Source organism: Chanodichthys erythropterus, chromosome 19 (assembly GCF_024489055.1).
Source record: "Chanodichthys erythropterus isolate Z2021 chromosome 19, ASM2448905v1, whole genome shotgun sequence".
Classification (NCBI taxonomy): domain Eukaryota; kingdom Metazoa; phylum Chordata; class Actinopteri; order Cypriniformes; family Xenocyprididae; genus Chanodichthys; species Chanodichthys erythropterus.
In genome coordinates this window covers 6,364,676-6,436,764 of record NC_090239.1, presented here as the reverse complement: position 1 = coordinate 6,436,764, position 72,089 = coordinate 6,364,676, and the positions used below count along the sequence as shown (strand labels likewise).

The following is a 72,089-nucleotide window of genomic DNA, read 5'->3' as shown; positions in this document are numbered from 1 at the left end:
TGCAACACCGGCGCCCAGTAGCAGCCCTTAGTTTCCACCATTTTTGCACAGCAATGCATCATGTAGCCTATTATAAGATCATTATGTTTGTAGCGTGATCCATTAAAACATACAATATAGCCGATTTCATTTCAGACCTAGTGGAGTGATACTATTATTACTATTACTATTCCACTAGGTCTGAAATGTATTGTTCGCTGCAAACATGATGATCTTAAATGTATTAATTATTAATTTACTATTAATAAATGTGTAAAGTTGCATAAAATGGAAATACTCAATAAAGTAACTACGTTACCTCAGATGGTTGAATGGTTGGATTCCACAACTGGTCAAATAAAACATATATAAGACAATACAACATTTACTGTAGGAGCCATAAAATTTACTGATGATTTCATTTGAAAAATTTTCTTTTGCACTTCTGATTTGGCAGTGAAGTTCACCGATTTTGGGTGCATGAGATGTGAAGGATTCTATGGTCCGGTTAGTATTTTCACCCCATAATGGCGGCCATGCTACCGGAGCGCCATCTAGTGACTGTTGCATAAAAAGTATCAGAGTGTCGCCTCTTGGGTTCTATACTCTTTGGTAGTACGCTAGTAGTAGTGGTCTGTCACGTGAGAACAGCCCAATCAAATTTCAAAATTACCATCCAATCACAATTCGTTATCGATTAACTTGCAGTTAGTGAAGGCAGGATAGGCGGAATCACGCTGAATGACACACACCAGAAGCGCTCTCTCTTGTGCACGCTTTCTCTCTTTCCTTGTGCGTGATCAGTTCTCATTGCACAAAATGGGCAAAACGTCCATCGTGTGGAGTATCCCATGTAGGCTAAATACAGTCCTCGGTTGTGGCCATAAACATAGTGAAAACTGGATAGGCCTATGTCAGTATATTACATCCATGAATTCGGTCTTAAAGGGACAGTAGCCTAATTATTATTATTATTTTTTTTAGTCATTAATGTTAATCAAACAACAAAATATGTTAAATAAATGTATACATGGTAAATAAACCTACTGTATCTGAAAAACATGTTTATTTAATTTGTATCTCTATTGTATTTGTTGTATTGTTTGTAATTTCTTTCTTATATAACATTAATTATTGTGAAATAAAATTTCTCATATTACAAAATAAAATGGTCATATTGCCCACCCCTTGCTTACCCGTCACATATTCCACCATGAGAAATATGGTCACCCTACCAAAAAGCCAAGCCAATGTTGATTCTGGTTTTATTATGAGCTCTGTCCCGTTCTCTTTTTTTCCCCCTTCCAGAGGTTAGAAATTTAGCTTGCTCCATGTCAACCTTTTTTGCTTGCTGTGACAACCAGGGTTGCCAGGTTTTCACAACAAAACCCCCCCAAATGCTTCCCAAAACTAGCCCAATGGCATTTCAGGGGGTCCCACGGTAAAAATCGCATTCCGGAGGGTACAATTTGTGTTTTTGACGGGGCTCCCCTGGTAAAATTCGCATTCCAGGGACTAAATATCACATTATTTTGGGTCGATTCAACCAGTGGCAACAGTGTAAAAGTAGCCCAATTCCATGGGAAAACTGAGGACTTGGCAACACTGGTGACAACTAACCTATGCCACCTATATAATAGGCTTACCATAGTAAGTTAGGGTAAGACAAAAACACATTTTGGATTATTTAAATTTTGTTCATTTTGAACAACAACAAGCTTTAAGACGTACTTGAGTCCATCCCATATGAGCAATTGGATGTATAAACAGAAGCTGACTTTCAAGTCATTGAAAATTAGTTTAAAGTGAACAAGAACTGACAGCCTATGACATACACAAAAGTTCACAAAATTCACATGAATCATATTGACTCGCTTTATTCATCAGAGAGAGGTGAAATCCAAAGAAAGCTACTGTTAATGCCCTTTTGCTCTTTTTGATGGTACTGCGGTGTCTTTGACATCACTATGTATCAGTTTCACTCAAATCACATCACTGTCTTGTGGCCATGATCAATAATGTTCATCTGTGGTTGGCCACTTCAGAAAAAAAAAGAAGAAAAAAAAAAGTTAGAGAGAATATAAAACATCTGAAAGCACTGCGGTATCCCGCCTGCAGTGTTTACCAGCCTGATGACTCCAACCAACTCTGACATTTCTGTTTGTTTATGAAAATATATGTGTGTTTATGCGAGGGGAAGTTAATGGTGCCCCTGCAGTGTCCAGTAATAAGCATAAAGGTAGAGTAAATATAATTGTGAAAATGTGGTAATAAGTGTAAGTATCTCTGTGTGTGTGTGAAAGTGTTTATATTTTCATATAAACGCCCCCCCTACATCATCAGTCATGGTCATGAAATTCCTGAGGTCTCAATTTCTCATGCACATCTGCATAACTGTGCTGGCCACATGGTAGCTCTGTTTTTAATTGTTTATTTTTATTTATTGTTGATAAGGCCCAATAATGTGTCATTAGTCAGAGTGAGTGAATTTATAACATTTTTAAAAACTTTGGCCCAATACTGCCTCCAACTGGAGACATTACACACAACGACTGTCCTCAACCACAGAGTAAACTTCTCACACTTGGGCACCAGCAGTGATGAGATGAACTGGAATAGGAAAAAGAGAGTCTGTTAAAGCTCTGAGATCCACTACTGGCTATTTAGACAAATCTAGATCACAACATGATGCTAAATGACTGTGAAACCGTGTCAAACAGCAGCAGTGCCCCATGTGGTAACTTACTCCACTGCATACATTTACATAAAAATGTCTGATTTCAAATATAGAACAGTTTTGAGCCTAATCTATCTCATTTCATCAAGCCTCACACAAACTTACAAGATTGATGTTTTAAACATATAGAAATCCTATTTTCTGGCACAAGTAATCTACAGAGCTGTGCAGTTCTCCCAGCATTCCTCTCAGGATGAAAACAAACCTTGCGTTTACAGTATCTAAAATACTTCCAAAAGTGTTTGCCTTTCCCTTTTATCACAGTGATGTGAATGTTCATAAACAACAGAAGTGCATACACACATTCTGTGTAAATTATGGAAGATGAGGACTTGGCACTACAACAAAGCAGTGTGTTACAGCATACAGACTGTGTTAATTGAGCCCATCACTGCTCTCAGACCAACCACCATTACATTTATTTCTTTGTAGCCACATTTAAAACACAATCCTGTGCGCCTTTTGTAAATGTACCCTTATTAACTGAGTCCTAACCTGGCTTCCAGCATTGAGCAATTTGTCAGCCCTAACTAAGTGTGATACTGCCTCATGACATGACAATTTCAGACAATAAGAAGACATTTTTGTTTTAATATTTTATATATGTTTTAAATCTTATTTTAAGTATATTAATACTCAATATATGATGCTATCATTTGATAGATTATTTAATGTTTTTTAAAAGAGGTCTCTAAAGCTCAGAAGCTGCATTTATTTGATAAAAAAATGCATTAAAAACAGTAATACTGTGAAATATTATTGCAATTTAAAAACGACAACAACAACTGTATTCTATTTTTAACAGATTTTAGAATAAAGTAATTTATTCCTGTTATGGCAAAGCTGAAATGTTGAAGAAACATTTCTTACTATTCCAGAAGCATTTCTTATTATTATGTTGAAAACAGTTGTGCTGCTTAATATTTTCACGGCAACCGTGATACTTTTCTTTCATTCTTTGATGAATAGAAAGTTCAAAAGAACAGCATTTATTTAAAAACATTTTTGGTAACCATTTAAAAGCCTTTACTGCCACTTTTAATCAATTTAGATAGATAGATAGATAGATAGATAGATAGATAGATAGATAGATAGATAGATAGATAGATAGATAGATAGATAGATAGATAGATAGATAGATAGATAGATAGATAGATAGATAGATAGATAGATAGATAGATAGATAGATAGGTCAAGTTATATATTCGTGAAAAAATCAGTCTGCCGTCAGTTGTCAGAAGATGAAAGCGATATCTTTGTCATAGATTATCATCTTTATCCTTTCTACCTTTAAGGTGATTTCCTAATACGGCCATAAAACGTAAACTTAATGATGACAAATGAGGTGTAAAAATAATTTAGCACTTATTTATACAAAATTTAATCATAATTCACAAAAAATATTAAAAGGTTTAAATGGCCAGTTCACCATAAAAGATAAAATTCTGTCATAATTTACTTACCCTCATGTCGTTCCAAACCCGTAAGACTTTCGTTCATCTTCGAAACACAAATGAAGATATTTTAATGAAATCTGAGAGATTTCTGTTCCTCATTGACAGCTACACACACTTTGACACTTTAAAAACTTCATAAAGATATTGTAAAATTAATCCACATGAATCAAGCAGTTTAGTCCAAATTTTCTAAAGAGACACAATTGCTTTATATGATGAACAGATTTAATTTAGGCTTTTATTTACATATAGACATTCATCAATTCACACATCAGATATATTAAACAGAAGCTTAAAGGTGCCCTAGATTGTATTTTTTACAAGATGTAATATAAGTCCTAGGTGTCCCCTGAATGTGTCTGTGAAGTTTCAGCTCAAAATACCCCATAGATTTTTTTTTATTAATTTTTTCAACTGCCTATTTTGGGGCATCATTAACTATGCACTGATTTTTCAGCACGGCCCCTTTAAGAGATGCGCTTCCTCTGCCACACGAGCTCTCAACTATATTTACATCGCAAAAACACAGTTCACACAGCTAATATAACCCTCAAATGGATCTTTACTAGATGTTCGTCATGCATGCTGCATACATGCTTCGAATTATGTGAGTAAAGTATTTATTTAGATGGTTACGTTTGAATCGGTGTTAGTTTGAGGCTATGCTCTGTGGCTAACGGGCTAAAGCTAACATTACACACTGTTGGAGAGATTTATAAAGAATGAAGTTGTGTTTATGAATTATACAGACTGCAAGTGTTTAAAAATGAAAATAGTGACGGCTCTCGTCTCCATGAATACAGTAAGAAACGATGGTAACTTTAACCTCATTTAACAGTATATTAGCAACATGCTAATGAAACATTTAGACATATGACTAAGTCACATTTACAAATATGACTAAAAATATCATGTTATCATGGATCATGTCAGTTCTTATTGCTCCATCTGCCATTTTTCGCTGTTGTTCTTGCTTGCTTACCTTGTCTCTGCACAGATCCAGCTGTTAATACTGCCTTTCCTTGTCTAATGCGTCGAATGGGCTGGCATTATGCAAATATTGGGGTCATACATATTAATGATCCCGACTGTTACGTAACAGTCGGTGTCATGTTGAGATCCGAGTGTTTTCCGGAAGTCTTTTAAACAAATGAGATTTACATTAAAAGGAGGAAACAATGGGGTTTGAAACTCAATGTATGTCTTTTCCATGTACTGAACTCTTGTTATTCAACTATGCAGAGGAAAATTCAAATTCTGATTCTAGGGCACCTTTAAGCATGCTTGTTTGACGTGCGAGAACCAATGAGGTTCATTCGCGTATAATGCAGCACGTTTGAGCTTCTGCAAGAACCGATGAAGTTTGTTCTCATGCGTCAATCAAATGCAGTTCACTGATCAATGTTTATATATGAATAAAAGCCTAAATTCAATCTGTTCATCAGATAAAGCGATCAAATTTCTTCAGATAGATTGGTTTAAACTGCTCAATTCATGTGGATAAGTTTTACGAACACTTTTGATGTGACAAATTGGTAGTTGCATAGCTGATCATGGAGGGATAGAAATCTCTCAAATTTCACTTAAAATATCTTAATTTGTGTTTCAAATATGGAAGGGGTTTGGAACAACACGAGGGTAATTGATAACCTTTTTTTTTTTTTCATTTTTGAGCCATACATTTTCATATTAATACAAGAAGCATCTACAACATTGGTACTTGTCAATATATGTCACGACTTTTAACTCAAATGCTCTGTTAATATACTATATGATCTGTTAAGTTTGTCTTTACCGCATTAAAAAAAAATCCAGCTTTCTCCATCGGTACGTTTTATGTGAGGTGATGGACTGATATGAACTGGAGGAGAGAGCTGGTAATGACACTCCCGCTGAGTGCCTGGACATGGTCCACCCCGCCCCCAACTCCTACCTCACTTTTGCCTCTCTCCTGGTGTTGATTTACTTATTATGGGCTCTTTCTCCTTCATTCCACTGTCATTGAACCCTGATTAGATCAAGCTCGGATTGCTTTGGACAGTTAGCATCGATGAGTCCATCTATCACGCGACGTCCATTAGCTGTGGATCGCTACCGCCATCTATTGCCTGCGGTTCTAACGCCCGTGGCCCTCATGTCCTTGACCTCTTCCCTCTCACTTTCTCGTTTTCTATCTCTCTCGGTCATTGGCAGTGTATCTTCCTAACCCCCACCCTCCACCCTCCACAATCTGTGGCAAGCGAAGTCAAAACCGCAGCTCCAGGGGAGTAAAGCCTCTTCTTCTCTCTCTACCCTTCTTTTTTCTGCTGTCTTTCATGGGCGATGACTGAGTGGCAGCCAATCATGGGCTCACTCTTGCTGCCACAATCTCCCTGACAATCAAAAGGAGAAAAAGAGAGAGGGAGAAATGCACATGAAAGGAAAAATAATACACAGACAGACAAAAAAAGGAGGTAAAGCGACAAGTAGAAATCAAAAAGCACAGGAAAAATTTTAAGACAAAAGGACTAGAATAAGAAAAGAGAGAACAGTCAGACAGCTCTCTCTCTCTGTCTTTCACACACAGTAAGCTTCAGGACAATGTTCCATCTTGCGGCGAAAACTGAGAGGGAAGGTGACAAGCGTGAAGCTTATGCTAAGGCGATATAGAAGTGTGCCTGAAAACACAGCAGAAAACAATGGACTATAGACAACGAAGGTAAAACTCTCTCTCTCTCAGTGTGCCACTCTCTCTTCCGTCCCTCCCTCCCTCTCCGGCTCTGTTGCTCTTGTGCTCTCTCGGTCCCCCACTCTTGCTCAGACGGATGAGGAGAGTCCGGAAAGAGAGCAGTCATGTACGTAATTTTCTCTCTCGCTCGCTGAATCTAAAGGTTATCATTAAGACAGATGTGCCCTGCAGAGTGGTTGCCGTGGAGATCATTTTACACCGGAGGAACTATTTGATTAAAGAGTGGCTAAGACGGATTTAAAGCAACTAAGAAAGACGTGGCAAACGCAAAAAAGAGAGTGTGAGTAGACGGTTGATTAGTTTCTTTTGCAGGTGGTTTCAGAAAATGTGTCTAGGATCTAAAGAGATAGTTCAGTCTCTTTTGTGAATTTCTCAATGCCATATTTATAGTCAAGGACTTACTGTATGGGATTTATTGAAGCTTATTGTGTTTATATTGACAGGAAATTCCTGGCTAGAAACTGTTAAAACTGTGCTGTGCTGTTGAAATTCATAGACACTGCGTTGGTTCTACTTTCAAAAGATGATTAATAGTCCTGCTTGCCAATACAGAGGCAAACTTATGTCATTTTAGATCAAAGAGCTTTTTTTTTTTCCCATTATTGCTTATATGATAATAAAACTGTATTTCTACATCCAGGTAAGATAGGTGCATTCAAAAATAAAAAATGACAGCAAAAGATGTGTCTAAAAAACTTCATACGGGCTGGCGGCACTGCTCTGCAGTAATTTTATTTAACAATTTCTCTGTTAAGAATCCTGCAATTACACAAATGCGTTTGCTTGATTCTGATAAGCAGATTATTGCCTTGACCTGTATGTCATCTGGCAGCTATTTTACAGTCAGCCTCAGTTTGAAGATAAACGATGTGCGTTAATGTGAATGTGTGTGTGTGTGTGTACGAGAGAGAGAGAGATGTGCTGGAATATTTCATAAATATGTATTGCATTGGACACAGCAAGAGTCTACCCCACTGCTCATGCCTAATCACTCACTCACTGTTTCTTTCACATACACACTCACACACACACACACACATAAACACTAGGATAAATACAGCCGATCAACTGGATCTCGGTATTGGAGGTCATTAGTGAGCGGTCATTGTTGTCCAACACAAATTAACCTCTAAAGTGCTTGCTGCATTTCTGCTTTCTAAATTAGCCTCACTAATAGCATCTCTTTCGATGCAAAACGATTCACTTGGAAACACACACAAAAGCCTGTGAATAGAAGATCTGTCACTGACAGCACACACATTTAGGAGACAAGAGAGAAATTTACAGGCTTATATAACTAACAGATGCTTCTTTTGGAAAGATAAACTTTAAGATAAGATCTCTTTAATATCTCAGTATTTTCTAAATGAGATTAAACTGAACACAAATCCAGACCTTATGCTTCTCTGATTTTTTTTTAATTTATTTATTTTTTTCTCTCTCTGAGAAAAACATCTTAGTAGTCTCCTGTGGAAGAGATCTTAACAATGCATTGCTGGGATTTGCGAGCTTTCAAACTCAGAAATGTCGATAAGAACTCACATTTCTTGTGAAATTCTAAGCTATTCACAATAATTGTAAAGTTTCACTCTATTTAGAACTTTAAAGGGTTTTGTCAAGTGCTTCATATATAAAATATTTTAGGGGTCACATTATGGGATCATTTTATGGATTTAGTTTTAATTAATTGTGTTTTAATTCGTTTTAACACATCATCACTAGAAATAAATTTAGTCACACTTTAGATAAGGGTCCAATTCTAACTATTAACTATGACTTTTGCCTTAATAAACTCATAATTACTGCTTATTAATAGTTAGTATGGTAGTTTTTAAGTTTAGGTATTGGAATGTAGAATGTGGTCATGCAGAATAAGGCATTAATATCTCCTTTAGAAGTTTGAATAAACAGCCAATAACCTAGTAATATGCATGCTTATAAGCAACTAGGTAATAGTAAGAATTGGAACCTAAACTAAAGTGTTACCAAAATTTAAATGATCTGTTAAACTTTAAAATATTATGTAATCATTTCAGACATTTCTCCTTATATATATAATCTTTTTTGAATAATGTTCTTTAAAATTGAGTCAAGAACCCCACTAAACCTTTTTTTTTCCCCATAAGAATATATACTTTGACTTGATGTAAAAGGTGATACATTAAGTATCACTTTCTAAATAAAATCTGTCCTGCAATTAACATAAAATTGATATTATGGTCAAAAAGAAGGCAAACAGCCAATCAGAATTCACTTCCTGGATTATGCCTTTAGTAGAAAACATTTAGCATTTATTTTTACCCTTTTATACTGAAGATGATATACACAGTGAAACCGAGCGAGACACGGATACAGAACTTTCAGTGTTATATGAGAGAGAATTAGCTCCACCAAGTGGCTCAAAATTCAGTGCTAAGCAGCAATGAGGATCATGGTTGATTTTGAATCTTTTAAGCCGTCATGACTTTACTTTCACAAACAAACATTTAAAACCACAAAATCCTGCTGCCACAAGCCCCAGCCCTGAATTGAAAGTGATGGAAGGGCTCTGCCATATTAAATGTTAAAACAAAACAAACTCGATGTTCATTTTTATCTGACCATGGCAGAGAGTTTGATGCCCTGCAAATAATCTGGAAAGACCAGGAGGCTGCTTCGATTGTGCGATATCAGACAGTCCTCAGGCAATATTTCAATCTTTTAGACCACATACGCTCTATATATTATTAAGCGAATTGTTCGTCCTGTTTCCAGAAGTGAAGTTCTACTATCAAACTTATGAGGTACATGAAGTCTCCATCCTTTAATGCTTGAGATGTCAAAATCTCAAGGTCAAGAAAAAGAGAAGCACCGAAAAACTTCGCCCAGCAATAATAAGCACGACAAATGCACAGACACAGGCTGCCGTATCCCACATATGGCTCCAGACATCCATCAGAACACAGTCAGGTGTGGACAGAAATAACCCAGTTTCCCTAAATGATCCGTGTCTGATATGGTCTTAGGGGGAATATTCTTGGGAGAGAGAGAGGGGGGTGTTTGGAGGCAGATAGCATGAGTGAACGAAGCTGTGCTGAACTCTGGCAGATGTATTCCCTAAAGACAACACTGCCCCAGACTGCTTTTATAAACCTCGGGAGAAAAACAGCAGTATACCTTGCAGACTACAGCAATTACAGTATATAGACTATGGCGGTCTGTTTTTTTGCGGTAGCTGTCTGATCCTGCAGACTTGAGCGGTATATCATTGTCAATCAAGTCTGCAAATTACAAAACGTGAACTTTGTCGCCCATTTACAAAATGCCGCTCTGGATGTGCACAAAATGTTTTGTGTGTCACACAGATCAACGGGGTCAGCCGCGTGGAGTTTTCGGAAAGACAACGCGTCGTCCTCTCTGCCAATTAATTCATAATTATATAGCATTACCTCATTATGCCTCGACTAGCACATCCACATACGCCCAAATTCACATATACACACTAATTAGACACTCTTAATAGGACAAGTGAGAAGATTCTTCCTCCTCGCCCGACTCCCTGGCGCATCCCTTTTTCCTCCCCTCATATAGCATCAAGGATCCTCCCTTACTGCTGCTCACAAACAAGTTTTCAATGCACCAATCAAAGTGACAGTCCTAAACATCTGGCGAGAGATTTTTTTTCTTTGTTGTATGGTAACAGGCAAAATAATAATAAAAAAGATTCACTGGCCTAATGCTTAATAGGCATGCTGTATCAAAGATTAATATCCAGAATGCTATTAAACCTCAAGGACAGCCTTGAATGATAATTAGAAAATGCAATCATGAGAATCACCACGCATAAATTGGTGCGCAGAATTGCGGGCATTTTTTCCCACAATGTTCTTGACATTGCAGAGGAAGGGCCACTGTAGTGTTACATCTCCCCAGCAGAGCTGCATATATATATACAGCACCTCTCCTCACGCCATTATTATGTTGTGTAAACTTGCAAAAATCTTATACAGCGTGTGATCTGATAACTCAACTCGCCTTGCCTAATGAAAACAAAAGCACCCTGAGGAGGTAAACGTCAATTATTAAACAACGCTTATGAACACTGCGAACCACAAGTTGTTTGTGCAGTAAACATATGTGTGGATAAGAATTTTTAATGGCTTAAATCTCGATTCTCATATTTTTTTAGTAATCTCATGTTGTAATCTCAACAACATCTTAAACTGTGCTTAGTTTTGCCAGCATACCAAAGCCTGCAATAAAAAGTCCCATCAAATTCTTCCAAAACCAAAGTATCTGAGCTATGCTATTCTCATTTAAAAGCTTTACATTTTCAAAGAAACTGGATGATCATTGTGTACTGAGACATAACTCTCTTGAGAACTCCATTAAATCTGAGGGATGAAAGAGCAACCTCTGAACATCAATTCATAAGTTCAACAATTTGAACCACAAATGAATAGAAAAGATCTCAAAAATGTATCAAACTGTGCTCAATTAAAAAAAAAAAAAAAAAAAAAATATATATATATATATATATATAGTACAGCTCTTACTGTATGTCAATAACTAAAGCAATAAGCCTCAAGAAGCCTTGGTTTACGGTGAACTTATAACAAGTAATGGGCGTCGTTACCTACGTAAAACCCCCTTAGCTGTTATAAATTCACTGTAAACCACGGCTTCACTGGGCTTATTGCTTTTATAAAACGGTTACTACAAAATATAAATATCAATGCAACTTTCATGAAGTAAAATCATTAAAAGGCTTCCTTCCGCTGGAAAAAAATAGTCCCTGACCATGAACAGCAACAGAAGTTACATTTATTATGACATTAGATGGCGGCAAAGATTGTCTTAATGAGCGAGTCACTCAGTCGCAAAGACTTTTATATTGAAACTTGTTGTGAACACGGAACAAGACGCTAATGACAAATGCTTTGATTATCGCTGTCAGTGTCAGCAGGGCACAGGAAAACCCATTAACTGTTAAAAGGCCAAGATCACAGCGGACATTCAAATGGATTATTTATTATGAACAGGACTGACCTGAAGGAAAATGTTAAATTTGAATGCAGGTAATCCACTCGATCACTCGATATCTCTCTCACAAAACTCTTCTACATAATGCAGTAAGCTTCAATGAACAAAATCAATAGAAAACAAACATATGTTTACGTTGCTAAGAGTGGTTTCTAGCAACATACACATTCAGTGGTGCAGTGATACTTAAGTAATACGGGCAGCTGTATGTTTTTGGGAATTTAACAGCGGCTTTGAACACGGCTCAACCAATCAGAATAAAGGGCCGTAAATGTCTATATTAATGTATTCTAGGGGATTTTAGGAATCATCCGAGACAAAAAAATATAATAATTGAATGAGAACTCTATGAAAGGAGAAGAATGTCAATTCTCAAACAACATTCACGGAATGGAGCCACAATTAATTTCAGAAAACTTTGAGAATACAAACAATAAACAAAATACATACAAATAAATAAATAAATAAATAATTGTCTTCTATTTCTCACATTTTTCTTTTGTGAAAAAAAAAAAAAAAATTTAAGATACCAAATTCTGCAATAGACTAAATGATCTGTGCTCCTTTTTTCTACATTCATTTTTATAGCTCTATACTCTTGCTGTATGTGAACAAATGTCTATTTTGTGGTTATTCATTTATTTTAAGGGATTTTAGGAGAATTTTTGAATGAGACATGAGTGATAACTCTATTAAATCTCCTGGCTGAGCTATAAAAAAGCAACCTCTGACTGGAAGAATGCCGATTCTTAAACAGCGTTCATGGATTGGATATATATATTTGGATAATATATAAAATATGTGTGTGTGAGTAATGAATGCCTCCTGGTTCTCAGAAATCTGCAATAGACTAAACTGTCTGTGCTGCTATCCACATTCATTTTATAGCTATATTCTCTTACTGTATATGAAAAATATTTGGCCATCTGAGATGATTTTGATAGTTAAATGACACATCACTGAGAACTGAATTAAATCCATCAGTGCTATGAGGAGGGGATTGTCAATAAGCAGACTTCATCAGGATTTGAAAGAGTGTGCAATAAACATGCATGAATCAGAACTCGTTTTTATTACTCTTTTGTCCGCGTTCGCCCTTGAGCTGAGACCACGGATGGAAAACGTGTCATAGAAACCGTTAAATCAATCAAGTCCGTTGTGGACCATGACACTGACAGATGGATATTTATCTGTCCGTCAAGGTCACGCCAGAGACTTGAGCAGGTTTTTCTATGCCAGCTGCTGATTACATGCTTCTCTACGACCCTTACTCCAAAATCAAATGTGGGCGGCACTTTCCCTACATAGACACAGACCATCTCAGTTCGTGCCAGTGTGTGATTCATACCGGATGTGAAAGACTCAGCTTGGTTTTGTGAAAATAAAAATCATGTTTAATTCATAAAGACCTCTGCAGACCTTCTTAATGTCAAAGTTCTGCCCTACTAGCTAACCCTGAGCTGCATTGAAACATATGTCTGAATGGAAGATTGGGCCACAAAAGGCCTCCACTGCTGGGGCTGACAAAATTCATTACTCGCATTAGCGAAGCCAGTGATTCCACAAATTACAGTAGTCTGCACACTTTCAAACGCTGCCTAGTGAATAATTCCCAACTTCATCCATATCTCATTAAGTAAATTATTTGATTCGTATTCACAAGACAATGTTCATTTCCATGCATAACTTCAGTCACATCAAATAGAACCAGAGCCCTAATTTGCTCTTAGACAAAGAAAGGAATCGCTTTGTTCGCCGAGATGGCCCCGTTGACACCGTGTGTGTTTTATTTATTTCTTTTCTTCCCCAGTTTGCCTAGCCTCCCCTTCTTTTCTTTGATTCAGATCGTTAAACAAAAACGCCACAACATTATGAATCTACTCCTCATTTGCTTGTAAGACCCCTAGAGACTTTTGCCGTAATGAATGCCTGTCAGGCTAACCTGGCTCCTTGGCCTTTTCCTGCAGACTCCTGGAAAATGGGCTTTCGTCAAATGAGGGAAGAAAGATTTATTAGGATTAACTTCCAAAAGCCAATAAATTATGCATACATCCTCCAAATTACCTATCAGAACTAGTCCTAGAGGAGAGACCGCTTCAGTGAGCCACTGCCGTAATTCTTTTACACTAGTTTGTTATATAGAATTGGAAGTCCTCAACATTTTGCAGCACTTCGAATTTGTTATCGACTTTGTCTATTGCTGTGTTTCGGTGGTAACCGCAAATCTATGCAGAGTGAGGAAAGTAAATGTTTAGAGAGGTTCAGGCTCAAGAAGTTCATCAATTAGAGACCACCAAGTGACTGCTGTGTGCTAAAATCACTTAATCTTTTGAGATCAATCAATATTAATGATTCGTTTTCTAGTTAGCCAACATGATTTTTAGTCAGCTTGCGTAAACTTACAGAGTGTTGTTATAATATGTGGCACTCGACCCAGAGGTAATTTAGCAAATGAAATGCTTTCTTAAAGATCTTTTTTTTTTTTTTTTCTCTCCATCACAGGCCCCACGAAGACAGAACTGAAGAGAATTAAGGATAAGATGCCCCATTTTGTCGGTCCCACTATTCAGCAGTATCTTCAACACAGAGCTCTGTTTCTTAATTGATTCCTTATCAAGGACTCTCCAGGAGTGATCGGATACAATGATAATCAATCAACTTACTTTCCTCCTGTTGTCCTGCTTGCTGGGCTGGAGCAGCGCACTGATCCGGCCGGTGCCTGGAATTAGCACGTTGGATCGGGATGGACGGACTCTACACCGCACTAAACGGGGATGGATGTGGAATAGTTTCTTTCTCTTAGAGGAGTGGACAGGAACTGGAAAGCAGTATGTCGGAAAGGTAAGAGCTGTTACTCTTAGGGTTGAAAAGCTGCAATCATTGGGTAGGGGTATTATATATAAGCAGAGGTTTTTTTTCACCCATTATGAAAAAGTACCATGGTATTACAATGGATATACCATGATGATAATACCATGGTATTCTTTGAAATACCATTTAAATGAAATATAATCAAACAGCATGCTTTTACCATCTGTATCATGGTACTTTTTCAAAAAGCCATTTTAGGCTGTTAGCACAATGAAAACTTACAAAGTGACTGTAACGACTTAACATTTTTGTGATCAAAGATGAGTCAACGTCAACTTGTCGATGATCATTAATGAACAAATAAGGGGCTGTTCACACAGAATGCGCTTTTCCATTCCAATGCGCTACTTTTCCATTGTTTTTCTATGTAAACACATGCTAGACAGACATGTATAATTGTAGCGCTCGTGTCTTGCGTCTTTTGCAGCGTTTCACGCATGACACGGCATTCTAAAAACACAGCGCTCAAGTTCAAAGCAATTCAACTGCTCTCGAGACTGCCCATGTCTTGCCTTTTTCAAAGCAAAAATCTGTGTGAACGAGCCCTAAGTCCGAAGACTCGAACGCGGGTTGCCTTGTGCACAGGTATGGCATATGATGCTGCCCACAAATAATTATCATACATAACAGCTTATTTTTATCAGTTCTTTTGTTCTTAGGTCATTATATTTCTCACAGATTCTGCTCATTCTAGATCTGATACAGATAAAGTAGCACAGTAAAGATTACATTTATATGAATGCATTAGTGAGAGAGTGATTGCATGTGAATTAATTCTACCTGGCAGCTTCTCTCTACAAATAGTGAAGCCCTCTACACTGTAAACCTGAATAAGTTGGGCTAACTCAAATTTGAGGTTACATCAAATTTTTTTGAGTTATAATGTTTCCAAATTTAAGTAATCAGAACTATCAAGTTTGTAGTACTCATGCATGTTAATTGCTCCTAACTTGAAGTACTGAGTAAGCGAACTCATACATTTTGATAGCAATTAACATCAATTATTTAGTTAATTAACTTTTTTATTTTGAGTTCTTGCAAATCAGCTCAAACAGTAGAGAACTGTGTTAACAACACCAAGGTCCTGGGTTTGATTCTTAGGGAATGCATGAACTGATAAAATATATACATTTAATGCAATAGATTAAAGCATTTGCCAAATGCAAAAATGGGAATCGAGCCTGTGACTGTGGGGTTGTTAGCATCATGGGAATTACAGTATAAAATATGAGTGGTTTCAGTCAGTCTGACCATTAACACAAAACACAAATAAGCACAAAGGGTCAGTTACGAGAATGAATCACAAACATCAAATGAACTCATACCTAGCTGATGATGCTTTCAGCATGATAGCTAATGATGTATTAGAACAAAATCAATGAGAATCCAGGCTATTAGAATGAATCGATGTGTGGGATACAAAGTGCCATAATAACCCTCTTTATATTAATGACCACATCCTGACGTTCCAAAACAGAAATGATTGTGTGGGATTAACTCAAAGGCTTACATTATAACCACGACCTCATAATAACAGCTGATGTCCTGGCTTTCAACATGCACGAATGATGCATTTTAGCTAAGATCAACTCGGGACACGAATCAGTGGAGAGTGAAACCTCGACGTGCCAGTTGTTGAAAGGTGGGCCTACCAGTGCAACACGATTCGGTTAAAATCAAATGCGACTCGTGTGGCGTCAGATCAGAGTGGAATGCTTGTCAAGGAGGGGGTTGGTGCAGCCCGTCAACGGCCAACTTTATGTCAAAGACTTCGACTTTCATCACCGCATTCATCGGCTACAAGTAAACGTGATGTTTTGGGTGGAGAGAGGAGTGGTAACAGACAGATCAACATCTCTTCCTCTTACGACGCAGGGTTGTTTTTGTGGAGGATACAGCAAGAAAAGAAACATGCGAGCGCACGGAAACAGAAAGGCGAGCAAGCAAGAGTGGGTGAGGAGAAAACAATAAATCAATCAAAAACGAGAATGAGATTCCGCCCTCATAGCGTTGCATTTTACGTGACAAGGCAACAAAACAGCGCTGACTGCGAAGAGTCCATCGGATGAGGAAGTGTCAGACTCAGCAGTGTCCTGGCCTCCTTCCCAGAGCTTTGATGCTTCTCTCTTTTCTCTAGCTCTCTCTCCTTCTATCTCTCCTTCTTTTCCCGGCTGCTGCGTTTCTCTGGCATGACAGCAATCACATGCTTTTGGCCCGCTTCTCATCTACCGTCCACTCTCGTTCCCAATTAAAGTGCCAGAAAGACACAGGGCTCCCATAAATACTGTAGGAGGGCGAGGGAGAACGAAACACCCACATGCTGGTTCGGGGAGACCACTGTGGAGCGACTTGATCATCCATTCCATCCATTTCCCCCCATTTCTTACTAGTGTGTGTGTGTGTGTGTGTAGGTGACGTCTTGTGTAGCCCAATAGATGGGTACTTAGAGCCCCAGCGAGAAGCCATCAAAGCCATTGATGGTTTTCATCATAAAGATAATTCAGCAACCTTTACGGAGCCTTGTGGGATACCATATTTATGTCTATCGAACCAAGGCCTCCACTGGCCCCCTGACACAGACAAGTCCTAAAAGAGGATTTATTTTCCAGTGTGGAGCCAGAAATAATCCATAAAATGGGAAGAATATTTCCAATAAAACAACAGTCCTCTCATCGCTAGGTTCAGCAGAGGTCTGTTTCTACTTTGTAGTCTACAGCCATTTGATGTGTTTTCACAAGAAACATCTATATGGTACAACTAAACAGTACAAGCTACAAAGCTTTTTTACTTTAGTTAGTGTGAAATATTGCTGTTTAGGCATAAACAACATCTGCAAAGTTATAACGCTCAAAGTTCAATGCAAAGGGAGATATTTTCTTCTATTTCTAGAATTCTCTGTTTAAGGACTACAACAAATGGCTGGTAGGGACTACAACAAACTTATTCCCAGGTTAGTGACATCACTAAACCTAAAATTTACACTGCCCTCCAAAAGTTTGGAAATGCCCTAGAAAAGTGGGGTTTTGGACAATATTGGCATGAATCCTTTTTAATTTGAGATAATTTTGCACTGATAAGGGACAACACAAACTACGAAAACATATTTTATTATATAAACAGTTTATACATAGAAAAAAACTTAAATTTTCGATTCATCAAAATATCCACCATTAGCAGCTATCTGACCTAAACTGGGTTCTAATTGGTTCATTGTATTCTAAACTTAATTGGCAATCAATTGTTGAAGCTATTAAGGTGTGCTGACCCAAAAATCTTTTACAAACCTTGGCCAAGTTTAAACCAGTAACCAGGCATCACAGCTGGCAAAGGGGCATGTCTGACTTTGACATATATTGCCATTATTATGTAAACAAAATGAAAATTATTATTGCTGGTCTTCAATGATAATGTCAAGTTACTGTAATGTATTTGCACCAAAAAATGGTAAGGATTTATGCTGATATCGTCTAAAACCACACTTTGCCAAAGGTGTTTCCAAACTTTTGGAGGGCAGTGTACATAAACCCTGCCCTCCAGAACATGCAACAAAGTGGTTTAGAGAAGAAGAAGAGCTGTTGTATTAGAGTGTTATTATCATACTGTCATTTTATGTTGGTCTGCCTTATAAATGAGGTTCAATGCTGGATTTGGACAAAAGTTTAACATGACGCACATACTAGTCGATGAGTTGAATCAACTCCACAGCAACCACTAACCATTCAAAAATGTCCAGTTTCATTCTAAAAGTTGTAACTTCTTTCTGAGTCTGGCTCCAGTTTGAACAATGTAAGGCTGAACACTGTTACTGACAATCCTCATTTTGCTGCATGAGATTCTCCAGCTTTGTTGTTGTTGAGCAACCAAAGTGCGAACTGTTAAAGCTCCGCCCTCTTTTGGAAAGTGTCCAGGAGCAGCAGCTTATTTGCATTTAAATGGACACACCCGACAACGGCATGTTTTTGCTCACACCCAAATAGGGTCAAATTTGACAAGCTATAATAAATGATCTGTGGGGTGTTTTGAGCTGAAACTTCACAGACACATTCTGGGGACACCAGAGACTTATATTTCTTATATTCTTGTAAAAGGGGCATAATAGGTCCCATTTGAAAGAATATATGTTTTGACAGTTGTATACAGTACGCTGTGGTGTTTTCAAGTTTAATTGGTGGTATTTCATTTGAGCAGTATTTATATGGCATGAAGGGATGTGAAAAGTATAAATTTACAATAAATACCAATAATAAAACCAGAAAACTCCATTTATACAAACAATAATAATGAGCATATATATATATATATATATATATATATATATATATATATATATATATATATATATATATATATATATATATATATATATATATATATATATATATGCCACCCCCTCCCCAAAAGTCACTGAATAATGAATAATATGCACACTACCAACACTGCAACTGGGATGAATATAAAAGTGAGAGATACTATATTATCACTAATGCTCTACAGAGCAAGTAAACTATAATTTATAATTCAGTTAGTTCATGATATGTGAAAACAGCAACTGCTTAGAATTAATATGAAGCTGCATCAGGCAGAAATGCAAAATAAACAGGATTAAAGAGGCAGTTTTCTAAATGTAATTTCGTGATGACTCAACCTTAAATTTACTGAGAAACATTTCACATTTTAACAGCACATACCATTATGTATAAAACTCACAAACCAGAAACATCATACTGGCTATCCACTGGTCATTATTATGACCACCCAGGCCTTGTGGCCCTGTTGTGCAGAAAGAAGCTCAGAAGTGCTGAAGCCCGCCATGCATTTTGCTGCTTTTGTGTCATGAGTTTGATGTGGGGGCAGCGGCTCACATGGCGTGCCATCAGCGCTATTGATGTGAACAAAATCCTATTAACCTTCTCCGAGCCCCATAATGCATTGTGCAAATAAACCCGTTCCCGTTTTCCCGGTGAGCTCTCTTCTTCTGTCTACCTAACCCTTTTGATCCTCTTCATGTAAATACTTCAATAAAACAAAGAAAGAAAAAAATAGAATGCCATGATTTTAATCATTTTTGCAGCCATTGATAACAGAAAGGCAGAGAGTGATGGCTCACATTTGAATGTTTAAATATTTAGCACAGGTTCATTAGGACTTGTCAGGATTATAAACTCATTTGAGTGTGGAAAACCACATCATGAAACGAGGGGAGACTCAGCTGTGTGTTAATCTGACAGTTGTAGCACTATTGCAAGTGTCAAGTAATTATGTGATGTATTATAGCAATTCTAAATATTAAATGTTAAGATAACATAATTCTGGGAGATGGTGTGCTTGAGGAGACAAAGTCCTCACAGTTTTAAGCCAAGTATAAATCTCAACAATTTATTTATTTTTATTTCTTTATAATTTATTTTTAAGCATTCTTACATCTATTCCAAAATAATAACTAAATAATTCAGGCCATTTCCAGTTTGATTTTGGTGTGACTAAGCAGTGATTTTGAAGTTGTTTACCATAATGTTGTTCATTCAAACCATAGACAATAAAAAAGATTCAAATCGATTCACAAACCAATATCGCATGAACCAGTCATATCCAATCATAACCAATCATAGAGCGATGGAGGCATTGCCTCCTTTCACAGGACTTTCCCCTATTAATTTTCAATTACCACCCACCAAACCCACTGCATGCTTTAGGGGGTCTGTTAAAACTCAATGGGCTCAGGCAAGGGAGGCAAGAGACTCCTGCTGTAACTTCACCTGCAGGTGTTGCTGATGGACAGTGTCCCTTTAGAAAACCAAATGATTTATACCCTTTTTAAAGGATTAGTTCACTTCAGAATTAAAATTTCCTGGTAATTTACTCACCCCCATGTCATCCAAGCTGTTTATGTTCAATGGCTACCAATGGGTTGAAGGTCCAATTTGCAGTTTCAATGCAGCTTCAAAGGGCTCTACATGATCCCAGCCGAGGAATAAGGGCCTTCACTAGTGAAAAAAAAAAAAAAAATTAAAATGACAATACATTTTAACCATAAATGCTACCGAGCAAGTGTTTACAAAGTGAACGTGCAAAGACAACGATGTCTGACGAATTTGAAGTTGGAGGAGAAAATGAGATGTTTTTCACCCTACCGTGGTACTTCCGTGTGTCACATTTTGTAAAATTTGTAATATTTTTGTTTGTTTGTTTGAAGAGGCACTGCCTTCCTTGCCTCCTTGGAGGAAACACCCTTAGCTGGTGTTTTTTTTTTTTTTTTTTTTCCTTAAAGTAATATTTTACAAGTTAAAAAGGTCACTTTTGAATAAGTTATCTATGGATGGGAGTGGGATATACAGTAAATCTATTTAAGCTTTAATTGACATTCTTACCGAACATTCAAAACATTTCCCACAAAATCATCGCGAACACTAAGACTGTGTCTGAAATAGCATACTCTCTGAGTAAATAAGTAAATACTTTGCAACGTTAAAAAAGTATGTTTCCATATACAGTAGTATGAATGTAATCTGAACTCACTACATTCATCATGTTATCATTGTCATGTGACCTACCAGCATCAGTTTTGTTGCTTCATTGCCATTCATAAATCCTCTTATGTGGCCTCATGGGATATTAAAGAGACCATTGAATGGGCACTTCAGGATCTCACTGGAAGTATTAGGTCATCCGGGAACTTTTGCCTTCTATTTCTTGGATGCTGTGAATTTGAACACACTACTCTTTTCACATAAGGTTTTTGCCAACTATATAGTAGGGAAGTATGTTTTTAATATATCTTTTACATGTATTGTTTTCATATTGTTTTTTAAATTTTTATTATTGTTATTTTTAGATTTGAACTTGTGACCTGTCACCCTTTAAATAAAATATTATGACTGTATCAATATCTAACATCATAGTTTTTTTATAATAATAATAATTATTATTTGTACAAATGACTAAAATATGCCAAGAAACACACGTGTTGGACAAAACCTGATAAAGGCCTTGCAGATTTTTTTTTTTCACTTTCTGTCACAGCAAAGTCAGGCCTCACAGGAACCTCCAGCTATCTAAGTAGTTGCAGTGCGTGTCCTTATCCACTCAAATGAACCAGCGGAGTCCACAGCCAGTAGAGGAGATTAGAAGAGAGAGAGCTTTGCTGAGTTTGGGTTCATGCGCTTTTCAACTCCTCAGAGAGTCTGCATGCGATGAAATCTGTTGCAAACCTCAGTGAGTGACAGAAAAAAAAAAATGTAAAAACTACAAAGAAAACCACATGGCCTTATGATTAATGCCTAACAGTGAAACTACAAAAGGGGTGACCAGGGAGGGATGAGACAGCGAGAGGGAGATTGCATCGTAGTGTTTGTGTTGAGTTAGTCAACTTGAATGTGACTCTGTCCTACTCTGAGTGAGCTCAAGATATACACAAAGAAAGAAATGAGTGGGGGGGGAGATACATAATTATTCTGTATCCGTTCTGGGCTCAGGCTCTCATTTTCACAATCTCCTCTCTGCAGTACTAAGCAAGTGTTCACCACCGACCTGACAAGAATTGTCAATGATTTCTCCCGTGCTCGGCTGACAATCCCTCTGTGTGAGTGCAGGGGATTTAATTCCTAAAGCTGCTCCGAGTCAAAGGCTAATTTTGTGCTACGCGAATTAGCAAAGGCAAATGAAAGCAAGGCCAGGATAAATCCACACTGCCTTTACTTCATATTCAACTGTCAGCTCATTATAATCAAGAACCTCCTTCAAAAATAATGGAAAAAGCACACGTTCGCTTGGAATACTGGCACGCTCCATGTGTTTCTCCATGTTGCCTCTTTGGGGACACAGTCGGATTTTTGACTGGCAGAGATTATTTAGGCAACCTCACGCCGGAGACATATTCCTGCCAATAAACAAAGGGTATCTGTTCAGGATTGCCGGTGCCACAGAGAGCGCAGTGTTGTGCCAAAAAGTGCTCCCAGAGCAAATGAGCAAGTGATCAGTATTCAGTGCCATGCGGCACTCTCCCTGTAGTGCATTTGAAATGAACAGAGGGATTGTGGTTAGGGTTGAATCAGGATCTATGAGGCCGAATCAAATCGCTCATATTTTTTCATGAGTCACTGCTAAAGGCCGCCACATGGCCGACAGACGCCTTATTCTGAAATGTCTTTTAATTCGTCCCCAGAGGCCCAGAGGTGCTTTGCCTTTTCCTGTTTTTTTTTTTAAAGCTTTTTCTTTTTTTGGAGCTGGCAGTAATTAGGACACCCCTAGTCTTCCAGTGAGCAGCCAAATGGAAAACATTGGCTACACTGTGGAAATGAAACATCTGGTGTATTGTGATATAGACCTGTTGGAAAATAAATAAATAAATGGGGTTTACAATCAATTAGGCAAGTTACTAAGGTGCCAGCAGCTATAGCATTCGTACATGTGCCGTGTGTTCACGAAATGTGACGATTTTTGTCCAAAGCAACGTAAACAACCAACAGAGCAAATATAAACACTTTGAGGCTAAATGGAATGTTTGTGTGAAGCACCGTTTTAATTTAACTCTAAACTTCTAAAGATTATTTTCCAGGACAAATATGAAATATTCTTAAATCAATATACATTTGCGTACTTGAGAAGTGAAATTACATGAAATATTAGGTCTTGCTTTCTGTTTTTGGATATAGCAAGACAAATTATCTGCCTGTGGGGTATCAAAATTAATCTTTTTTTTAATTTTTTTTTTTTACCACACCTGCCAATGGCCTTAAGTAAATTTACTGGCCATAAATATTTTTCACCGGCCATGAAACTGTTTTTGCAAAAACAGGCAGTTATGACACTAAATTTTAGGCTTATCAGTGAAAATTCACAATTCTCTATTCCAATGTTGATACCACCGCTAAAAACAAATATTTTCATGATTCTGTTATATCAAAATGTCATTCAGATAACAATATTTTGAGTTTCGATTAAATCAATCGCCTTAATTGTATTAACTCAAATTATTTATTTCAGTGAACTCAAAATGACAATGAGGTAACTTACTTTCTTAAGTTAAACCAACATTCTTTTTTACAGTGTGCTAGCCTAATAGAAATTTAAAACATTATTAAAGACAAGTAAACAGCCAGTAGTAAAATAAAAAACAAATAATCAAATTACAAGCAAAAGCACAAGCACAAATAAATACAATATAAGAAAGATACAAATAAAATAAATAGTGCTTTTCAGGTTTTTCAGGTAGGTCTGACAGGTACAGAAATGTAAGCAAATGCAGAATAACACTGCATAGTCTTCACTGCAGTGTTGTAGTCGAGTCACCCACTGTCGAGTCTCGAGTCCCAGTGTTCGAGTCCGAGTCCAAGTCCGAGTCCCCAAAGAACAGTCTGAGTCGAGTCCAAGTCGAGTCACCATTACCAAAGTTCGAGTCAGAGTCGAGTCTCGAGTCCCCGGCGTTCGAGTCCGAGTCGAGTCTCGAGTTTAAAATTAAATTTAAAAACACTTAAAATGTAAAAATCAATACGATATGAGAGAGAGAGTGTGAGAGAGTGTGAGAGAGAGAGAGAGAGAGAGAGAGAGAGAGAGAGAGAGAGAGAGAGCGCTTATGAATGAGTGACCTTTAGCGTGAGTGCATTTGTATGTGTTCAAGTGAATGTGTGTGTGTGACAGCACGCGACTGGTCAGAAAGCAACGTGTAACGTTAGTCTGACATGTTTCTTGACCACTACACCACAGGATTTTAGGAGTCAAAATTGCGTCATCCATCTGACAGTGACTATCGCAACAGACAAAAAAAATCATGTAATCCGATCTGACACAGTGACTAGTAAATTATCAACAGACAAAAAAATTGTGTAATCTGAACCAGACATTAGACATCGTCGACGTCTGATGCCAAATTGTCAAACATCGCCCAACCCTAGCTTCTTCTGTTTATTATCATATATGCATTAGTCAATAATAGTTTTTTTAAAAGCTAACGTTAGCCAATGGAAAGCATTTTACTTACTTTTCTGGGTGCATCCGTGACAGGTGTCTGTTAAAGTTTGAGGTTGTCCCAGTCTTTTCCTCAATTTTCCAAATTTGAACATTTAGCCCGCGAATCATTCACGAGCGTAAAGTGAGTGACGTCAGTGAGTGTGTTGCCAAGAGAGCGAGCGGTAGCAGTGTCTCTGAGGGGAAAAAAATAGATCCCGGCCGGTCTTGGGAACGAAACCTTATATAATATTATATATAAACTTAAATAATGCTCAAGTCCGATTTTATATATCCTCGAGTCCGAGTCCAAGTACGAGTCATCAGTCCTCGAGTCCAAGTCGAGTCACGAGTCCAGAGAATGGAGTCTCGAGTCGGACTCGAGTCCAAAGAATAGTGACTCGAGTCGGACTCGAGTACTCCATCATTGCTACACTGTAAATTAAACATCCTTATTAATGTTACTCATCAAGTTATTCATTCAAGAGCAGTGAGTGATTTTGTCTTTGTCCTTTGTTGTTTGATTAACATTAAAAACACAGCAGCAGGAATATTAAGCTGCTGTCACTTTAGGAGCGAATGCACGGATCTAATATACTCATACTGTACACATGCATTTACTTTCTCAACTCTTTACGTCCACTTAAGACATAACTGACTGTTTACTAGGATAATTTTTGACATAATTTTGTGTGAATCTGTACTCTCAAGTGCAAGAAGATGTGAAAGAGAGCTCAATTCAATATTTTCTGGGTGCGCACACACAATTTTCCACACAGCACGCGAGTAACAAAATAAACCCCTTTTTGCGTATTCTTGTAGTTGTATATAAATTGTCAAGGCTTAAACATTCGTGACAATGCCACGCTGGCCTGTCAGCTGTCCTGAGCCTTCACGTTAGTTCATTCAGGCATTGTTAGAATTCATAAAAATGTTACACCATTTTATATACTCGCCAACGCTGATTTTTACTCGTAGTTGGCGCTTGCCGAGTGTTAATTTTAGGCCCTGTTTGTACTGGAAAACAAGACAGCAATGCTAAAAAATGTTTTTTTTTTTCACAGTGTACTTTCCTGTTTGTTGATCTAAACCCTCTGCCCTCATGGGTCCATTTAGCATTTTACAGGTTTGCCTGAATTTGTTTGCACTGTGCAAGAAGAAACACACACAGCCCAAGTGGCAACTTTTCCGAGTTTTCAAATGCTTATATTTAGAATGAAGCACTTTGAGTTAATGACTTAAAAAGCGCTGAGACTTGTAAATTACTGCTTCTAAACACTGTCAATGTTTATTCAGGCTTTTCATTCTCTGCAAAACATTTTTAACGAATATTTCCTGCTCTCTGACTGCTGAAATAACATGCAACGGCTAAAGACTCACCCACAGCATTTTATAGAACAAGACAGGTTGTTATGAGACGCATTACGCCTTTGCTAAAGCGGGGCCAAAAACATCTTTCACACATCACCTTCATTCCTGCAGGGAATTTCAGGCTCGGCCACAGTCCACCTTAAATTAATGGCCTAATGAAGCCTGTTGTTGTCGCTGAAGCGTGTGTTTACCTCAGAGATTAATGCAATGTTTTATGTATACCCTTTAAGCGCACGTAGACGCTCGCCTGACAAATACCAATTAGCCCTGAGAAGCTGGGGTTTGTATTGGCTTTATGCGGTTGTCTGCTTTCATTGCATGTCTTTGTCTCAGATGTCTTTTTATGGATTTCAAACTCACGTCTGTGTGGGCCATGGCAGCGCTGGAGGATTTCTTCACAATAAAGGACATAGAGAGACTAATTATGGTGCTGTCAAGGGATTTTATACATAGCGGAGATGAAAATGGAATCTACATCTTCATATCGGCTTCCTCTGGTTACAACTAACATGAAAGTCCTTTTTCAGAAAATACTCTTTGGTGGTTTACCGCGCTTTGTTCTGAAATGAAAGAAAGAGAATTAAATGATGCATCACAAATACAATGTTTGATAAGTGTCAGAAGTGTAGCATACACTGACATAGGACTTAAAGGCCTTCAGATGTTCATTTAAAAAAAATCAAGGTTGCACAAGGGTAGATTTCAGACTGTAGCCAATGTGATCTGTCATGCTTTTCTGTCTGGTTTAAATGTTAACTCTGCCCTAAACCGTGGCAAATGTTTGAGCATTGAGAGGATGCACTCATATTAATTTCTGAAACCTTGCAGTTCACTAATAACATTTACGAGACAATGATTAGAAGTTCAATATCTCCTTCAAGACTTGTGAGTTCTTGGAAACTGTTAGGTAATTCATCACTTTTTACATAAAATATAATGATTTTGAATCTTATGGTGAAAAAAGTGAATAATTTTGATAATTTGTAGACCATCGTAGCTTCTACATTAAAGGTACACTATGTAAGCACAGCACTACAACAACCATATTGAAATGACCATTCACAATAGATAATGCTTTACAATGAACTCTGTTAGAGAGCTACATATGGCAGTTTATCTGTTCAATAAAATACCTTACCAGTAATAAAAACACCATCTCTGCGTCGCTTTTACAACATTTCAAATCCCTCGGTTCTCAATATCTCCTAAAAGCTAAGCTAATGTTGATTCTTGTTTTATTACGAGCTCTGTCACTTTTTCTTTTTGCCAGCACTCTCCTCTGTTCTGCGTTTTTTTTTTTTTTTTTTAAACGGGTGATTCCCTGGAGGTTGGAGATTTACCGTGTAGAGAGTACACCTTTACTGTGTACAGAGTGTCAACCGTTCTCACTTGTTTTGACAACTAACCCATGCCACTCCAACACCATAAACGTGTCAAAGTAGCCGGAGCAACTCTCTCTAATTACGGATATGACGAGACATGCACGGGCGACTGACGTATGTACGCAAATTTCCAGCGAAAACCATCAGCCAGTTCTAAAATATAAACACATACCATAGTGAATCAGGGTAAGACAAAAACATGTTTTGGAAGAAGGATTGATGGTGTGTTGACTCATTATTTAAATGTTGTTCATTTTCAATAACAACAAAAATAAGTTACATAACGTACCTTTAAAAAAAAAAGAAAGAAAAACATTCTTTATAGTTGACATTTCCATCAGAAAAAAATAAATAAATGCATCTTGAGATGTCATTTCTTCCCAAAAATTGGTTCAACCACCATCACACTTGGGCCTAGAGTCGCTGGCTGTAAATATGTTGAAAATAATTAGATCTTATCTCAAGTTATTTATATCTGCTTTGGCTTTCCTGCATGCTGTGTCCCTCACTCGCTCTGTCACTCAGGAGAATGTGGACCCGTGAGATAGAGCGCACAAACATTTCATTAAGCACATGCTAATGACTTGCATGCTAATGTTTGCATAGATTACTGGCTTGGATCTGAAAGCAGAGACATTCCCCCCTTTGCTCGCTGTGGCTGACAAATTCTGGATTTATTTATTTGGACTTTTCTGTCGTTTTGTCAGTGACTGTAAACATTGAGGCTTGTCATTATGTCGCAGAAGGTTGATTAAAAACATCGGCTTCATAGATATTAAGTCCAGGACACTTGAGAAAAAGAATGCAATGTTATTTTCTTAAAGGTGATAGAGAGGATTTTTTTGTCGACTGAGAATCCAAAGACTGTTACTGAGTTTTTGAAATGAGCGCATCCGTATTTCAAAGGAACGCCTCCTAAAACTCGTGCACGAGTATTGGAACATGAGTGTTTAACACAGGCATTCACTGTGTCGTGTTAGTGGATTCATTATGTCGGACTCACCGCAGGTAACTCATAATCTGCAGTTGTTACTCCTGTCTCCAGACAAAAACATTGCATGCGGCGCCTGTGGAGTGTGGAAGGTTACTGGAGCGCGCAGCCGCGCTCGTCTCTCACAAGGAACATCACGGCAGTGATTGACAAGCCAGAGAGCCAATAGTTTACACGATGATCGCATAAACGATTGGCTGATGTTTTTAAGGCCCTACCTCGTGCACAGATGATGTATATTAATATTATTCCTTTCAGTGCACCTAATAAATAGTCTTTTATCAGTTAGTAAAAGACAGTTTCAAGTAATATTGCAAAAATGTATAAAACAAAACATCCTCTTTAGCACCTTTAAACATTAATATTGCATTGTAGTCACTGGTATGCACAGTAATAATATAATCTATGACAAAATCATATACAGTCAATGCAGTATGCTCACAAAGACCCAATGGAATCAATCAATCAATCAATCAATCAATCAATCAATCAATCAATCAATCAATCAATCTATCTATCTATCTATCTATCTAATGTAATATTTATGGACAGATTTATTTTCTAGAGATAGACTTACAGTCTACTCAACTAAAGTGCACTCCTAGTGTGTACAATTTTTTCTTTCTTTAAAAAAAAAAAAAAAAAGGGTAGAAATGTCTTTTATGCCCATACACTAAGAAAGAAAAAAAGAAATACAGACGTCTGATGTGTGCATATATCCACTGACCCACAAAACCCCTGGAGCGACAGAGTCTGCAGTGTCTGGTAGTCACAAATGAATGACGGCACACAATGCACATTGAGTTTACTAGATGGGGAAATTAGAAAGCATGCGGTACTACATCTGCACTCATCTAACATATCAAGGTAGCATTTTCGTTTTGATTTCACACTTAAAAATAAAGGTTCACTCATTAAACTCTTCCATTGCACAAAAGGTTGTAGTGTAAAAAGGTTATTCATACTACCTCCCAAAAGAAAAGGATCTAGAGGCAACCAAACATTGTTCTTCCGTGGCATTGTTGCAAGACCCTAATCTTTGGTTCTTTGTGGCACTTTAATTGTAAGATATTATCTAATGAATAAGCTCACAAATAAAATCGTTTGTCAAATATTCGATTGAGGTCTTGAACTGAGTTATTGTTAATTGTTTAAATGATTTTGAACATTGTATTGTTAATCATAATTTAATGCTAAATGGTCAATATTACAGTTTTGACATCATGGAGAAGATCAAATACTAAACAAAGTGGTTTCCACATCAATACATATTGTAGGTTGCATTGTGTTAGTATACACTATTGTTGCCTGAAAAAGCAATTTCTTACATTCTCACCAAAAATACTTGACAAAATACAGTAAATAAATGTATTTATTCAGCCTTCAGTCACATGATCCTCCAGAAAACACTAATATGCTTATTTTGTGCTCAAGAAAAATGTCTTTTTTGAATGTTTTTTTTTCTTTTTTTTTTTCTCCAGGAAACTTTGATGAATAGAAAGTTCAAAAGAGCAGCATTTATTTGAAATAGAAACCTTTTGTAACAATGTAAAAGTCTGTCACTTTTGATCAGTTTAATGTATATTTCCTTGATCAAATATGGTTTGATATTCAATCTCAAAGGCCAGAACTCAAGCAAAGAATATGAATTATGAGACATACTATGGTGAAGGTTTGCCTCATGAATATTAATCATTTGCATGACTGGACAGTCTAGAAAAGGTTACCAAGCAACATCAGCATGGCTGAATTAATATTCATGAGATTAGCCATTGCCATGTCATAACAACCACTGACTGGACTGCAAATTTAATGTCCATTACAGCATTTCAGTCGATTCTGTATTTTTAAAAAAAAAGAAGGATACTTTAGGTCTTTTGTAGCTTTCCACACAAACCCTCATTAATATGAACTTCATATTATTGTGCATTTAAAATTCAGAGTAAAACGGGAACATGTCTTACATTGGCCGCATTGACATTACTTTCTCTCAACTTTCTAATGCTGGAGCCAGATGTCTTTTCTAACCACTACGAGAAACAAAAGGAAAAACATAATCCAATTATATACATTGTGCATCTGCTAATATAGCACATTTGTCAGGTGTCAAGTACAGACTTTCAACTGAATACCATTTTTAAAAAAAACACGTAAACCATCTTTTAATAGCACTACAGCAGTGTGTGAAAAATATGTTGCATCTACCATCTGGGTCTACACATGTTGACGCTGTCACATGTTGTCCAAACAGTTGCTTTATATGCATTTCAAAGCTGTATCTCTATTATATTTAGTTTTTCTTCTTCATGCACTGAGATTTGAAGTGTCATCAACAGTTATTGTAATTTAAACTTTGTGGCTGTAAATATGGATAACTGATACGCTCCATAATGCCTGACGTCAACCTATCAGATGACTTTTATGAGGGAGCGGTATATGTTTCTCTCCTCTCATTGTGTCAGCGGTGACAGCATAATCCCAGGAGAACCCCAACGATCAATAGAGTGTGAACCAACTCTGAGACTGGAGTTCACAAAACTAATCAAACTTGTGTTACGCGTGTCACCTCTAGACAGCCAATTCTGACATAACTGTAAGCAAAATCTTTTTGTAAACAGCACAGATACACATGCATAAGATGTACAGATGTCTGGAATATAAACCAGGGGCATTTCTAATCCAGCAATCAATATATCATCTAAAATGACATGTGATTTTTATAGTTTTAAGTGTGTTTTGATCATTCTAGATGTTGTACTGTGATAAACTATGGTATGTCATACTCTGACTATAAATTACACTAAAATTCAAAAGCTGTACATATAAGATGTAAAAACAAAAATGACAGTGAAGACATTTATAAATTTATAAAAGGTTTCTACCCAAATAAATGCTGTTCATTTAAACTTTCTGTTCACCAGGGAAGCCACACTTCATTAAACAGCACAACCATTTTCTGTACCAAATCAGCATATTAGAATGATTTCTGAAGGATCATGTGACACTGAAGACTGAAGTAATGATGCTGAAAATTCAGCTTTCCCATCACAGGAATAAATTACATTCTATATTAAAATCAAAAAAGTTATTTTAAATTGTAATAATATTTCACAATATTACTGTTTTTATTGTATTTTGATCAAATAAATGCATCCCTGGGGAACATTCTGTCTTCTTTCAAAAGCATTTCAAAATCTCAATCTAAAGGGTACATTTACCAGGCTGAAAACTGGAAAATGGGGGATGAAAATATGAGAACTAAAAATTATGAAATAAATGACCCTCTCTGTTTCGTGTTTGTGTTATAATGAAGAAAATAAAAATAAACAAATAAATAAAATACTCGGTAGGTATACACATATAAATGTGTATAATTGACTCATCAGTATGCTGATGGAAACTGAAAAGAACCAATCAGAAAGCGACTGGGGAGGTCAGAAAAATACAAACACAGCACTGTAATGAAAAAGCTTTTAGTTGAGAAAAAAAAAGAGAAAAATGGTGACATATTCCACACAGAACACACATATGTTTTCATTATAAGGGGAATTAGTTCCTACACTGTAAAAAAAAAAAAAAAAAAAAATATATATATATATATATATATATATATATATATATATATATATATATATATATATATAATATATATTATATATATATTATATATATATATATATATATATATATATATATATATATATATATATATATATATATATATATATATATATATTCATGATTTGTTATCACAGCTTTTTTTGGCAGCAACACTTTGGTATAGGGAACACATATAAACTACAACTTTTCCCTCAATAAACGCCTAATTTACTGCTTTAGTATACTAACTATTAATAAGCAGTAAATTAGAAGTTTATTGAGGGAAAAGTTGTTAAGATTAGGTATTGGGTATTAAGAATGTAGAATAGGATTATGCAGAATAAGGCATTAATATGTGCTTGATACTGCAAGTACTAATAAATAGCCAATATTCTAGTAATATGCATGCTAATAAGCAACTAGTTAAAAAACCCTAAAATAAAGTGTTACCCTTATTTCTTTTGTCAAATACACTTAGATAATCAATGTGGTTCACATAACATCATATTTTAAGATCTATGTATTAAACTAATCTTCTTCATTGTAGTAACTCAAATTGTTAATTTCAATGAACTCAAAATTTTAAGGCAACTAGGTAACTTACTTTTTAAATGAGCAATGAAATGAATATATATATTTACAGTGTAATAAAGTCTAAGAAGTCATAATTTACTCATTTAAAACAAATCTGTTTTCCATTGAATAAAAAAAGAGGAAAGCTTTCAAGCTTTAAAAATGGCACAGATGCAAAATCATAAAAGTAGTCCATTTGACTCACTATATTCCTAAAGTCATATGATTTGACAGTTGTCTAAGGAACAAAATTAAATTTAGGTATTTACTCACTGAAAATCTTGACAACTTCAATTTGTGAACGAATCGTCCAATTGAGTCAGATTTCCTCGTTGAATCAGTTTACAAACTTAAAAGCTCACTGGAAGAGAAAAATATGAGTGAAATTCAGCAAAATGCAGTTTGTTATTCACACAAAGCTTAGCTATCACATGACTCCAGATGACTTGGAACATAGTGCACAAGTCAAATGTACTACTGATGCTTTATTGGTACTTAATAGGGTGAATTCAGGGTGATTGGGACACTTTTTGCCATTGAGGCGTCCCAATCAACCTGAATCCACCCTAGGTAATTGAATGAAAGAAGACCAATACGATCCTCCTCTTGAGGTCCAAAAAATGAACAGCATGAGGGTTTGTGCTGACATTACAGTGTATCTCTGTAAGAAAGCATGTTATTGGTTGCATTTTATTTTGTGACTTCACCAGGCTTAATGTAATGATGACATTTTTAACAACTGGTATGGGAGGATTTAGCATGAAATTACCAATTTATGCCTTCTTGCAATTGCTGTTTACAGTAAACATGAAGCAAAATCACATTCACAAAGATTTCCCCCCTCAATTGCCTATGCCAGGACATAAAACTACTAAATAAAAGATAGCCATTTCTCTGAGCAGCTTGCTAGTGTGCTGTTAATGCAATTGCGTGTGTAATGGATACCTAATTCAGTTTCAGGACGGAGAAGAACACTTGTTTCACAATGACGCAAACCTCCAAATTGAGGTTTTAATTGTTGCGTGTCAAATTATCTACATCCTGATAGCAGTGGTTAGAAAAGCTTCTAAAATTGTTTCCAATTATAGTGTACATTTAGCCGTAAGTGGACAGATTATGAAATTGTAGGGTGCAATGCTTAGAATGCTGCTCTTAGAATGGAAGATGTTTTTTGGTTCTTCTTTATTTACTGCTTAGAAAAACAAGGACTGTTTTTGCAGCTTCTTTTTGGGTGTTGATTGATCATTTATTAAATATGAAACATTTCAAGGCACCTATGCTGATTGGATATTTTGTCCAAGACTGTATGGCTGGCCTCTTCTGGTAAAATCCTAATCAGTAAAAGAGGAACTGCAATCAAATGGAGAGGGCTGTCGGGCTTCCTCTTGTTGCTAAGAGACAGGTGTAAAATGAAAGTTCTGCTCTGAAGGAGCGTTTTGTGTAATTGTGACCGTTCTGAACAAAAACAGGTCATATCTTTCCTCCACAGTTTGAAGGTACAGGAGTCTATTGAGAGTTTCCTGAGATATCTGTCATATGCCGTCAACCACGTCAAACACGGAGCTTTCTATGCAGTTAGTTCTGCGCTCCTGCAGATAATGACTAGATCGCCATTCAATGCACTGTGTTTGCTGCTGAAAAGGAAAAGGAGAATTCTGAAACTATTACTGATACTGATGTCAATTAAATATTTAAGTCAAAATTTCTGAGCTTTTCCCACAAAGAAAATTAAACCGAGCGGGGCCTTTGAGCAAATTCACATTCATATTCACATATTCATGACTCATTTAAAAACATTGCTCAAGAAACACATTCTGACTTCGGCCAGAAAGGGCTTAAACTGCGTTTAGCAAATGGTTTAATTTCTGTTTCCATTTGCACAGGGTTTAGGGCCACTGCCTGAACATTTTGCCTTGACAGACTGAGTATATTTGCAAACAATTTGCCAGTCGCGCACTAAGAAAACAGTTAATTTGGGAACTGTTAATTCCAACAAAACTCTCTTTGGTCTTTTAAGCTTCACTCAGATATGGACACGGAAGATGGAAGTGTGAAGTATGTCCTTACCGGAGACGGGGCCGGAACTATTTTCGAGATTGATGAGAACTCGGGTGATATCCATGCCACCAGGAGGCTTGACAGGGAAGAGAAAGCGTTGTACACCCTGAGCGCCAAAGCCGTCAACAAAACCTCTGGACAGGATCTGGAGAGGGCCTCGGAATTCATCATCAAAATCCATGACATCAATGACAACGAGCCAAAGTTTGCCAAGGACACCTATGTGGCCAGTGTCTCAGAGATGTCAAATGTTGGTGAGTGGCTGACTCAAGTTTTAACCCATAACTTTTTGTTATGGGTTATATATAATGATTTTTGGTAACACTTTGGTATGGGGAACACATATTCACTTTTAAAATGAAAATTCTGTCATCATTTACATTTACATTTCAACCCTGTATGAGTTTCTTTGTTCTGCTGAACACAAAGGAAGATATTTGGAGGAATGTCAGTAACCAAACAGATCTTGCCCTACTATGGTAGTAAATGGGGGATGAGATCTGTTTGGTTACTGACATTCTTCCAAATATCTTTCTTTGTGTTCAGAATTTTCATTTTTGGGTGAACTATCCCTTTGACTATGACTTTTGCCTCAATACACTCTTAATGTACAGCTTATTAATAGTTAGTAAGGTAGTTGTTAAGTTTAGGTACGGGGTAGGATTTGGGGATGTAGAATATGGTCATGCAGAATAAGACATTAATATGCTTTATAAGTACTAATAAACAGCCAATATGTAAAAAGCTTGTTAAAAGTGAGAATTGTTCCCCATACTAAAGTATTGCCTGATTTTTAACTCCTATAGAGTTGATATTATTTTTGTATTTTGCTAAAGACACTGAAATGTACAGCTTTAACATACTAATAGCATCTAAAATGTAGTTTTTTTTACTTTAGTTACATATTTACAGTCCCTCAGGTTGGGACTGGAATTGAAGTTCTATACTTGCAATCCATTTATCAGTACAGTATAAAGAAATGTTACTCAAAACTGTATCCAAATGGCAAATTTATTTATCAACGAAAATCAGAAGCTGTCCATACATTGATGCCGATACTGATCCGTGTCTATACAAATGTAAATCACACTTTAACTATGTCAAATGACAACTATTATAAAAGCAGTGCTTTTATGCAGATTTTTCATCCAGGTGCAAGTTATTTTCACTACATTATTAAAAGCAATCGCACAATCACTCACACAAGAATCTTGTTTATGCCAAAGTGCCTCCATATAAACGTCAAATGCAAAATGAAGTTGCCGTGGACACTTTAAAAAAAACAACAGGCTTAAAAACAAAAGATTTCAGAAGGATAATTCGAGATTATTTTTTGATGTGAGCAGAAAAAATTGGATGCATGCTTACAGAGCAGTCAAAGCTGTCTCCAAGATGATGGGAAAAGTGAAATTGGCCAATAAAGAGACTTTCGTTTTTTTTATGCTAAACAGAACACACTTTCTTTCAGCCACTTAATCAACGCTGATTAAAACTATGACAAACATTCAACTTCACGTGATTTGAGGGAGGATAAAGATCTTACAATATCCCGTCTGAATTCATTCAATTATCAGTGATTTTAAACCCATTAAGAGCAGCAGAGAGAATCAAAGTAAATGAACGGGATGCAGCAAGCTGAAATCAATTACTCTTCATGAAGCAACAAATTAACCCGCAGGTTTATCTCAAATGAATCAAAACTCATTTGCAGTTCTGACAAAAACAAGGCAGCCGTTTTTGATTAAAGATTTTGTGCTATGATAAGATAATCATTGTGGATCTTAATCATTGTGACCCGGCAAATGAATCAAAGATTAATCACTAGGAAATGAGGAAATTATGCTTGAAGTGGTCCTGGTGTACCTATTTGTGTTTGGCAATTCATAAAGCACTGTTTGAGAACGCTTGACTCAATGTCTGTGTCAAAGTTTACCAAACAGGAATTAAATCTTTTTGTGTTTTTACTTTTGCCCTTTTTGACACATTATTAATAATTAGAGGAGAGTGGGGTAAAGTGTGTCAGTGGTTGAGATGTATTGCCCTCTGGAGCACAATTTTCATCATGCCACCATCTATTTAGGGTGCTTTCACACTGGCCATTTAATTTAAAATGGGGCACGGTTCGGATGAAAAATTGGCAATGTGAAAGCTGTCATGCGGACTCAGAAGCGCACTGGGGTAAAGAATCCGAGACTTAGGCTGTGTCCAAAATCGCGATTTGAGGAGGCAGCCATTTGTAGGTGTTCCGAAACCACAGTTGACATTATCAACATTATTAGTTAAACCAAGGTCATTAAAAATCCCAGGATGCACAATGGTCGTGGTTGAGGAGATTCCTCCTTCTATATGTACAGGTGCTGGACATATAATTAGAATATCATCAAAAAGTTGATTTATTTCACTAAATCCATTCAAAAAGTGAAACTTGTATATTATATTCATTCATTACACACAGACTGATATATTTCAAATGTTTATTTCTTTTAATTTTCATGATTATAATTGACAACTAAGGAAAATCCCAAATTCAGTATCTCAGAAAATTAGAATATTGTGAAGAGGCACCTGGTGCCACACTCTAATCAGTTTATTAACTCAAAACACCTGCAAAGGCCTTTAAATGGTCTCTCAGTCTAGTTCTGTAGGCTACACAATCATGGGGAAGACTGCTGACTTGACAGTTGTCCAAAAGACGACCACTGACACCTTGCACAAGGAGGGCAAGACACAAAAGGTCATTGCAAAAGAGGCTGGCTTTTCACAGAGCTCTGTGTCCAAGCACATTAATAGAGAGGCGAAGGGAAGGAAAAAATGTGGTAGAAAAAAAAGTGTACAAGCAATAGGGATAACCGCACCCTGGAGAGGATTGTGAAACAAAACCCATTCAAAAATGTGGGGGAGATTCACAAAGAGTGGACTGCAGCTGGAGTCAGTGCTTCAAGAACCACTACGCACAGACATATGCAAGACATGGGTTTCAGCTGCCGCATTCCTTGTGTCAGGCCACTCTTGAACAACAGACAGTGTCAGAAGCGTCTTGTCTGGGCTAAAGACAAAAAGGACTGGACTGCTGCTGAGTGGTCCAAAGTTATGTTCTCTTATGAAAGTAAATTTTGCATTTCCTTTGGAAATCAGGGTCCCAGAGTCTGGAGGAAGAGAGGAGAGGCACACAATCCACGTTGCTTGAGGTCCAGTGTAAAGTTTCCACAGTCAGTTATGTTTTGGGGTGCCATGTCATCTGCTGGTGTTGGTCCACTGTGTTTTCTGAGGTCCAAGGTCAACGCAGCCGTATACCAGGAAGTTTTAGAGCACTTCATGCTTCCTGCTGCTGGCCAACTTTATGGAGATGCAGATTTCATTTTCCAACAGGACTTGGCACCTGCACACAGTGCCAAAGCTACCAGTACCTGGTTTAAGGACCATGGTATCCCTGTTCTTAATTGGCCAGCAAACTCGCCTGACCTTAACCCCATAGAAAATCTATGGGGTACTGTGAAGAGGAAGATACGATTCAGGCAAAAGGAGCCCCAACTAAGTATTGAGTGCTGTACATGCTCATACTTTTCATGTTCATACTTTTCAGTTGGCCAAGATTTCTAAAAATCCTTTCTTTATATTGGTCTTAGGTAATATTCTAATTTTCTGAGATACTGAATTTGGGATTTTCCTTAGTTGTCAGTTACATTTGAACAAAACATTTGAAATATATCAGTCTGTGTGTAATGAATGAATATAATATACAAGTTTTACTTTTTGAATGGAATTAGTGAAATAAATCAACTTTTTGATGATATTCTAAATATATGACCAGCACCTGTAAAGCGCTTTGAGTACCCAGAAACATGCTAGATAAATGTAAGGAATTATTATTATTAAGTGCACTCATTCAATCCCACAATGCATGGCAATAATGAGCGTACAACCAATGTATGCTCAACGGCTAGAAAATACCCACAATGCACTGAGAGTCGCACATTGAAGGAATTCTGACCAGAAGATGGCTCCCACAGGTGAATCATCCATCGATTTTCCAAACTGCTGGTCCAATGTGGCTACAGCGTAATATCTTACTTAATATCGTGATAATTAAATTGTTTAATTAAGGTTTTTACAGTTTCCATGATAGAGTTCAACATATATCTTTTCATCTTACTACTGGAGCTTATATCTCACAATTCTGCCATAACTGACAATTGAGACTTTATATTTAGCAATTCTGACTTTATAACACACAATCGTGAGTTAAAAAGTCAAAATTGAAAAAAAGTGACTTTATTTCTCCCAATTGTGAGTTTATACAGTATCACGCAATTCTGACATTATAACTTGCAATTGAGAGTTTAAATCAAACAATTCTGAGAAAAGAAGTCAGAATTGAGAGATGTAAACTCACAATTGTGAGAGAAAAGAGTCTGAATTGTGAGAAAAAGTCGCAATTACCTTTTCATTTTTTATTTAGTGGCGGAAACAAGCTTCCATAGAAGTAGGCGTGTCTGATGAAATGGGAGAAAAAAAGTTAGCGAGCAACATACTGTCACAAATCACAAATATTTCATTATATTATAGATAAGATGTTTCAGCAGTGCCCAATAGTTTTTGAAGCATGAAATGGACTAAAATTTTTCCCTGCTGCTACCTTTCAAGTTACAGCTCAGGATAGTCACTAGTGAAGGGTTTGGGACTGTATTCATTCTTGTGGTGCCATCGGCCAATCAGCACTATTGTTGCGTCCTTGTCGTGACATTTTCAATGCAACATGAAATGAAATGTGTTATTAAAGCATATAGGTATTGAAATTTATGTTAAAGTCTGAATGTCCCATCGGAGAGTAGATCTTAACGCAGCCGTGTTTGTTAAAAGATGGATCCCTGAGGCGTGAAACACTACCAGTCATCCTTTCAGACAAATGCAAGACCACTCCAGGGACTCTCAGTTGGATTCTTACATTACAGTGCCTGATCTCCTTTATGTCTCTGTCTCTGTCGTCGAGAGTCTCAAAGCACCTGTGTTTTACAAGCTGAGAACATGCAATGTTGTTTTATTCAGGTTCTTAACATGATACATGGCAGATTTGCAGTCACTACTAATATTTATTTCCCTCACAAATTTAAAAGCATGTCACGTTACTGCAGTTCAGCTGTGGGCAGAGTTATTTATTAAACACAAATCTGGTAAAAGCAGTCTCGTAAATGAAACCCAAGCTCAACCTTTCTTTTTCCGTTTCTCTTTCCGGCAGGCTCGTTCTCCCTTTCATATCTGTATTTCTCCGTGGGGTTCAAAGTTACATCATCCCCGGCACTCCGTAACGTAAATGGGACACCGTGCTCGTTTGACACTTCACTTGAGCTCTTCCTTTCTCCCGCCTGTGTACGAATTCACGAACGGCTCTGCTTGCCAAACCGTGAGGTCACGGTGGCACTCGCGTTTAAGCCGAACAAACCGGCCATGTGTTGCGAACGTGCCTGCCGTTAATCAGATCTGGCCATCCATGAAGTCTGAGACTCTGTTTCCCTCCGTGTTATCGGAATGGGATCGGAGGGCGACAGATGTTTCTGCATTCATTAGTATTCTCCGAGCCGTTCAGAGAGTGAATGCCGCTCGGCGGAGGTCTTGTTGATGCCAAGGACGCCGCTGATCCATGGCAGAAACAACATGTGCTTTCGGTCCACCTTCAGAGGTGAGACTGAGGAGCCGCGAAGTCACCTCTAAAGTCTATTCAGAAGAAAGAACTGTAAGATGTCAGTAGTACACAAATGAGGAAGGCGAAACCTCAGAGGGAACTACTCACAGGGAGCCGTGACTGAAATGGAAAGCACCAATGTTGGCAACTAGGAATGAGGAGTGATTTTGCCCTTCATGTGGCAGGACAAAAGTTGTTGTCGCTAGTTATATCAGAGACCAGACCAAGATCAGATTTTATTGTGGGTAATGGTGTGCTACACAAGTGAAAATATTAGAGCTTTTTGATGATATTTGAAATAGATTTTGAAGATCTGAAAAGGGCAGAGAGCCAATGAATACAATCATTTACATGTGCAGTATATGTACCAATATAACATTACATTTACAGGAATATTTAGCTGCATATATATATATATATATATATATATATATATATATATATATATATATATATATATATATATATATATATATATACACATCCAAAGTATGTAAGGTAGTACATCAAGATGTCTTTTATTGAATCCAAAAAGTTTTGATTATATTTTGCTACATAAAAAGGTATTTTAAAGGTTTTAAGTGTCAAAAGGTCATTCGGTTTAACCGTCCAATACAGCCATTTCATTTGTGATTAAAATATCTAAAAATGTAATAAATGTATATATTTATTTATTTATTTAAGTCATTGCTTTGTTATGAGAAAGAATGTCCGGAATAAATGAATTTCATTGATGCCAGTCGGAGTAACCAATAAAAGGACCATATTGGATCAAGTCATACGGTCAATATCATGTGACAGGATGTGTTATCATTCAGACACCTTGACCACATGGTCGTGAAGAAAAGTAACTAACTTTCTAAACTATTTGACAAATTCATGTTTTCACTTGATCATACGCATGTCCCGAAACATCGACCGCTATAAAACATGGAAAATTTAGTAATATTTTAAAAGCGTGTACTAAATATAAAATGTTTGATTTTCCTTTTGCTAGCTAGCTAGTTATCAGCCTGTTAGCATTGTTTGAAAATTTCGTCATTCGGTATAACCAAAAGTGTCATTCGGTAAAACCGAAATTGTGGTTAAATCAATTACTTTTTTGGTGACAAATTTAGTCCATCTTGTAAAAAAGGCTTGCGCTCTTCACAATGACGTAATATTGCAGAGAGTTTGTGCTTTAGGGTGTTCGCACTTGTCATGTTTGGTTCGATTAAAACGAACCCTGGTGCGATTGCTCGGTTAGTGCGGTTCATTTTAGCATATGTGAACGCTGCCATCGGAACCCTGGTGCGCACCAAACAAGCGGACCGAGACCGCTGAAAAGATGGGTCTCGGCCCGCTTCCAAACGAACTCTGGTGCAGTTCGAATGATATGAACGCAACACCGACCAAAGACATGTAACCGAACCAAAAACAGGAAGACGAGACTCTAAAATGGACAGAATCCTCACGCATGTCGGTTTTTCTCGTCATAGACGCGAGTTTGCCCATGACAGACATCAGACGTGCGTCTCCACGCAGCAGATCGTTTGTGTGTGACGGAGGGATTCTCCCCGCTGTTTTGACTACTTTACACATTTTATAAACTTTTCACGAGTTTCCAGCTGGCCAAAATACCATTACATGCAGGCTACGGAGTACGGACAGCTACACACACACAACGAGCACATTTACCTCAGAAAACAGCATTGTTTTGGATGTTCGGTAAGTTCCGTCTCAAAATAGGCAATACGTCATAAAATCCGACCAGTCACGTTGTGAATGTATCCCTATGCCTGAAGGTTCGGTGATAAAATTACCAATCTAAACGCTAATCGGACCAGGACTAAATGTTTTTTTTTTTTTTTTTTTTTCTTAGGTCCGGACCAAATGAACCAAACGAACCGAACTACAAGTGTGAAAGCACGCTTAAAGCGAAACAGACACTTCACATTTCACATGCAGACAATTTCACATGCTTCAGTAATTATTTTACGTTAAATGCATTCAATTATTTTAATACATTAAGGATTTTGAATTAAACGCATGCGTTAACGCGTTCACATTGACAGCCCTTTATATATACACACACACACACTCACACACACACACAGCAGTATTGATCCAATATATTATACAAAATAAATACTGTACATGAAAAATGCCACTTTCAATTGATTGACAGAAATGAATCAAACTTACCAACAACTAGGCCTAATGCCATTTTTTGCTACTTAAGCTACTAATACATCTCTGCTTTAATAGTTTCATACTGGCGAGCAATAAAAAATTGCAAAATTACTCATGATATCTTGTGAATTGCCAACAAAATCATTGTGAATATTTAATATACTGCCCAGCCCTAATAGCACACAATAGCCAAATTTAAGCAGCGAAATGGGTTCGAAATGAGATTTTTACTATTACTTTACACCATAGTCAAATTTTGAAGAGCTTTTCATATCAGAGACTATTTTTTCCCTCTCCTACAGCTGTTCAAAGCCATATCAAGCTGGAAACGAACGCCCTAAAATCATGTTACTTCTGGATTAATTGGTCTAATTATAATGTTTCTTTGAGCAGATTATTTGTCTGACGTTTCCCAGCAACATACAGCAGATTCCATCAGAGTGGAAAATGAATGGGATGACCCAGAGAGAGCGGGCGAAAGAAAAACTACAATTAAAGATATGTCCATCTCACCGTGCAGCTGGAGTAATTATGAGACTAGGATTTAGATAAGAAATACACTGAGATAAAGAAGATGAAAGAACGAGTGATCATGCATTCGCCTTGATCACTGCTCACGCTGGGAGGGTGGGGCTCTCTTCATATAGGATAATAGCGAGTTTTACAACTTTGAATTTGTCGTTCATGCTGCACCTTTAGGATACACTGCTTTGATCATGGTTGAGGTTTTAATACTGGATGTGGGCATCATGTTTTACACCCATGTTAGGGCTTTTGGAGCTGAAATACCTCTCTCTATAATTCTCTTTCACCCTCTCTCTCAAGGTGCATTTGTAACGACAGTTACAGCCACAGATGCAGATGATGAAGCATATGGAAACAGCGCCAAGCTGGTTTACAGCATACTGCAGGGCCAGCCGTATTTCTCAATTGAACCTGAAACGGGTAAGTTGAGCAAAGATGAGAGAACAAGCATTATTTGAAATGATTAAAAGATGGGATACAATACTAGTACGGTGATACAGTATTTGCTAACATAGTTTTCTGAATCGCATTAGGTCTGTCAAGAAAATGTCCTGGTCATATTTCACCCTAAAAGCAAAATAAATTCTATTTTGCATAAAGAAAACTAACACAACATTTAAGACTTTTTTTTTTCCATTTTATGTTTGAGAAAATTAACCACATTTTACACCCAAAATTCTAATTTCTGCAATCTGTGTGGACATTTTACTATTCTCATTACTCTCAATGATAATTAAGTGATAATTAAGTGTGTTCCTTAAGAAAAAAACACATACAATATGTTCTCAAGTACTAATAGCCTTATCACAACATAATTTTAAGATTGACATCCTACTCAATTAAAACTCGCTCTTTAAAATACCCCGAGGCAGGGAATTCATTTCCTTGGTTATGTTTTTTTTTCTTTTCTTCCCCCTCACCCAACCTTCTTTTTCAGCATGACATTAACATATAAATAATGAAGACAGAGAAGCTCATTAGATAGCACCTAAAACCTGTGTCCATCCATTCTGTCAGGCACCATAAGGACGGCGCTTCCGAACATGATTCGAGAGAACCGGGAGCACTATCAGGTGGTGATTCAGGCTAAGGACATGGCTGGACAGATGGGTGGTCTCTCTGGGACCGCTACCGTCAACATCACCCTTCTGGATGTCAACAACAGTCCTCCTCGATTCCCACATAGTAAGACAACACAAAATCACAAAATCTCCTAAATCAATCAATCAATTAATCAACTAAACCATCCATCCATCCATGGCTTATACTGTAACCTTTTTTTTTTTTTTTTTCTTTGAACAACTTTTGTGTTGGCAAGCCAACAGTCAAACTCTTTTTTAGTTTAAGTTTTAGCTTGTTTTAGTTTAGTTTCTACTATTTGATCTACAGGAATACATTTCCCTTGCTCTAAATCTTCAAATTAAAGAGTTTCATGTACTAAGTAGCCATAACCTAACACAAAATGCAAAGCTTTCAGCTCAATCCACGAGAGATCAACTGCAAATAAAGTCCTTAAAGGTACAGTAGCAAAAACAGCCCATTTTTGGGTCACATAAAAAAATGAATGACTCATTTTGATGCAAATTACCTTGAATTCATTATTATATGGAATTTGATGAAAGAAAAATCCTGCTGAAATGTCTAGAACAAAAGGCCTAGAACAAGCCCAGCAGGTGTATATCAAATGAACAAGGGTTTGATTGCCAGTCAACTATTAATAATTGATGCAGGCTAGATTATCAGAGTGTTTATTAGCAGAAGTGTGCTTGGACTTGCAAATAGACTTCAAGAGAATCAGCATATGAAATTAACTGTTCGGATGGCATGCTTCGCATTTCTCCGCAAGTGATATTTCATAAGAACCGTGCTTTGTGGTTCAGTTGAATTATCATGGAAATGCTTGGGGCCCATTTTTCCTACTGACCAGGATGAGTCACAATGTGAACCCAGAACAAAATCTCCACAGAAAGATGCTTTTGGAGTGAGAGTGAGAAAAGGGTGGATGGGGGGAGAGAGAAAGAAGGATAGAAACTAGAAGACAGAGAGATGAAGAAAGAGAGCGCAGCAGGAGCTTCATTTGGGGTGATAATCCCTCTCTCTTTGCCACAGTCTCAAATCCAATACAAGAGCCACATCAGAAACAGTTTCCACAAACTGGGTTAAAAAAGATCCTTCTCCAATGGCTCATCGGAGCTGAAATTCTATTAAAGAATAACCACTGAGAGGCAGCTCTGCTTTTCCCCCGAGAGAAGGATAAACAAATAGACAAATGCACCTCGCCCAAGAACAAAGAGTTCGTCCAAACACCTGACTGTTTACTCAATTGATTCATTTTGCTCTCCTTTTCCAGGTACCTACCATATCTCCACTCCAGAGTCGGCCGCAATCGGATCATCGGTGGGCCGGATCAAAGCGTACGATGCAGATGTGGGGGAGAACGCCGAGATGTGGTACTCCATCCTGGACGGCGACGGGCAAGACGTGTTCAATATCATCACAGACGGCACCAGCCAGGAAGGAGTGATAACAGTAAAGAAGGTAAACAGGCCCTATAGCTAAAGTTTTAAACATGACACTGTAAGTCGCCAGCTGGAAATAAAATCCGCGCCATGCCATGGTCTTTCCCTCATTCTCATTTTCTCATTCATTCATTCGCATGCACGCGCCCATACGAAGCGAAGTGCTCAGAAAGTAATCCCCTAAATCGAAGCCTTCGTGTCCTATCAACTTTACAAAGGTGCTTAATTCTATTCACAGCCCAAAAAGTCCCTTTTTTCCCTTTTGTGTGATGCAGGGATCTATTTGCCTGCTGAAATCTGCCTATAGCTTATTTCCACTCTCTGTCAGGTCAGGCTTTGACGAGGCTCAGGCAATTATGCAAATCCTATTGCTTAAACTAGAATGAAAGATAGCTACAGAAGAAGGTCTGAATGGGCGAAAGGTAAAAGATCGCACCTTGAGTCTTTAATCGGTTCATAATTAAAAGGCTGCATTAAAGCACGATGCCCTGCCTTTATAAAAAAAGACATTCAATGCGAAAGAAAAGGAATAGCGATAAGCACTCTTCAATGAATGTAACCAAAAACGAGCTTTAGATTTAGAAAAGTTTAGGACGACATTGCTAGAGCATGTCGTTAATCTGTGACCGAATAGACCTGAGCTGAAACAGATCAGAAAAGTAAGCCTTCCTTTATCCAGACAGGTAAGGAAGACTGGCCTAACATCTTATCTTTCTTCCCGAAACCTTTCTCCCGTTCAGCAACTAGATTACGAGAGCAAGAGGTTATACTCACTCCGGGTGCAGGTGACCAACACGCATGTAGATCGACGCTTTGAGCACCTGGGGCCTTTCAGCGACACGGCGATGGTCCGAATCACAGTCACGGATGTGGACGAACCTCCGGTCTTCAGTCGAGCTCTGTACATTTTCGAGGTGGATGAAGACACCCCCGCTGGCAGCTTGCTTGGCACGGTGTCAGCTCGGGACCCTGATATAATCAATCACTTGGTCAAGTGAGTAACTATTGGTTGGTTTTACAAACATCATAAACTTTTACACATTTAAAAAAAAAGTAAATTTGTATAAATGTTAAAGGGGTCACAACCATTTTCACCTTCTCATTGGCCCTTAGATTTGAATGCTACTACCATTTTCACATTTCCGGGGTTCTCAGAAGTGGAAGGCGTCACAGTTGGGTAAACGTATACCCATATATTTATAGTGTTGAATGGAAACTACAACAAATATAATTTTTGTGTTACAATTTGCTCCAAAAGCAAAAAACAAACAAACAAACACTTTATAGCGTTTCTATGACTTTCCAAAAGAGGAAAGAAATATTGAGAGATTGATTATGGTAGTCAGAAGGGAGAAAGATCAAATTTGCAGTCACTCCCTCAGCTATTGTATTAGAAACACTCACACAGCAGAAGTTAACTAGTTTTCTGTAATTGAATGCAAAGGTCATGTAATACAAAGTACACAGTGTTACAAATGTACATACATAAAAAAAAAAAAAAAAGTAAAATACAAAAATACTTGGTTAGATTACAATGTTAATAACTGTGGAAACACATCATCACAGTCAGTGAAAAGGGTCCATTACCTCAATTTTCAGCCAATAGACATCATTAACTTTCAAATATATATATATATATATATATATATATATATATATATATATATATATATATATATATATATATATATATATATATATATATAATGCAACATATCTGGACTTATTTATAAACTAATAATATTTACCTAATATTTAATATAATTATCATGTAATAATAATATTAGACTATTAAATATTATTTTTTTTATTTTACATATAATTTATAATAATTTCTTATGTTTCACTATCATTTACATCATATTTAACATAAATATTATAAATTTTAGAACATCAGACTTGTTTAGAATAACTAAACAAATTTTAAACATTTAAAATAATTATTTTTATTTTAAATATCATTAGTAATTAATATTCCTTTATACATTTTGAGTCTGAAATTTGCTTTTTTTAGTACAACAAACACTCTTACCTTAAAAATTAAAGGCACAATATGTAAGTTTTGCCACTATAGATCGATGATGCCTTGCCTGAAAAACCCAGCCTCACCACTGTACCAGCGGATGAGTCTGGTCGGCCATTGAATCAATTACATTTCTAGGGGCGGAGCAAATCCAAGCAAATGGGAAGTGGAGTAAACCAATCAGAGAAGGGCGCATATGACGTTAGCAAAGCGACAAGTGAGTCAACAGCGAAAAGTAAATAATTAATGTGTTTTTGGTAATTTAAAACTGAATTCATGGCTGAATAGAACGGACTCTCAGGTCTCCCGTGCGCAATCTTTTTTGATATTGAAGGGACTTTTGCCGCACTAGAGTGACGCTGTTTAAACTAATCTGATTGCACGGTATGATTTGGAGTTGACTCGAGGCGCGACGGAGGGCAGACTGACCAGACTGATATATCTTGTAGAAGATATATCATTCTGGACTTGCCAGGCAAGATGATGCCTTGAATGAGCGTGGTATCATAGGAGTTGTCATCACCATCTTCCATCTACACGCCGATGGAAAGGAATCCTATGGACTTGGGCAGAAATTATGTTCATGGATAAGCTAATGTATTAAAGTTAAATTAAAGGGATAGTTCACCCAAAAATGAAAATTTGATGTTTATCTGCTTATCCCCAGGGCATCCAAGATGTAGGTGACTCCAAACGTTGCGGTCTGTCATTCGTATAATGCATGGCAATGGTAACAAAATCTATGAAAGTAAAAAAAAAAAAAACATGCACAGACAAATCCAAATTAAACCCTGTGGCTCGTAATGACACATTGATGTCCTAAGACACGAAACGATCGGTTTGTGTGAGAGCACGAACAGTATTTATATGATTTTTTACCTCTAATACACCACTATGTCAAACTGCCTTGAGCTTGATGAGTGACGTATATGCGCGAGAGATCACTTCCGCCGCTTGCGTAAACTATGCCAGAGCGCATACACACTTTATGCACAAGATGCCGTGCGCGCGCTCGAGGCACTTGAACATAGTGGTGTATTAGAGGTAAAAAATGATATAAATACTGTTCGGTTTCTCATACAAACCGATCGTTTTGTGTCTTAGGACATCAATGTGTCGTCACGAGCCGCAGGGTTTAATTTGGATTTGTCTGTGCATGTTTTTTTTTTACTCTCATAGATTTTGTTACCATTGCCATGCATTATATGACTGACAGACCACAACGGTTGGAGTTTATCATTTGTGTTCTACTGAAGAAACAAAGTCACCTACATCTTGGATGCCCTGGAGGTAAGCAGATAAACATCAAATTTTAATTTTTGAACTATCCCTTTAACGTTAGCCGCTGGAGCAGAACGAGGTTGCTTCAGCGAATACTAGAAACCTGCACGACACACGCCGGTCTCGAGTGGAGCTTTTATTATGTTTACGCTGCAATCGGCCGCTCTTTTCTTTGCGTATGTGTGGTAACAGTGCTGTTTTACACAATCATACTAAATACATTTGAGTGTGTTGAAAGTTATGTTATAACATTACTCTATGTGTTCGCTCTGCTATGAAAGACTTGTTGTACTATGCAGTATTCAAGATCAGTATTAGAATATCATATTAATAAAAACTGGATGACTTGTGTTGCTAATTTTGCTAAATAACATGCCATTTAAAAAATATTGTATGATGATGAAAGCTCTCTCTGATAATGCTATGTTAGCCACTTGACAAAATGGTGAACATGGTACTTGTGGTAAATCAAGAAACAAGCATTCAAACAATAAGACTAACCTCGTTGAGCTATATAACAATGATTAGTCTTCTGTCGATGAATGTATCCAAACAGTTGCTCAGCTGTCTAATAAAACATTTAATATATTAAAGTGTCTTTGGTGATTCCATGATTTCTATGAAAGTAAAACTGGAAATCAAGGGTAACGTGGCATCATTCACAATATAAGCTTTGTCAGAAACATTTGGGGTAATGTAAGTATGCAAGTCAACATAATATATAACATTGTTCTAGTAGTTTTTGGATATTTTAATCTAAAAATCTTACATATTGTGCCTTTAAGAAAAAAACTTGATTCTGCATGACCCCTTTAATATTTTGGTGTTGTGAATCTGATGCTCATACTAGCTTTATGATGCACTTGCTTTCTGTCACACTCATTATATTAGTTTCATTACCATCCAAAGGCTTATTTAGCTAATAAGGAGGCTTCTGTCAACAGATAATCTTAGCCATTGTAACAGGCAATTTAATGGTCCAGTAGATATTTGAACAGAGGGACTCTGTAATTAAATGCTTTTGAATATGTAGCTAACAAACAAGTGGTTCCTTTCACCTTAGACAAAAAATAAAAGGTGCAACATTCAATCAAAACCTAACATCCAACATCCGGGGGGAAAAAGCAAAATGGCACCTTGAAAAGTGTCTCCCAAGGCATCAGAACATAAAGTTCATTATGCCGTATAAAAATCAAGCAGAAGCATCTTCACCTTCCACATTTTGGTTGTTGATCAGATGTTTTGTGCTCGGTTAAATCCAATCCATCAACATGCTCCCAAGCGTGCGTGTGTGTATGTGTGTAAATGCGAGGGAAAAGCAAATTATTCATGGGGCCTCAGTTGGTGATTTCCCTCCGGAAGTTTGGCAAGATGAATACAAGCGCTGTTTTATCTCCCCCCTCCCTTCTTTTCTGAATTCAGACTTTTATAAGTCACAAAGTTGATGTGAAAGAGTGTGTCTTGTCTTTCGTCTCCTGTCCATACGCGCGCTACGGGCGATTGTCTGAAAAGCCTGTCCTTCTGGCATACTCATGCACGTCACACTCAGTTGCATATTTAAATGTCAGCAGAATATGTAAGCTGACATTGATAAATGGGTTTAATAGGAAAGATTTCCTTTTCTTATTTCATGAAAACAAAAGGCAGGGGATCAACAGAGTGATTAGCATTCAGGCTCTTTCAAACGAGCCACTTCAAAATTCAAAACACGCAATATGCGGTTAAGGATAATTGATAGTTGCTAGCTGTTTCGGCTTGGAAGGTGTTCGTCACAGCTGGCTATTCAACACAGAACGCATAATTGATTACTTAAAAATTAGCAGTTACTGGCATTATAAGGTACTGCAATTTTGCTGGGATAAACGGCATAGCTGGTCTTCAGGTTTTGAATGCTAGTGTTCTGGTGTTGCAACAACACTGCTATATACATTAAATATTGACTAATTCTTATTACAACAACAAAAGATATTTATTCAAGAGCAGTGAGTGATTTTATCTTTATCATTTGTTGTTTGATTAACATTAATGACTGCAGCAGATTTATTAGGCTGCTGTCACTTTAAAGGTGCTGTTGAACATCTTTTCAAAAGATGTAATATAAGTCTAAGGTGTCCCCTGAATGTGTCTGTGAAGTTTCAGCTCAAAATACCCCATAGATTTTTTTTTTTTTATTATTAATTTTTTTAACTGCCTATTTTGGGGCATCATTAACTATGCACCGATTCAGGCTGCAGCCCCTTTAAATCGCCCAATCCCTGCCCCCCGAGCTCTCGACTATAAGTGCAGTTATACAGTGCATAAACAAAGTTCACACAGCTAATATAACCCTCAAATGGATCTTTACAAGATGTTCGACTGGCTGCCCTTGTGTAATGCCTTGAACATGGGCTGGCATATGCAAATATTGGGGTCGTACATATTAATGATCCCGACTGTTATGTAACAGGTGTTATGTTGAGATTCGCCTGTTTTCCGGAGGTCTTTTAAACAAATGAGATTTAAATAAGAAGGAGGAAGCAATGGAATTTGAAACTCAACGTATGTCCTTTCCATGTACTGAGCTCTTGTTATTCAACTATGCCGAGGTAAATTCAATTTTTGATTCTAGGGCACCTTTAACATCACTCACTTATTTGGTTGATTTGAATGTTAAGTTTGGGCTTTTAGGAAGGAATGAAAGCGCACTGCTGTGAAGGAAAGGATGGTGAACGTAAACAAGATAATGACATTTGACAATTTCAAAATCGAAATTGAAAAATCAATTATGATTAATCATACAGCCTATTTGAAGTTACATAAATAGTTCAATAAAAATCATCTTTGTATAGTCGAGAGGTTTTAAATTGACTGTGGTATAGCTAAATACACATCCATCTGGAAAGTGTAACTTCTGGTGAGTCATTGTGGCATAACTTGTGGCATAACACCATTAAAACACTCCAAGCAAAAAGTAATTGAAAAGCACAAGGCAGGGGATGATTACAAGATTTTCAATGTCCCTTAGTGTACAGTTAAAATCAATAATTAAGAAATGGAAAGAGAGTGACACAGCTGTAAATCTACCTAGAGGAGGATGTCCTCAAACAATGAGAATGTCCTGAGATTGTAAGGACAATCGACAACTGTTCTTCACCAGTCACAGCTTTATAGAAGAGTGGCAAAGAGAAAGCTACTGCTAAAAAGCTGTCATATGACATCTCGGCTGTACAGAAGGCATGTGGGAGACTTTGAAGCCAGCTGGAAGAAGGTTCTATGATCTGATGAGACTAAAATTGAGCTTTTTGGCCATTAAAATAAACGCTACGTCTGGCATAAACTAAACACTGAGCATCCGCAGAAACTCATCATCCCCACTGTGAATCATGGTGGGGGCAGAATCATGCTGGGGGGCATATCGCTTCTCTGCGGAAGGTCCTGGAAGGCTTCTGAGGGTAAAATGAATACAGCAAAATACACGGAAGTCCTGGAGGAAAACCTGATGGGGTCGGCAAAACACCTGCAGGAGAAGATCTGTTTTCCAGCAAGACAATGACCCGAAGCATAAAGTCAAAGTGGCACATGAATAGCTAAAAAACCCCAACAATGTTTGGTGTCCTAGGGCCTCATTTATAAAATGTTGCACAGAAACCGTCCTAAATTTGATCCGATGTGAGTACGTGTGATTCAAAGAATGAACGTACCCACAGAAAACCAGCATACGCCTCTCTTTCAAATGTGAAATCTATAAATCATAAATGATCCTGAACTCGCGCGCAGCTGAATGGTTTCAGTTCTCTGTGTTGTAAATGACAGATCACCAGTCATCATCCAAATCCTTAGCGAGCTTAGATTTCCAAAAACCTGCAGTAATCTGACCAGGAAAAGTGTGTACGTCTGCTCAGACCCTGACGTGGCTCTAAGCACTTTTCCAAGTCAAAGACCGTTTTTATAAATATGAGCATTGGTGTGGATTTAAGCGTACAAACTCTTTATAAATGAGGCCCCTGGAGTGGCCCTAGCATTTACGGATGGACTGTCACTTATGATCTCCATGCAGCCTGACTGAGATTGAGCAGTTTTGAAAATAAGTCAGAATGAGGAAAAACTACATTGGTCTAATGTGCAAAGGTGAAGTTTGTTTACTAAATTACTGACTTGAAAATGTGAATACTTGCATCATTCAGAATTGAATTAAAATCCAAATCAATTTCTGAATTTGAACTGATTTTAATTATTTAATGTTTTATGCAATTACTTGTTGCATTTCAATAAACTTAAGCCTCCTGAGGGTGTAGCCGATTCAATTGAAATACATGAACTAAGAAAATTAACTGAAAAATTATGATTTTGTGCTTGATAACCTTTTAAAAATGTTTCCACGCTGGAATGAAAGGATTTTTTTTTCTGTTGATCGCTGTCAAAAAGGCAAATTAGATCCTATGAGGATCAATGCTGTAAAACAACAGAACGTAAAACTTCCAAGATGGCGAATACTTGTTTTATAGATGCTATAAACCAATCTGGACCAGCATGGGAATTCAATATCTGGTCTTTTCAGCAGAGTAGTTTGTAGCCGTGGTCTTAAAAAGCAGAGGTACAATGAATAGTTTGTTGTGCTCGGCATGCAACTAACATCAATACGTTTGACTAGCACAAATTTGTTCTCTAATAGAGATGTCAAATCAAATATGTCCCCCTGTTTGAAGGAAAATTAAACCAATCTTGGCTGATTTATTTTGGTGGCCAGCACAGGCACTGTTCTGGGCCTTTTTCACTTCCTGGGGCCATGTTTACAGCACTTTAAAACACTGAGAATGTTCCATCCCTGTGCCTGGGCATAATCAGAGCTCCATTGTCTTGCATTCATTACTGTCATTCTCCTTTCAGATACACCATTGATCGCCACACAGACCTGGAGAGGCTGTTTAACATTGATTCCAACAATGGAACCATCAGCACACTGCAGGCCCTGGACAGAGAAACTTCCAAATGGCACAACATCTCTGTTCTGGCGACAGAACTCAGTAAGTTCGCGTTGTAAGCCTTTGCTAGATCACTGCTGATGTATGAAATGGGAGAATGCCGGAAGGTTTACTTTTAACAACGTGGAGAGATCTTACCTTTAATTTCAAACTGTGAACTAGTTATGGCCTGAAATTCATTTTAAATGAATTTTTGTTTGCTCAAACTTGTTAAAAATAATGTGCTATAACATTATCTGAGGTGGACTAAAACCTCAAGAGCCTCAAGACATTTTCAGAAATGGCTAAAACCACAGCACTGCAATAAATGACTGATGACAAAAATCAAACTGTCAACTTGAGTTGTGGTTTAATTCATGTTTTCTGCATTCTTTGTAGAAGAATATATGCCTGGGGTAAAAGGCTGAAAGACATACAGAGAAACAAAATTAGACCTCTTGAATGCAAACTGAATATCTTTCACAATTGCTGAAACGCATTAATCATTGGTGTCTAGGTACTGCCCTGCAAACCAGAGTGCCAGTGTTTATCAAAGTGCGAGACGTGAATGACAATGCGCCTGAATTCGCCATGTACTACGAAACCTTTGTCTGTGAGAATGTCAGAGCCGGTCAGGTATGCCGCTTATTCATGTTTATTCATTGTTTCACGCAAATATTTTACTGAACGCTCCTCCTTGCTTTGTTTGTTCTACTGTTCAGTTCTACATTTATGACAAGGATGGTTTTGTTACTCTACAGTTCTCTTTTAAAGTAGAATGAAGTGAATAATCTTAGCTTATTATGTTTCCAGCTCATCCAGACCATAAGTGCTGTGGACACTGATGAACCTCTTGTTGGGCACAAGTTTGTTTTCAGTCTAAGCACCATCAATCCAAACTTCACCATCTTCGACAATGAAGGTATTTCAATGGAAGCCTATTTCTGCAGCAGAGTAACAAAATTAAAACAGGTCAATGCGAGATAAAGTTTAAAATACGAAAAACAATGTAAAATATAACTGCTGAGATAAAAGGTTGCAATTTTGAATATAACTTTATAGGGATAGTTCCCCAAAAATGATTTACTTACCCTCAAGTTGATCCAAACCTGTATTATGAGATTTTTTTTTTCCTTCTGATGAACACAAAAGAAGATATTTTTAAGAATGTTGGTAATCAACTGTTTGATTACCAACATTCTTTAGGGAGAAATAAAGTCACCATTATGAAAAATAAATTTGAACTTGCAAGAAATTAAGTCACATATGTGATATAAAAGGCAGAATTAAGAGGAAAAATAGTTACCTTTTTATTTGTGACCAGTCACGGAAAGTAGGGACACAAGTCGGTTCTGGGGCATTTTGAGTTATTCACAGATTGAAAGTGTAGTCTCCAAGCTTTCCAACGATGTGTAACACATGGAAATCTGATAATATTTGGAGAAGTTGTGGCCATTTGAAGGTAGGCACTCACAAAAGCTTAAAGGGCAGAACATGACCTAAAGATTTTGCAGTTCTTGCCTGTTCTCACCTGCTGGGAGTGACAATAGGGCTCATTTACATCTCATTTAGATAAGCCATACCCCCTGTAAAGCTGCATGGTTGCATAGCAACGACAGACGCAACGGGAAAAATCGGACTGCATACTATTAATAATAAAGGATAATGTGCATTGTAAATGTCAGTAATTTATCTTTTTTGACATTAGAACTTTTTGAACAGGATTCTGTGATAACCGTATAGTCCTGGTTTAGACCTCAGTTAGTGGTTAGACCTGGTTTGAGTCAAACGATTAAAAAAATCCTGTACATTAAACTCTTCAATACTTTTACTTTTGACTTATAACGCACATTCTACGGCTACGGATACTTTATACTTTTACTTACGTAGGAATTTAATCTGATAAATTTACTATTACATTAGTAAATCCTTGTTAAGAAGTAGTAACTGGCTAAAATTATTAGCGTCACATTCAATTCAAGAATAGTAAGGTTTACATGAGCTAAGTCATTCACACCAGTCAATTCCAGCAGTTGAAGCGTTATTCAAATTAACATGCTAACATTACCATCTAAAAGCCTATTATAGTAATGGGCATTTTTGGCAAGTGATACGATGCTAACGATTACAATTAAAACGACAGTCCTGAGCTAGCTAATAACAATAGACACGTGAGATAACGTGTAGCCTACGTGTTCTTAGAATGAACACAAAACGACAAACTTTGATGTTTATGGAAACTCACCCCATAAGAAACAGAAAAGATCTTGTTGCCTCCAATGAAATAAGTTGTTCGGGCACACTTTCTCTTTGTCTGGGTCTTCTTTGTGGATGTAACCATCTCCGAAGTTTGCACTATGCGTCTGTTTGCCTCTAAATGTCCAATAATTCGCATGTCCTGCCACTCTTTTTCCGCAGCTAAAGAATCCAGCCGTATGTTGTACTTCAAAACATTTTCGGTGTAACGGCCACGGTTCAGCTCGTCTGCGATATTCTTTGCGGCGTCCATCTTCATTAAATTTTGATATCAGCTAGAGCCAGCCAGAGCGCTGCATAAATAAGTAGCCACGCTTCACTTGGAGAGCGGCGGCAATAACAAAAGAAACAAAAGCGGCGTATCCGATTCCAGTATGGAAATACAAACAGACAATGACACGCCCCTACTGCGAGATAGAATCTCTGAAAAACAAGCCGATTTCAACCTCAAAATGTACGCTTTTAAATAAACCAATACTGCTATCTAAAACACAGAGATGCTTCTTCATGATCTCAACTAACAGATTCAGCAAAAAAACGAAAATCTTCTCAATTTTGAAAAAAAAAAAACGCTTCTTTCTCAGTTTGCTTTAATAGTTGTGCTGCCAACTTGTGTCCCTGGTTTCCGTGACGGGTCACATTTACCAGTGGAAAATGGGGTTGATGTTTTTGGACAACCTAATTGACCCTTTTCCAGGAGTTTGATTGACAAGCGATCTAACCAGTCATAACGCCGAATCCGCCATTTTGTCTGACAAAGCAGTCAGGAGTTAGAAGATTAACCTCGGTGGAGTTGAACTTGAAAAAATGGTGTGTACTGACATCTTTTGGTGTTAATATTACTCAGAACTCTTCATTGTTAATGTTTTTTTGCTTGTTAACAGTCTCAGAATAAGGTATTGAACACTAAAGATGCACATCTATCATCCTGGTTCAACTGATAGCAGACTTGCGTTGCTGTCCCTTATGCAAACTCTAAACAGTTATTGTGTTTTAGTGTATTTCAAATATTATTAATCATGATGCCAATGATGCAACAATTAAATTGCTAGATATAAGCATAACTCAATATTTAAGCTTTGCAAACAACACCATCCATCACACAGTATCTCAATAACAGTCTTAATCTTGACGTTGTTTTGAAGACAACACAGCGCGGATACTGACCCGCCGGGGCGGTTTCAACAGAAGAGAGATGAGCTCATACCTGCTGCCTGTCGTCATCTCAGACAATGATTACCCCATCCAGAGCAGCACCAGCACGCTGACGGTCCGTGTCTGTGCATGTGACAGCCGTGGGAATGTGCAGACGTGCAGCACTGAAGCCCTGCTGCTCTCAGCCGGACTCAGCACCGGAGCCTTGGTGGCCATCTTACTCTGCATTTTAATACTACTGAGTAAGTGTTGAACTCCTGTAAACACACATAATTGGGACATGTTTAGCAATTTAAAAACATTTATACACCCCTGCATGGTGCCTCTGGGCAGATGCCCAATTGCCCATATGGTTAATCCGGCCCTGTTTTAAGCCACCCTGAACACTGCAGCCCTGTTTACTTGCACCATTTTTGTCTACTCTAATGTGTGATATGAAACCTCTAATCATATACAGTGCACTTTCTCAGAAGCATTTAATATAGACTATATCATTATCTATATTTCAGCAAAATGAAAGTGCAGTATGCACTGATGTAACCACATTACAAAACAAACCCACCAAAAAGTACCAATATTGTGGCTCTGCAGTGCAATCAACAAGGCTCAAACAGAGACTAGAGAAATGTTTTGGAGCTGTTTCTGTTGTCATAAATGGGATGTTTCTGGGTTGTAGACTCAGAACAGGGTGTGTTTACTCAGAAGGTACTTTAATCAGTTCTGATGAGGAGGAGACTGTACTTTGGCACAGTGTTGTGATTGGCTGTGGACTTCAGAAGTGGCCACACATTATGTTCTACACGTTCTTGTGGATCTCCAAAACTCTCTCAGAACTGGTTGGTTTATCACAGTCTTTGTTTACAAGTCTTAGTCCTAGTTTCTAAATGGTATTTTAAAATCCAAAGAATTTTAATTTAATTTGATATAACAGTCAGATGTTTGTTTTTTTTTTTTTTTTTTTTTTTTTTAACACTTCACAATAAGACTCAATATATTAAAGAATTTGTTCACTTCAGAACTAAGATTTCCTGAAAATGTATGTCTTTCTTTCTTCAGTTGAAAAGAAATTATGTTTTTTTGAGTAAAACATTCCAGGATTTTTCTCCATGTAGTGGACTTCAACAGTTACCAATGGTTTGAAGGTCCAAATTGCAGTTTCAATGCAGCTTCAAAAGGCTCTACACGATCCCAGCCGAGAAATAAGGGTCTTATCTAGCATAACGATCATTCATTTTCTAAAAAAAATAACAATTTATATACTTTTTAGCCACAAATGCTCATCTTGCACTAGCCCTGAGATGCCCCACGTATGACATAATCACATTGAAAAGGTAGGCTGAATTACCGCGGTAGGGCGAAAAACTCCATCTCATTTTCTCCTCCAACTTCAAAATCATCTGACATTGTTGTTTTACCTTTTTTTTGTAAAGGCCGTTTGACTTAGTCTTTGCAGATTCGCTTTGTAAACACTTGCTCGGTACTTCCACCTATGTCACGTGTGACCTTTCCAACGTGATAACGTAATGCGTGGCACATTGCAGAGTAGTGCCAGATGAGCATTTGTGTTTAAAAAGTATATAAATTTGTAATTTTTGTTGAAAATGGATAGATTGTTTTGCTAGATAAGTCCCTTATTCCTCGTCTGAGATTGTGCAGAGCACTTTAAAGTTGCATTGAAACTGCAATTTGGACCTGCAACCCATTGGTAACTGTTGAAGTCCACTAAATGCAGAAAAATCCTGGAATGTTTTCCTCAAAAACCTCTTCTTTTTGACTGAAGAAAGAAAGATATAAATATCTTTGATGACATGGGGGTGAGTAAATTATCAGGAATTTTCTGAAGTGAACTAATCCTTTAAGGTCAAAAGTGGTGCTTTGGATAGATGGATAGATGGATAGATGGATAGATAGATAGATAGATAGATAGACAGACAGACAGACAGACAGACAGACAGACAGACAGACAGACAGACAGACAGACAGACAGACAGACAGACAGATAGATAGATAGATAGATAGATAGATAGATAGATAGATAGATAGATAGATAGATAGATAGATAGATAGATAGATAGATAGATAGATAGATTCGATAATGTTTCTAGACCAACACTGCCTGTTTAATGCAATAAACTTTATATTTAGTCACGATCTCAAAACGACACTAAAGATAAAACATATCTGTCCTGAGGACATGGTCCAAAAATAAACACTTGTAACATCTCAGCGATGCATCTGGCGAGCAGAACATAATGTATCCTGACCTCTTGCCCTGCTATTCTGATGATGCACCACAGTGTGGGCCATGCAGCATCCTTCTTGAGATGTTTATTTTGTTATTTATTTATTTTTATTTAGAATTTTCTCCAAATATTTCCTCCAGACAATAAAAAAAGTAGGGCACCCCATTAAGAAATTACTGTAGGTGCTCTCTCTCTCTCTCTTTGCTTTTCTCAGAAAGTGCAGCAGTGTGGAAAAATAGCTTTCATTATTAAATGTATGCAATTGACAAAAAGGCCTTTGTGTTCTTCTGAGGCTTAAGTAGGTCGCATGCTCCTTCTTGACGTCCTAAAGCGCCACTTGTGCAAGGTAATGCAGTATGAAAGCGCAGCCGGTTCTGAACAGCATGAGTCTGTGTTGTTTCTGCAGAGAAAAGGAAAAAAATATGTTGTACTTAAGTTAAAACATCCATCAATAAGTAATTGTTGAAACTGCTGGCGAGTGCATCTCTCAAGTCTCCAATCTAACCTGAGGCAATCCATCATCGTTCAGCATTTTCTACTATCTGGGAATGGGATAAACGGAATATTTTAAGGGGCTTCAGGTAGACTCAGCTATCAATTATTCATGCTGGCCAAAATGGTTTATACAAATGAAAGACTTTATTTTGCAATAAAATAGCAATACTGTAGGTAAACATATGCCTTGATGGTTCAGGGCTGATTTGGGAGTAAAATGGGGACCAAAACAATATTAGGAAGGTGGTCATAATGTTATACCTGATCGGTGTAAGTACAGTGTATTTTTGATGAAATCCGAGGGTATCTGATCCACACATAGGCAGCAACGACATTGCACCTTTTGAGGTCCAGAAAGGTAATAAAAAAGTCATCGTTAAAACCGTGACTGCAGTGGTTCAACTTTAATGTCATGAAGCGACGAGAATAATTTTTGTGCACAAAAATAACAACTTTATTAAACAAATTTGTCTCTCCCCTGTCATGCATACTGCTATGCTGTTTTCGCTGCAGAGCTTCAGTGTTTATGTCCGAACGGTGGCTCAGTATTAGCCGGATCTGGTCACGTGAGCAGCACAGACCATACATGTGATGCTGATGCAGGAGCCGGACAATACTGAGCCCACGTTCAGACATAAACACTGAAGCTCTGCAAGAAAAATATAGGGACTGGCCTGTGCATGTATATATTTCATGTTGACCTTAAAGGTACAGTAAGAAAAACTGCCTGTTGAATTCAAAAGAATCCAAAAAATATGGTGCAAGAAGCCTTGCCTAACATTATAAGTGAAATGACCCCTTTAAATTCCCCCTAATATGTCTATATGTGTATATGTTTCTACCCATTACACAACACAGACAATTGTGCGCCGTGTGTTCAACCACTTCTGCCATCTCATATTCTGCTGTTCCCCTGCGCAGGCACCGTCTAGTCCACCACTGATCCTCTCTGGGCAAACTTAATATGGATACTTTCCCCTTTATCCTTCTCCATTTTCAGTATCTTCCCCTAAACCCGTTTGCTGGCGCTGAGTGGACAGGTTACTGAGGACAGATCCTTTCCAGAACAAACTATTGCATCTTTCTGCTATTCTCTTTCTCTCTCTCTCTTTTTTTTCTTTCTTTTTCCCAGGCTCTTGCTCTCTGTTTGCCCCTCATTTTACATTCTTTCTGTTGGTCCCTTTTCTGATGAGCTGGCTAATGCAAACCCCAGAATATACACTGTAAGAGGAAGTAGCCGGTTTACGCGGCCAGAGCGAGAAATATCCGCATCCAGCCCACACTCTTTCACCACCATTTCCCTTCCAGATCACAGAATGAGCCCTGCACACACCACAGGCCCCCAGGCTGGGCAGAACACAGCATGTTGCCCCCCACCGTTCCTTCTTCATAATTAACACCTGAGTGGGAGGCAGGGGCGAGCTCTCCGATTACCTGCTGGGAGGAGAGAGCAGCCAGTGAACAGGAAAAACAAGCTGCAAACTACAGCACCTGTTCCCTTTTTAAGACCATAATTCCCTCTTCTTGTCTTTATAGCTCAACATATGAACATTATGTGAATATTTCAGCAAACAGTTGTAGCACTTTTGCATGTGGCATTTCAGCATGAAAACCTGTGCCTTAAACGGTGTCGCCTGATTTTTGTATAAAATACATCTCATATCTTTATTTTTTTTTCCTTAGAAAGGAAAATACTAAATAAAATATTCTATGTAAATGAATTGTTTCAACAAAAATAAAATAAAATAAAATAAATAAACAAATAAATATTATACTCCCAGTCAAAGAAATATTGAACTGCAATTTATAATGCTATGAAGTATAATTATAATTTATTAGACATCTAATTTAAATTGAATGGATTGAATTTGTTTCACTTAATTATGCTTGATTATGTTTCACCTAATTTGTTAAATATAATTGATTCAATTATTAAATATTTCCATGAATTATGAATTATTTAATTATAAAACAAAACAAAAAACAACAACAACAATAGGCATCTTATCTTAGGAGCATTTTTATTTCCAAATTGCCAATAAATAAATAATATAACTAAAGGTGCTTTACATATGTGCCCTTTGGAACCAAAAATATGAATCATTAAATAAAAATATAATATAAATATGAAAATTTAAAAATAAAAATACCAACAACAATAAGCATCTTATCCCAGGGGTATTTTCATTTTCAATAAATAAATCAATAAAATAATTAAATAAAATGATTATTATTATTATTGTTGTTGTTGTTTAATATTATTAAATAATAATACTAATATGTATTAATATTTATAATAAAAAAATTAATATAAATTTAATATAAATATAAAAAATGTAAAAATAAAAATACCAACAACAATAGGCATCTTATTCCAGGAGTCTTTTCATTTTCAATAAATAAATAAATAAATAAATAAAATCTTATTTATTTATTTTCTTATCATAAAATATTATTGTTGTTGTGATTTAATATTATTATTAAATAATAATAATAATAATTCTTCTTCTTCTTCTTCTTCTTCTTCTTATTCTTCTTAATAATAATAATAATAATAATAATATTATTTCTCCATGCACTTTCTCAAAAAAAAAAATAAATAAAAATGAAACAAAAACGTTTTCCTGCAGTGCTTTAAATATGTGTCCTTTGGAACCTTTCAAATGATGAATGATTAAATAAAAATATAAAAAATATAATATAAATATAAAAATGTAAAAATACCAACAACAATAGGGATCTTATCCCAGGGGTCTTTTCATTTTCAATCAATCAATCAATCAATCAATCAATCAATCAATCAATCAATCAATCAATCAATCAATCAATCAATCAATCAATCAATCAATCAATCAATCAATCAATCAATCAATCAATCAATCAATAAATAAATAAATAAAATGATTATTATTATTGTTTATTATTATTATTCAATAATAATAATAATAATAATAATAATAATAATAATAATAATAATAATAATAATTGTTATTATTAATTATTGTTTCTCCATGCACTTCCTCAAAAAAATAAATAAATAAATAAATAAAAATGCCCTTTGGAACCTTCCAAATTTGTAATGCATGAGAGAAGAATGCAAGGTCTTTTTTATTTCTCACACAATTTTCAAACTGCAAGGTGATTGCTCCAGGCAGTACTAAGTCTTTATCTGCATTACAGTGGGTCTCTCTCTTCTGTATTCATGAGCACCTTAAGCGCATGACACCTTTTGAAACACACTCCTCTGTATCTTGAGCTAAGCTCTGTGTGTAGTGCTGTGCGCTGCTCACTGTGTTCTTATCTGGGTGCTCTGCTTTAGCCATCCAAGAACAGCCTGTGATTCTCCAGCAGTCCTTTCTTCTCACTGCAGTGATTGAGATTATGCACGCTTTCTCTATCTGTTTCTCTGAGCAGCCACAAACTAGCTCGTCTGCTTTTTTTAGCTGACTCAGTGCTTCTGTTTTCGGTGACTGTGACAATTTCATTGTCCTAGGCATCGATTGTCTGGGCTCTCGCTGATTGAATTAACTAGTAAACTTAATCATAAGGTCTCACTCACTACAGTGTGTATACTGTATCTTGCATGTTGCCATAGAAATTGTACTCTATCGGTTTACAATGAAACAGCAAAAGAAACTGTTTTTATTTAATTATTTATTTATTTTTTATTTGTTTGTTTGTTTTTAGTTGTGAGCATGCAAAGCCAACTGAACTATGGGGAAACTACTTTCAAACTGTTGCTAGTTAGTTATTATTTTAAGTAGCTAATCTACAGTAGCTCAATTACAAACAACTAAAAGTATCTTCTTTTTAAATTTAAATCCATTACATAATATAAAAATATATGATGCAAATAATTATATATCACATTTACATACATACAATTATATAATTTATCATTTATTCAGAGTTATATTTTTTCTGATACATCTTGTTTAGGTACAAAGGCATTTAAATCAATATTTTCCTGTAAAAAAGGAGATACAATACCATGCACATACCATGCAAAATATGACTTTTAAGAGACTTTTTGAATCGAGTTATGATTAGTCAAAAATATTAATCAGATCAGTTTTTGCAAGTCAGTTCCAGTTTTGTATCTTTTGTTCCATGTCTGGCATCTTTGAAGCCATTTCTATGCTAGCACACTCCTGAAACACAATTAAAAAAAAATAATAATAATAATACATTGAATAACAAAATGAAAAAAAAAAAAAAAAAATTAAAAAAGAAAATGATTTTTTTGTTTTTTAGAAACATTTAAAAAAAAAGAAAAGAAAAAAATATCATGATTTGACTTCAAAAAAAGGACAGTACTAAATAAAATATTCTATGTAAATGAATTGTTACAAAAAAAAATAAAATAAAGTAAATAAATAAATAACAGAATCCCAGTCAAAGACATATTGACTGCGATTTATAATGGAATGAATTATAATTATAATTTATAAAAATATTAGATGTCTATTTTAAATTGAATGCATTGAATTTGTTTCACTTAATTATGTTTGCTTATGTTTCACCTAGTTTGTAAAATGTATTTATTTATTTATTTTTAAGAAGTAAATAAAACAGTTTAAGAAAATCCTATTTTAGCCATTCAAAAATGTCATGTTTATTTCATGTGCCATTTCATTTTTGTTGTGAAATTTACTAGCAATTTCTGAGTGAATAACTGTTTCAAAGCCATTTTTTATCAGTGTACTCAAGATTATTATCCAGACAAATGCGCACTAGAATAAAAATGTCTTTCCCCCTGAAAACAACTAGCCATCACACTTTTAGTAAAATAAAATAAAATAAAAAATGGGTTAAATGGGGTTCTATATAGATGTTTTAAATAACCGTTTATGCCAAAACAGTTCTATATAAGGAGAAATGTCTGAAATGATTGCATAATACTTTAATGTTTAACGGGTTATTTAGATTTTTTCTAGCTGCTTCATTTTATTAAAAATGAATGAATTAAAACTAAACCCATAAATTGATACCATAAAAGGATATATAAAACATAGAAGAGTGTAATTAGAGAGAAATTATCTGTAATTTAAAAATATATAATTGAAAATTTTAATTTGTTTTCTTATAATACATGGTATTTAATTTTAAATGAAATAAAAACAATAAAATGTGCTAAAAGTGGCATGTTAAAGGGTTAATTCACCCAAAAAAAAAGAAAATTCTGTCATTTATCACTCACCCTCATGTTGTTCCACACTCGCAAGACCTTCGTTCATCTTCAGAACACAAATTAAGATTTTTTAATGAAATCTGAGAGGTATATGACTCATTCTTAAAAAACAATAAAATCAACACTTTCAAGGGCCAGAAATGTACTAAAGACATGACTACAGTTGTTCAACCTTAATTTTATGAAGTGACGACAATACTTTTTGTGCACAAAAACAAAACAAAAATAACAACTTTATTCAACAATCTTTATCCTTACGCAGGTGACGCAGTAAGCACAGTAAAGGCTTCCCTATTTATGTCCAAATACCGGCTTAGTATTGGCCAAAGTTGTTCACGTGATCAGCATGACGCATGGCACGGCCAATAACGAGTCGGCGTTCTGACGTAGAACCTTGAAGCGCTGGACATAAACAACGTATGAGAATGACGGAGAAGATATTGTTGAATAAAGTCGTTATTTTGGTTTTGTTTTTGCGTATTCTCGTCTCTTTATAACATTAAGGTTGAATCACTGCAGTCACGTCGACGGTTTTAACGACGTCTTTAGTACCTTTCTGGACCTTGAAAGTGTTGAGTATATTCATATACATATATACCATATACCTCTCGCATTTCATCCAAAATATCTTAATTTGTGTTCTGAAGGTCTTACGGGTGTGGAACGACACGAGGGTGAGTAATTAATGACAGAATTGTCATTTTTGGGTGAACTAACCCTTAAAGACAAATGATGCTGCCAAACCTGTAGGAAGCACAGCTTTGCCTCTGTAGTTAGTGTCAGGTGTCTCAGTGACATTCAGAAAGCATGACTATCACACAGCTTTGTTCAGCTTGATTTGCACCATGCTGATGATATCATTTTGCTCATCTGCCTCTGTCTCCATAGTGATTGTGGTACTGTTTGCGGCCCTGCGGCGACAAAAGAAAAAGGAGCCCCTGATCATCTCAAAGGAAGACGTCAGGGACAACGTGGTCAGCTACAACGACGAGGGCGGTGGAGAAGAAGACACGCAGGCCTTTGACATCGGAACTCTGCGGAACCCCGAGGTCATCGATACCAACAAGCTCCGCCGGGACATAATGCCCGAAATGCTGTTCCCCTTCCGCCGCACCTCTCCCATCAAAGACAACACAGATGTGAGAGACTTTATCAACGGACGGCTGCACGAAAACGACTCGGATCCCACAGCGCCCCCTTATGACTCCTTGGCCACCTACGCCTACGAAGGCAACGGCTCTTTGGCGGAGTCTCTGAGTTCTCTGGAATCAGCCGCCACCGAAGGCGACCAGGAGTTTGAGTATCTGAGTCACTGGGGTCCACAGTTCAAAAAACTGGCGGATATGTATATAGGGCAGGAGTCCCAGAGAGAGACTTAAAGCGGATATGCAACACAGCACACTTAAATATATCTCAGAGCACTAAATTAACACATACATACTGAATCTCCCTCTGTTCTCTGCTGTGTAACACATATAGACGAATCGACGAAGACTTGAACGTTGCGCTCAACTCCAGGGAACTCTCTCTTCTCTTTAACTTCTTTGTCTACTTTAACTTTGTCTTCTTCTAATTCTGGTCTCTCTCAGCCTCTCTCTCTCTCTTTCTTTATTCCCTCCCCCCCAAAAGAATCAGTAAAGATGCCTTTTAAGATTAGGGACTTGTTGTAATCAATGGTGTGGACAATGTGTTTTATAACCAAGGTGAGTGATAGTAGCTTTCTACACTATTGATGTTTATGGCTAAAAAAACACAAAAATAATAATAAAAAAAAGCTTAGCTTTTATTGCAGACCAAGTCTAAAATAGGTGCAGTATGTGTATAATGTTTTACAAAGTATGATCATTATGTAAACTACTTGATATCTCTGTTTATGAGGCAGTTTTCCTGTGGAAGGTTTATATGGGTTCTGTCATACTGTGGATTCATTTCAGAACATAGTTAGAGCTGTACAATGAATTGTGTACTTGTAGAATATCGGTCATTCTGTTCATGTTGTTCGAATGCTGTCACATTGTTTTATACAGTATTTATATTTTTATACTTATTTTGATAATAAAGTTTTTAAAATCTTTTCTCTTTATGGTTCGTTCTTAATTTAAAGCTGGATTGGATTAAACATTTTGTAATATATATTTTCAAATAAATATCTGAACACACACACACACGTTTGTTATTATATTAGTGAGGCCATTGCAAAGACTTATCAGGTTAATGATATACCCAACCCCTACCCCTAAACATAACCCTCACAGAAACGTGCAAAACACAAAATTTTAATAATAAAAAAAAAAAAAAAAAATTGTTTTGACCGATTTACAATCCTATTTAACTAGTGAGGAAAGGTAAACTTAGTAAATGTTTACACACACATATACATACACATATCGGTCATTGACAAATAAGATTTTTATAAAAGTGTAAAAAAATTCATGGAGATATAATTCATTTTTAAGTTTTATTAAGTGTTAACAATGTTAATGATTATAGTTATGTTGTTTTTATAATCAGTTAACACTATTTTTGTACATTTTTACAAGAAAAAAAGTAATTCAATTTCGGTTTTACCGAATGACACTTTTGATTATCTCGAATGACAATATTTTTAAACAATGCTAACAGACAGATATCTAGCTAGCTAAACATTTTATATTTAGTACAAGTTTTTAAAATATTACAACATTTTCCATGTTTTATAGCGGTTGTACCGAATGACCAAATGAAAACATGAATTTTTCAAATAGTTTAGAGAGTTAGTTACTTTGCTTGTGGTCGTTTGCAGGTGTCTGAATGATGCCACATCCTGTCACATGATATTGACCACATGACTTGATCCAAAATTGTCCCTTTATATTGGTTATTATTCCAAATGACATCAATGAAATTCATTTTTCCAGACATTCTTTCTCATTAAAAAATCAATGACTTGTACACATAATTTTAATACCATTTTACACTATGTTGATATATGTTGTTATAAAATCATGCCAGAATAAAAAATATATATACATTTATTACATTTTAAGATGTTTTAATTACAAATAAAATGGCTGTATTGGCCTTTGGATGGTTAATCCAAATATCTATCTATCTATCTATCTATCTATCTATCTATCTATCTATCTATCTATCTATCTATCTATCTATCTATCTATCTATCTATCTATCTATCTATCTATCTATCTATCTATCTATCTATCTATCTATCTATCTATCTATCTATCTATCCATCCATCCATCCATCCATCCATCCATCCATCCATCCATCCATCCAAATTCCCAACCATGGGTGACAAGTTTGCGTTCAACAACAACTTACATAAAAATACCTATTCCTGAATACTAATGCAATTATGTTGGCTACATACAAAAAAGCTCCTTCTCTTAAACCAGCTGTCCTTAAATAAACCTAATTTTAATCCTAAAAAAAAGTTCATCTCTTCTGCTCCCCTCAATAAAAAATGAAGGGAAAATGATGTTATTAACTAATTAACCAATAGAGGGGCTGTCATTCCAACTCAGCTAATGATAGTTTAAAGTTACAAAGGCATATTTTAAATGTACTGCAGTGTCAATATGGCCTGCTGCATTTAATTAAGGGTTTGATGGATTACGACACACGCTAATTATCAAAAATGTAGCTGCAGTCTGTGGCTTTATAGTCTAAATGAAGTGTTCCTTTAAACCAAGGCTTTTCCATTCAGGACATGAGCATGTTATGTAGATTGTTTAAAAAAAAAAAAAATGAAATAAAAAAATTCTGATGTTGTTATTCTGATATTAGTTTGTCCAAAGGCAGAACCGCAGCATGTCTGTTCTCATTCGAGTGTAAAGGCCTTTGGTTGCGGTCATGGCCAAGCTGAGGTAGAGTATAATTGGCATTTTATTTCATTAACTCTAGACCGCTATTACACGGGTAAGGTTAACTGAGAAATAAGCATCTATTAGGACTGGCGCTGCCCTCTTTTCCATCCTGACCTTGAATAGCTCAATAACAATAATCGTTCTTTTGACAATGTAACTATTACAGTCTTTTCTTAATGCCACAGCATTTCTCATTTTCCGCCTTCCCTCAGAGGAACTGTAAAATTTGTGACCTTCACTTCCAATGATAGGCAACAGCTCCCAGTGTATATAGAAATTGGTGCTGAAAAGGAAAAAAAAAAAATTAAAACACTCCATCTGCACACTGTCACCGTCTAGTATATGGGAAAACATTTGTAAAGCACTCATCTTTTTCTATACGCTGCTACCAGGTCCATAGAATCTGTGTAGGTAACTCCACAACAAACAAATGTGAAAAGAAAAAAAAGAACTCATTAAAAGACAAAAGACTGCTATTCCACAGTTGCACGTGACAAAGTAATTGCGAAGACTAGGAGAACGTTAAACTGCTGATAGAGGCAGAAGCAGGAATGAAGACATTTTGCTTGTGCCTGCACAAGTTACCGAGTCATACATTTGGTGGAACCTTTTATCTTTCCATACTAAAACATTGTTCAGAGTGTTCACCTCCCCCAATCCCCTCATGTGAGTCTCAACCCTCACTTCAAATACAAGGGAAATTGCTTAAAAGGCAGAAAAGTTTATTAAGAAATGCATTACTTCAAGTTTGAAGCTCTTTAGACAAAAGAGATGTTCTATAAAAGACTATGATGTTATTTAAATGAAGAACAATGTCTGGAGGCCGGTGTGCTGTTCTGCAGTCAGATTAGAGGCCGCTGAAGCATTGCAGTGTATGAAGGCTGATCTTGGATCAGCTACAAATTATCATGTTCATGAGGGTATTAAAATCAAAGGGTTAATCTAGATTAGTACATGTGAGGGTGGAGATTGCAACGGTTAAGACTAACACTGCCAAACAAAGCTTTGTGTGTTCAGCCTCAAGTAGGGGTGACCCAGAAACATCACAGTCCTGCCATGCCACTGCGCCCTTGAGCAAGGCACTTAACCCTACAACACTCCACAGAGACAGTCCCTCAAATTAGTGCTCTGTAAGTCACTATGGTTGAAATTTGTCTGCTAAACGGCAAGCAACCTCAAAATTCCCAAAATGCACAACCAATTGTGTGTCTTTTCATTGGATATTTAATTAAAAGTAGGCAATGTTGAATATCGTGTTCAGATTTATAGTTAGTAGGTAAATAAACAGCATGCCGTTAGCAGTTGTTTTTCTCCAAAGTGAATTATAATACACTAATTACAGAGACAGACCCCTGAAGCGACCCAAGGTTAGATGCCTTGATCAAGGGCACAATGGTAATTGCTCATGGGCCACTCCTTGATAGGTTCAAATCAGCAATTTCTTTTTACCCACAACACAAAACCATTCCCAATAGCACTGGTTGTTATATATGCATTCAAAACTGAATAAAACAACTAAACCATAAAATAAAGTAATACCAATTTGAATAGTAAAAACTACGAAAGAGGATTAGGGCCAAGCAATAATTAAAAAATAAAACCATCTTGAGATTAAAGTTGTTAAATTTCGAGAAAAACAGTCGAAATAAAATGTTCAGAATAAACTCTTCAATTACGAGAAAAAACTTGTTAAATTTCTAGAAAAAGGTCGAGATAAAATGTTGAGAATAAACTCGTTAAATTACGAGAAAAAAGTTGTTAAATTACGAGAACAAATTCGTTAAATTTTGAGAAAAAAAAGTCTCATTAAATTTCTCATTAAATTATGAGAAAAAAGTCATTAAATTACGAGAACAAATTCGTTAAATTACGAATTTGTTGTCATAATTTAACAACTTTTTTCTCGTAATTTAATGACTTTATTCTCAACATTTTATCTCGACTTTTTTTCTCGAAATTTAACGACTTTTTTCTCATATTTTAACGAATTTGTTCTCAAAATCTAATGTCTTTTTTCTCATTATTTAATGACTTTATTCTCAACATTTTATCTAGACTTTTTTCTCGTAATTTAACAAGTTTTTTCTTGTAATTTAACAACTTTAATCTTGAGATGGTTTTATTTTTTTTTATTATTGCTTGGCCCTAATCCTCTTCCGTAAAAAACAACAAAATCAAATGTTCATATAATTATTTTATTTTATTGTTTATTTTATTTTTTTATTTAATTATAAATATAAATAAATAAAAAAATATAAATAAAATAAATAAAATTTATTATTATTATTTTATATTATTAAAAAAAAAAAAAAAACACTAATGGTGAATATGGTCCATTTTTGACAGACAATTATTTTGCATTACAAGCTTTGTGAAATGTTATGTTTAAATATGCAAATGAGACATTGTTTAAATATGTGACAATACCTTTCCAGAACAGACTTCTGAATATTGGATAAAGGCAGGTTCAAAATTCTTTTATCATTTGGTATGTTTTTTTTTCCCTACTCTGGTAGTCAAAGGAGGGGTGAGATCTGCTTTGTTACAATCATTCTGTGTACAGCAGAACAAAGAAATCTATACACATTTGAAACAACTTAAGGGGGAGAAAATTATGACAGAATTTTCATTTTCATTTTTATCACTCTATGAATAAGAAAATGTTGTCAACACCCAAACATATAACGTTGCTTGGCCAAAAGCCGCTGTTTGGATTTTAATAAACATATACTTTGTTTATTAAAGTCTATGGATGGATCATTTTTACAGTGATTATTATGTTTCTAGCATGTTATATGTTTGGCAACGGTTCTTTTAACCCTAAAAGATGGAGTGTGCTTTTCATTTTTTAAACAGCAATGTAAGAATACGTATCGTGGCCATATTCCAGGATGACAATGTCAAGATTCATCAGGCTCAAATTGTGAAAGAATGGTTGGGAGGGAGCTTGAAGAATCCTTTTTTAAACATGAGTCCTGACCTTAATTTCATTGAAAGTCTTTGGGATGTGCTGGAGGAGACTTTACAGAGTGCT

The 72,089-nt window shown here is 36.6% G+C and overlaps 1 protein-coding gene across 2 annotated transcripts; it reads left to right on the top strand.

Annotated features, from left to right (window-relative positions):
* Positions 1 to 14,566: 14,566 nt before the first annotated feature.
* Positions 14,567 to 66,570, top strand: LOC137007386 (cadherin-10). Of its 2 annotated transcripts, none has more exons than XM_067368797.1 (11): positions 14,567 to 14,764; positions 34,671 to 34,965; positions 43,389 to 43,508; positions 44,106 to 44,273; positions 45,439 to 45,626; positions 46,348 to 46,601; positions 53,778 to 53,914; positions 54,369 to 54,487; positions 54,665 to 54,773; positions 57,253 to 57,504; positions 66,080 to 66,570. In XM_067368797.1, exons 1-11 carry the CDS (start codon positions 14,567 to 14,569, stop codon positions 66,568 to 66,570), a joined length of 2,331 nt encoding a protein of 776 aa, XP_067224898.1. The 2 variants fall into 2 exon arrangements, with proteins under 2 accessions (XP_067224898.1, XP_067224899.1); XM_067368798.1 differs by having other exon boundaries at positions 14,669 to 14,764; positions 46,348 to 46,584; positions 53,761 to 53,914.
* Positions 66,571 to 72,089: the final 5,519 nt, after the last annotated feature.

Excerpts from the sequence above, each read along its gene's own strand:
- LOC137007386 (XM_067368797.1), top strand. The coding sequence starts at position 14,567 with ATGATAATCAATCAACTTACTTTCCTCCTGTTGTCCTGCTTGCTGGGC. Across the intron at positions 53,915-54,368 it reads TGTTCTGGCGACAGAACTCA|GTACTGCCCTGCAAACCAGA; the intron begins GTAAGTTCGCGT and ends ATTGGTGTCTAG. Across the intron at positions 54,774-57,252 it reads CACCATCTTCGACAATGAAG|ACAACACAGCGCGGATACTG; the intron begins GTATTTCAATGG and ends GTTGTTTTGAAG.